Here is a 54,648-nt window from a genome sequence, read left to right on the forward strand (position 1 = left end):
AAAATAGGTTTTGATTGTAGTGGTATAAAATAATGAGTCGATTCAATCCATTTTGATTATATTGTAATAAATATAAAATAAATTGATAAAACAAAACATTGTTAACTGAATGAATCTATTAACCCATGAACTCATAGTGGGTTGAATCATGTTACAATATTTTTGACTCATCAAAAATTAACCAGATTGAACTGATTATTTCTTAACTTAAATTGTGGTAAACCAATTTATGTGAGTCGGGTTAGCTCACTTTGACACACATAATTGTAAAATAATAAATAATAACAAAATAGAGGATAATATATTGAGATATCAAAGTTGATTAATATACATTTTGACTAAAAGTATTGTAATTATATTATGTTAAATATATATGTTTAGACAAATTTACGGATAAATATATCGCGAGAAGTGAAATAAGAAAAAAAAAATATAAATGGAGTTTTTTTCTTGTCTTATTACTTGTTTCTCCAATTTCACTAGTTCATCAAGTTTTTTTTTTTTTTGTGTGAAACATTTAGCTAAACTTAAAATTAACTTGTGTACAAACTAAAATTAAATATTCAAAGAAATTATATGAAGTTTTTGTTTAGAAAATAACTTATGCATAAACTAGTTTTTATCCGAAGAACGATTTTTTTAGCTTTTATATTAATAAATATTTATGATGAGGTTATTTTGCGGAGGTTGTAAAAAGTTCCACAGATTAACATGATTTAAGATGGTCTTGAAGATTGTTAAAACTAATAATAATAGTGGGGGGTTTTACTATTTTTTGAAGAGGTTTAAAACCTCTACAAAGTGTAATACATTTTTAACTTTCTTTTTTCCTTTCCTCTCACTTTTTTTTTGAGTTGTTACCTCTTGTTAGTTTTCTAAACCCTCATATTCGTTCTTCGTTCCTTTGTGTTGCTTCTCGAATTGTCAGGTTTTTTTTTTTTCTTGAACTCTTCTCTATCTTCTCGTGTTTCTTCTATGGCTCTCTCTCACAATTTGTTTTTTCTTCGTTTTGTGACTAGTTCAAACAACCACCGGTGTGGCTCGCTAGCGATCGGAGAAGACCAAGTAAGTACTTCCCATTTTTATCTAGGTTTTTGAATGGATTGGGAATGCCCATGAGTTTTCGATTCAACGCTTTCGTTTTAAATTTTCTAGGTTTCTAGTGATTCTATCATAAATAGTTATAAACAAACAAATAATATGACCTGTTATTTACAAAATAGAATTTACATTAGATCATTGATAAAAAAAACCCATAAATTGTGGAAAAATAAAAAACACAACATATCTTGCTTTCATCATTTTGAATTTCAATGTTTCAATCTTAATATGAAGAAGATTAACAAATTTGACTCTAGAAGTGATAAAAACATATTAGTAGGATATTTTGAAACATGCAAGATCTGGAGAGCTTACAACTTAGGACAAAGACATTCAATCATTAGAAACATTTAAAAGTACAATGTCTTTCAATTACAAGTCTTAGAAAAATGTTTGACAAAAGTTGCACCCTAAACAAAAATTTATTAAAATGGAAGAATTCCTCAATAGATCAAGAAGTAGCGTCTTTGCATAAAAATGAAGGTCAAACATGCTAAAAATTGCTATACTTTATCAAAAAGTGTCTTAGTTAACACACTATTTTCTATTATTCTAAATGGTTAGAATTTTTAATACACAATATATAAAAGAAAGTCTTTTGAAGATCAAAGTAGAAGAATTACTTAAGTTTAAGTATGCCTCTGATGAAAAATTATAGGAAACAAATAACCTAACATGACATAGAAGGTCATACTTGAAAAATATTTTTGAGCATGACATAAATTTTTTTCTTTATTCTGAATGGGAAAGCTTCCTAAAGGAATCTTCTAAAGATCAAATAGAAGTGAACATAGTGAAAAGAAAAACTTTGATATATTTGTTGATATACCTTGTGTGTGTAGTAGTTTCAATAAAAAACATCCAACTTGATTCTTATTCTTTACTTTGCAAAGTTAGCTAGTTTTAAGCTATATTTTTACATTGTGAGTTGAATGTAATCAAACTTTATTGTTTACTAAAGGTTAGTAACACTCTAATATTAAATACTTGAAAAAAACTTATTGTACTAATAATTAATTGTAATTAATTTTTTAAGTAGTTAAATTCTTTAAATTTGAAACAAAATTGGACATATCTCCTATTGAGTGAATTAATGTAAATAAGTTATTCCTTATTCACATTTTAACTGTCGCAATTTTTTAAAACCTCTGATACAAATATTTTGTAACGTGTGTTCATTTAAAAAAAAAAAATCAAAGATTTGCACTTAGTTTACATTTCTACACTCTTCAACTCTCCCTTTTGTGATATTTACATTTTAAACAATCCCATTATTTAATTTGTTTTAGTGACAATCAACGCCATCTACATATTTTAGCCATGAAATTTCACAACAAAAAGTATTTTCAATAGTTAACCTTTTACCTAATGGAGAAATATTATATGCTCTCGTGAGTTTTTTGGTTAAATGAGGTCACCAATAAATAACTTATTTTCAACCAAGCGATAACTTTTCCACCTTTTGACAGTGAATTGGCCTCTTTGCTCAAATTCTAGTTTTTATGGGGTGCCACAATTTAACGTGTGATATGTCTCCCTAAAAACCAAGAATTATGGGAAGAACAAATTTAGATGTAATATCACAAATAATGTGCTAAAGAAATATCACTTTCGCTTTAGTAATTGTAGTAATAAAAGATTTTATTATCATTAAAATAAAATTCTAATTTTAATTAAACAATAACATCTATAATATTGTGCATAAGTTATTTTTAAAAAATAAATTTACTTAGAGAAATTTGTCCAATTTAGAATAAGATTGAAAAATTAGAGAATGTTTAAATTATGAAATCAAATAGTCTGATATATAGCAAGTAGAATATCCAAATACGATGCTATAAACCTTTCCATAGTTTCAGATTACAAAACACGGCGAGTGATTTAGCGTTTCACCAACCTAAAAAGATAAGGTTCAACATTTTCTTAGAATGTAGTACACATGCATCATTTCTTCAGATTATTGCAAGAAATTAGGGAAAAATCATAATCAAGTGAGAATCGAATGGCGTTTTCTTTTTTCTTCCTTTTAATAACGATTATTATTACTATTAATTATTAATTATAACTCAAACCAGTGGAAGATACAGCGAACATGTACACACAGTTTTTAAAATTAAAAAGGAATGTGTCACGGAATATTCCGCTCCCCAAATCACAAATTTTATTTATTTATTTTTTGGAACTGCTAATTACGAAACGCTTTTGTAAAATTTTAAACGTTAAATTATTCCTTTAATTTAATTTATTATATTTTAATCTCCTTTAATCTTTATAAAATTAGATGATAAAGATTAAAAAAAATGTTATGTATAGATTTAAAATATTTAATTTGATAAGAAATAAAAGTGAATAGTTTCTAATTATAAAGAATAAAGAAAACATAAAATGCAGTGAATAGTGTTTTGTTTGCCCGTAAAAAATGAAGTATAAAGTAGGAAGTCAATTAAATATCCTCTTCACTTTCGACCAGTTCCCAATCCCACCTCACCAATTTTCTCACTCGAGAATTTTCCCGGAAAATTTCACCCTCTTCCATTCCCACCCAAACAAAAACAAATCAATTCTTTCTGATTCTTGAACAATCCAAAAGAGAGAAATTAAAAATCATGGCTTCTTTGAGATCTTCTTCTTCATTCTGGTGCTACCGATGCAACCGCGTCGTTAGGGTTTCCCTCGCTGCAGAAGCGCAGCGAGATCCTACCATTCTCTGCCCCGATTGTCACTCCGGTTTTCTCGAAGAGCTCCACACGCCTCCCCACTCGCGTCGATCCACGCGCGCCGGGTCGCCCTTCAATCCCGTGATCGTGTTGCGCGGGGGAAACGGAAACGAAAACGCAAGCGCCAACGAAAACGAAAACGATGTCGCCTCGGGGAACTTCGAGCTCTACTACAACGACGGCGTTTCGGGTCCGGGCCCCAGCGGCCTGCGCCCGCTGCCCGCGGGCGTGACCGACTTTCTCATGGGCTCCTCGGGCTTCGATCACTTGCTGGATCAGCTGGACGGCACCGCGGTGCGCCTCGACCGGGCAGCGTCGAAGGCGGCGATCGAGTCGATGCCGGTGGTGAAGATCCTGGCGAGTCACGCGCACGCGGAGTCCCACTGCGCGGTGTGCATGGAAAATTTTCAAGTGGATTGCGATGCACGTGAGATGCCGTGCGGGCACGTGTATCACTCGGAGTGCATCGTGCCGTGGCTGTCTGTGCGGAACTCGTGCCCCGTGTGCCGCCGCGTGGTTCCTTCAGATGAAGTTGATGATAACAATACGATGGGGTTAACCATATGGAGACTCCCTGGGGGAGGATTCGCTGTGGGCAGGCTCATCGGTGGTAGAGAACTGCCCCTGGTGTACACGGAGATGGACGGCGCGTTTAACGCCTCTAACGGCGTTCCCAGGAGAGTCTCCTGGGATTCTTCTATCGGTAGGTCTAGAGAGAGTAGGGGCTTTGCTTCTGCTTTTCGGAATCTTGTTTCCTATTTCGGAAGAGTTAGGAGTTCCTTTTCTCGTGGAACGAGAAACTCGCGTCTCAATGGAAGATCACGCTCTGCCACAACCATTTTTTCTAGGTTCAGGAGTCGATCAAGATTTTAAAAGAGTACGATTTCGACCACAGTGTCAAGATTTTTTCAGTCATCGTGACACAATCCCTATTCGCCAGATATATTTTCAATTTCCTAAAATGAAACTGAAACCATGACAACAATGGGGTTTCGGTTTTCCTAATGTTTTTTTAGTTTGTTCAAGTATTCGTTGAATTTAGGGGAATTTTAATTGTTTGTAATGTTTCTAGTCTGTTTATTGATTTTGATACTGTAAATAACTAAAACTGATAAATGGTTTATGCAATTGCTGAAGGGTGGTTTTGAATTAGCTCAAAGTTACGGATAAAGATCGGATTGTCTAAATTTTAGATATTTATTTTAAATTTGATTTATGGGGTTGAATATGATTTTTCTGATCTTCATTTAACTGTTACAATTAGTTCACTGTATGAATGTGTTGAACTCACGACTCTGGGGGAATTGAGTTCAGGGCTTTGCTGTTTGTTTGTGGTTGTGATGAGGTGTAGTTAGGAAGAAAGAAAGGAAGTTTAGATGTCTTGTTGGGGGTGGAAACATGAGGGAGAAGAGGATCTTGTGTAACTGTTGTTGTAGCTCTTTGTCTTTTGGTTTTGAATAATTTCGTTGGTTTTGTAGTTAAGTCATCAATGCTTGAGTTATGGTGTTTTATTTATTTTTTTGAAATGTGGTTCTGTTGGGTTATGGGAAATTATGACTTCTATTGTTGATGTAACATGCTCTGTTTCTTTGTCTACCGCTTCTTTGGTTTCTTAGGCTCGTGTTAGGTGGTGCTTAATATTTGTAGGTCTACTTTAGTGGTGTTGTCGCTTTCAAACTTCATTTTCCATGTGATTGGTTTGGGTAGATAAACGTTTCACACCATATTGATAAATGATACCAAATAGCAGTAAAAGGATGTGCTAAGGAACATAGATCACCACTTGAAGTACGTACTCCACCTCCTTTCGTGTTGTCTGATACTAATTTAGAAGGATTAGGACACTTCTGAATAAATTGTCCATCTGGTTACTGTTCACCAATGCCTTTAATGGTCAAATCTGCATTTAAGGGGCCGTGTTGCATTCTCTGGTTTAGGTTGCTTGTTTTCTTACTTGATCGCTTTCATTTGCAAGTTTTATCTTGAATAATTTCCAAGTATACTTTTCATAGGTATTTTTCTCTTGTAGCCTGTCCCTGTCGATAATTTGAAGGTGTTGTGATATGTCCCTTTACTTTATTAGAAGATCGAAGGTATTTTAAGATACTAACAAAAAAATAATGTGGAATTCTCCTGTGTGATATCTGAAACTTACCTTAAACCTTGATGACCCTTTTCTGTGCTTTTCTATTTGCCTTTTATTTTTCGTTACTAAATGCCAACACGCTCTATTGGTATCTTACGTGATGCACGGAGAAGTTTCATTATGCCTGTGGCTTTCTGTTGTTAATTTATAGTTTCTTTTCAACTTTAAAGCATATGGCTGCAGAAGTTGAGTTTACGCGTGATTAGAAGAAAACATTTTGTTTTTCTGACTATAACATGCAATCCTATTTTTGTTAAAATGATTGGAATCGGTATATTCACTCTACTGATTGATGTCAAGTGAAATTTGGGGCATTATTGCTTGATTCTAGGTTATGGCTTGTGGATTATATATTTTGTTTGCCAGCATGCTTCTATTGTATCTCATCTGATGTGGTGCATGAGGAAGTTTCATTTTGCCTGTGGCTTTCTGTTACGAGGAAGTTCTTTCAACTTTAAGTATACGATTGCCCCAATTTTCTTTAGTTTATGCATGATCCAAGGAAAACTTGTGGCTTGTTTATGACTATAATTCAATTTGTTTTTGTTAAAATGACTGGAATTTGTTGATTCAATTTGCTTGATGACATGTGAAAATTTGGGGGTTGTATTTCTGATTTACATCTTTGCTGCGGCTACTTTGTCAATCATTAATGCTATGAATGATTGATGTCGCCATTTGGAGAAACTCATTTTCTCCTCTTTTACATTCTCCAAGGATATTAAGTTAGTCACATGTGGTTGACTGTGCTTTAAATTTCGCAGAAAATGTTTTGATGAGTCAATCAAGTTCTATAATACCAATATAGGTTGCTTGGTTCATTGAACATGGTTAGGAAGATTTTACAGTGAACATCAATATCTTTGGAAAAAAAAAGGTTGACCTATGCTTTGTAGGCCTTTATGTGTTTATTCGGGTTGAATGATCTGTCCTATCTTTCAATAATCGGGCATTTTGACAACCATAAACTTGTGAGAAAATGTTGGTTGTCATTGGTGCTTCTGTGTGCGATGGTACAACTTGGGAGATAGAAGCTACCCTTGTTGTCTAGATTATCTTTGTTTTTCATTGAAAACTTGTGTTTGTTGCTAGGTGCTTTTGATTGGCTATTTCTAATGTTAGCATCATCTGGTATCTGTGATTCAAAATGTTTTTATGCAGTTGATCATGTAGTATTTGGAGTTCGTTGTGGTGTTATTGGAGGTGGCTATGAGATATTGTTGTCAGGCAAGTTCTAGGTCCCTGCTGGTTGAATCTAATTGTTGTCTTTGCTTTGTTGTTGCATGTGATTTTATTATGCATTGTTTCATCGCCTTTAAAAAGTTCTCTTTGTGTTTTACTAAGAATCATAAATGTGAGAAGTGAATATAATTGAATAATATTTCCTTTTGATATATGTTGACTTAAGATTAATTAATGAAAGGTATTTACTATCTATTGGTTTTTTTCTATTTAACTGATTACGGGTTAAATTGTTTTTATATTATTAGATTTAGTTCCAAATGTTTAAATTGTACTTACGATCTAATATTTTTATAATGGATAATTAGAAAGATCTTTTTACAGATGAAATTATTGTTATTATTCTCTCTTTTTTCTTTTTGTGACACGTGTGTTTTTTATATTGTTTTTTATTTATTTGTTACACTTTACTGTAGTTTTTTGTTCAAATCAATTTTTTATTTGTAATAGTATCGATGTTTATCCATTCTTCTCAATATTTTCAACATTTATTTCAGTATTCGACGAGACTCACAATCTAAAGATACGATTGAAAGATAGAAAGAATGATTGGATGATGATATTTTGATTTATATTTTTTATTTATTTTTAACCTATCATATTATATTATTAAAGAAGTCAAAATAAATAATTGAAAGATAATTATTAAAAAAGTCAAAATAAATAATTAAAAGATAATTAAAGTGATAAAAAAATGAATTAAAATATTATTATTCAGGAGTTAATAATTGTATTTTTATCACCAGACTGTGCATATATTTCAATATTGAGAAAGGTTCATATCAATTTTTTCAGTGTGGTTCAATAACTTCTCTTGAAATGGTTTTTAATTGAATAATTTCAAATCAGTAGAAATTTGATTCAATCCATTTTGACGAAATTTTAAGAAAATAAAAGTACAAAAATGGAAAAGCTAATAAAAAAAATATTGTATGGATTAAAACATTCTGATCTCAAATTTGAAATTTCGATTAAAAATCATTTAAAGTAAGGATTTTTATTTTTCAATATTTAATTAAACAAAAATAAACTACGGACATTGAAAATAGAAATTTACCTTACATTCAAATCCAAACAATTAATTGAAAAGATGGTTAACACATCTTTTCATATATAATCTCAATACAAGTTATTTAAATCTTAATAAGCATTGTAAGCAACGTAATCCACACAAATACAACTACAAATATAAATATTTATATTCATTTTGAATTTATAAAAATATATATAGTTAATAAATTAAAATTAAATGGACTAAAAAATGAAAAGAAAAATATTCTTATAACATGGGCGAAAATATGTTTGTTTGAACGAAATATGCTTTGTTTGAGTGAGAATTGAGTTGTCGTGTTACTTTTTTTTAATGAAAAATCCATTTCTCGATAAAAAATAACACAAAAAGTAAAATTATTTTTAGCTCTATTTTTGTTTGAGCTAAATCTTTCACTTAAAAAGTAAGACGAAGAGTAAGACATGAATTTATGTTCAATTTTCATTTTAGTAGAAATCATCCACTTGAACACGAAAGTATTAGATAAATCAATTTCAACAACAAAATCAAACCAAATTAAAAAACATTTCAAAATAATTCAAAACAATCAATTTAAATCACAGATATTGACAAACCTCAACTTAAACATTAAAAAAAAAAATTAAACCACATACAACTAATTGAATTTAATCCAAATCGATCTATTTTTAAAATTTATTAAAAATGAAATATTCTTAATTAACACCACTAAGACGATCGAATCATATGAAAAATAAGAAAAAAGAAAGAATCTAAAAAATAATGTGAGAGGTTTAAATACTCTTGCAGAGAGCAGAATCTATGGATACATTTAAAACTCACTTTTATTTTTAATTAATGGGCCAAACTTTAATGAGCAAGGATCCATCGTCAGCTCCTTGTTTTTCAGGACTCTTCCAGCTATCCATTTACTGTTGTCTCCTTTTTTCAAAACAGTTCACCTTCTTTCTTCCCCTTCTAGAGTAGAACCTAAGCTAGGGAACTTGCAAGTTTTCCCATTGAGCTCACTGAACGTTCTTCCTCCGCGTAAGTAGAACTCAAAATCCATCTCTTTCCATTCTTTTCTATGTTCTGAAGGGTTGGATTTCACGTAAATCTATGTTGTGGTCATAGTTTTGTGTCCCTGTACTTCTATTTTCAGCTCCTTAAGCTGTTCCAAGTCTTGGTGTTCCTTTCACTTAGGATTTCTCTCTCGTAGTAGCTTTTGCCAAGGTAAGAGAAGTTAGAACTCAAAAACTTTTACAGTGGTGTCTTTCGAGTTTTTGCCTGAGTTTGGGTGTTGAGATATACTAAACTGATGATTGTATGGAATGAAGTTGATTGTCTGTTTTTGCACTAGTTTTTTTTGGCTTTGCATGTGTGAGCGCTAGGGATGGCAACGGGGGCCATGGACGAGTTTCGTTATTCCATACCCATGTAAAAACAAATCATCCCCATCCCCATATCCAAATTTAACGGTTATCAAACTTTTGTCCCACCCTCATCTACATCGGGTAACGTGTATAATTTCACACCCATACCTGTACCCGTTTTCTTACTTCAATATTAATTTTAATTAATTTTTATAAAATAATAAAAATTTACGATAAAAAAACATAATATTATCAAATATTCAATATTAGGAAGATAGTTGTTTCTTCAATATCAAATATTTTGAAATAAGTTATAATTGTTTACATTTTATAATAAAATACCAAATAAAATTTCATGAGAACAAAATTATTTATTAAATTAGCAAACATAATGAAACTTAGTTGATAAAATTTAAAAATATTTTTTAAAAAATATAAAAGAAAAAAATATTCAAATTAAAATATATTTTAAATGTTTGTTTACTTCAATATTTTAAATTCTAATAAATATCTTTTTTATACACTAATAAAAGTTATAATACATCACTTGATCAAAATAATGCAATGAACAAATAATAAACATAATAATAAAATTTTGACATAGATCTTGTATCTTTTGAACTCCAATATATGTTGGATGGTGATAAAAAAAATTCATGACAATTATATTAAATTTTTATGTTGTAGTAAATCAAATTTATTTATACAATTATAGTAAAAAAATTACAGTATAATTGATAATGAGTTAGAAAATAAAAAATAATTAGATAAAACATATCGAAATAGTATTCTACAAGATGAAAATAAACAATAAATAAAAATATTAAAAAATTAACAAATGTGTGTCTTAAAAACAATTTGAGAGACTATTGAAAAAAATCACACATAGAAAAAAATGTATAATTAATGGTATGATAAGATAAAAAATACCTTAGAGATCTAAGAAAACTTTTCAAATATCAATATATAAAAATTCAATGGTTGAGAAATAATGAACATTCTTTTAGCGAAATAAAAGAGTTCTACAAATGAATAATAATAAGTAATTTTTTTTTTACATTACCTAGTAAATGAAATGTATATTCTATTAAACACTTAAATTGAGAGTATTAAATATTCTCATGTGAAAGAAAAATATACAATAAATAAAAATAATAAAAAATAATAGAAATATTCAAATGTGAGACATAAATTTTTTTAATTAACATACATCATTTTAATATAATTACATAAAGGTTATGATAAGATGAAAAATATATTGGAGATGCAAATAAGTTTCATGACAAACCAAATAATTACAAAAAATAAAAAGTAGAATATTATATATATATATATATATATATATATATATATATATATATATATATATATATATATATAAGGTTACTTAATTAATTGCGAATATTTTAATAATTTAAACGGGGAAGAAGATATGACGGGGATTTCCCATACCTAGTCAATGCAGGATTCTCCATCAAAACAGGGATGAGTTCGGGCAATACCTACAAGGTGAGTTTATTTGTCATCTCTAGTGAGTGTAGGTGGGCAACAACAGAGCATTGTTGGAGCAGACGCCCTCACCCCCACCAACTTTTTTAATTTTTTTTAACCTTTTTATTTTTTAAAAAAATTATATATGTTTAAAATTTGTTAAACTATTTATGTTTTTAATTTTTTTTAAATTATAAGTATATTTTTAAATTAGATAATACTATATTGAAAAGTTAATGAAAGTAAAATTAGATATTTTTATTTCTTTTATAGGGTATAATATTTAATGTTAATAAATAATCAAATATAAAATCAAATATAATAAAGAAAAAAATATTAAGATAATTTTTATTTTTTATTTCCGTTGTCTTTTTAATTTTTCACATGTATTTTATCTCTCACTCTTACTTGATTTCTTTTTGTTACGTTACCACAAAAGAAAAAAGTAATTTTCTCCTATCTCACTTGGTAGTGAATTGATTATCATAATTTTTGTTAGTAATTATGTCTCTCAATTATTGATTATATTATGATAAATTACTTTTTAATGTTAAACTTCTTTTTTAAATAGGTATATTGATGGAAAATAAAAGAATAAATTCATTTTTTAGAATTGATAAAAGATGAGTGAATATCAAAACATGACAACATGGTTGCTTATCGCATAACAATGAAATGAAATGTGACTTTTGAATCGATATGTGCACATTAAGAAAATGGGAAATGAATATTTTGCAAATAATATGATTATTTATATTGAAAAAAAATAGCTGAAAATTTAGTTATGATTGAATTATTTGATAAGTTCAAGAATATGAAAAAACGATGGACAACCTGTTAGATAGTGTAGTTTGTTTTATAGTTATAGCTATACTATAGTATTATTCATTTTCATTGAATAAGTGAAAATAATATTAAATATATAAATTTTAAGTATATTATTTTAGCTCCCCTAGAAAGTTTGGTGAAGATTCGTCACTACAAGTGAGAATATGTTGTTCTCACCTAAGCGAGTGGTTTTTCGCCCGAACGAGAAGCTCTCGCCTAAGTGAAAAGCTCTCACCTAGGTGAAAAGTTCTCGTCTAAGTGAGAAGCTCTCGCCTAAGCGAGAATAGCAGAAACCTGTCCCTACTTTTTGTTTCGAGTTGTCACCTGAGCGAGGGCCTTAAAAAAAGCCCAGACTCAAATGCCTACTATTGGGAAAAGTTTCCCAAATTCTGGACCACATGCACGCCACTCCACCTAACTCAACGTTCTTCTTCTTTCTCCCTTCTCTACTTCTTTTATGCTCCACCACCATCAAGCTAATGACTTGGCTTCTCTTCGTCTCCCTTTGATAGCCACGTTCCTCTGTTGTTCACTCACTCACTAAATTCTTTTCTATTTGCAGGACACGCACTAGCTTTCATACAAACTAGAATAATGAAGGAAGAAAGAAAACAAGGGAAAGATGTGAACTTGTAGAGAGAAGGTAATCTTTTTTCTTATTATTGAATATGCGTGTGTGTATCTAAAAAAATATACATGAAACTGAAGCAAGTATTTATATACTATTAGCTTGCTCTGTTTCTAACAGAAACAAAGCCTGAAACTAATTTTTGGTTACAACTGTCAACAGGCCTTTTGCCTAAGCGAGAGTAATCCCGCCTAAGCGAAATGAATTAGTTTAAGCGAGGACTCGTGGATGATTCTAGTGCTCACTGTTTGCAATCTCGCCCAGACAAAGGTTTTTAGCTTGAGCGAGAGACTTTTGTCACTTGTGCGAGAACTCTTTAGCTTGAGCGAGATTAATAGCATAATTGTTTTAACTACTTGATTGCTTCCATGATTGAGTGATTTACCCTTAATAGCACCAAGAATGATACCATGTATGTTTTATGTGATGCAATGAGACTGAAAATTGATGTGCTTGGTATGGAAGGATAATGATGTGTGAGATTATGTATATGGTATGAACTTGAAGTAATTCCTGGGGAGACCTTATGGTGGTATTTTGTAGTGTATGTAATTAGATAAGAATTCAAGCAAGGTTGCATCCTGACACTCTAAAGAATCAGTTAGTCTCACATATAGTAGGCTGATTCAAGTGGTGAGAGGAGCAGTAAGTTCTAGTCTTTGGCACGATAATGGCTCTAGATGATCATGGACTATCTTGTGTGTGGTAGGATGAAACCCATTGGAAATGACTTTGTAGAGCAATAGAAGCCACCACAAGTGCAAGCAATCAGTGAATCCGATCTCTTTACATGCTTTGTATGCTCACTGAAATGTCTGTTTAAAAATATGTTCATAAATTGCTTGCTTATTTATATGTGAAAATTTATTTTCTCTAGCTTACCCTGTCTCTCTATGTATGTTCTTTGTTTTGTTTTTCTTCTTGTGATGATCATCAATTTTTGGTGTGAGCAGATGTGGAGATTCTTGGTGATCACCATGATGGCGGAGATGCTGCAGTTTACTTAGGCATGTGAATCTTGATCTAAGTCAAGCTCCGTTTTAAGAATTGTTTTACTTGAATTCACTGCTTTGTGACCAATCTTTTGCTAAACTGTTACTCTTTTAAGATAGTATGACTGTGACATTATTTTGTGCTCACTATCTTTCTAACTTGGTATATTTGGTATATTTTGGATGAATGTAAAAGGTTAATTCTCATATATTTCATGTTTTGTTATTCTATATTATTATAATCATGCGACATTATATTTATTAGAATTATTCTATTAAAATGAGATGTGATAATATATATATATATATATATATATATTAACTATATAATTATTTTAATACTAAAAATTTAAAATACAAATTATTATAATTAAAGTAATGTTTTAAATAAAAATAATACTTTTAAATGCATAATTTAATTAATTAATATATATTATCTATTATGAGTAAAATAAATATATATATATATATATATATATATATATTACTTTTACCTTTTCCATTCAATAATGTACTTTTTAATAATATTTTTTTTCTATATATTAATTTCGATACAAGCAAAGTTGAATCATTCTAAACATTTTTTTAATATATCATAAGAAAAAAAATGATTTTTGTATTTTTATAATTAATAATCACAATATATTCAAATTAATGAATACTTTTTTGTTGAGACTAATCATATTTAGAAAAATTAGTTTTTAAAGTATTAAAAGATACAGTTAAGTATAATTTTAAGCAAAATCAAAATTTATCAATATTTTAAATTTTAAAAATAAGTAGATATATTTTTTTAATTAAAATGTGTTTTACACGTCAAACCTTATGTTTAATTCTCATAACCTTATGTTTAAGATCTTTGCTTTGTCCATCCTTTTGTGTTTCTTTTCTTTATCACTTTTTTCCTATGATTATGAGAGAATATCTAACCGGCTCTGCCAGATTTATATTCTCATAACCTTATGTTTAAGATCTTTGCTTTGTCCATCCTTTTGTGTTTCTTTTCTTTATCACTTTTTTCCTGGTATCAGAGCGATAAATCCTTGGATACCTCTTGAATATTTATGTGATTGAAGTGGCTTGTATTCGCTAGGATACCTTTTGTAGATCGGGCAGGTTATGGTCAGAAGAGCCAACAGAGCCATAAGTCCCATTTGATCTGCCTCTGAGGGTTGAGGAATACTTTGCATATTGCGACACTCTTTACATATATATTTTCTTGTTTATTTGCTTGTAAAAAAAAAAAGAGTTTTTGAGCCTTATGATTATTTATATTCTTTTATAAGTATTACTCTACAGTGTATTCCGTAGATTCTTGCCTTTTATCTCCTACTACTGCTTTTCCGCTTTGCCTACTTTCTATTGTTTTCCTGCCACTACACTGCCTTATTGTTTATCTGTTTAAAATTTTCTTTAATGGATAACATACAACCATTCTTAGGCACTGACTACAAATCAGCCCTAACTGCGGTTGAAAAAATCACAAACTCTCCTCCTGTAGGTTATAAAAAACCTACTTCAGAAGTAGACCCTGTACACACAGTTATTATAGGACAAAATAATACTATAATAGCTCTTCTAGAAGAAGTTTCTAGAAAATTGAATCATCTAATTGATTCTACTAAAGGGACGAACTTGTCCAAAGACATAGACGGCCTTATAAAGCAAGTATCTAAACTATCTTTAGGAACATACACTAATACAAAAACAACTTCTAAAAATTCACAGAAATTTATCAAAGTCACAACTAAAAAAGATTCAAAAGCTGCAAGTACCAACGCAGCACCTCCCACAAACAATGATGATAGTTTATAATGATGACACAACCCAATACGTCTACACAAACACAAACTGATAATATTAATATGAATAGTACAACAGAACTTAGTAGCACACAAAGGTTCCCCGGAACCCCCAGAAGATTAAGAGAACATCAGACTAGAAGTCAAAATCTAATACAACATCTAGGAATCTTAAATAGATTCTTAAATAGACAAAGAACTACTAACATTAGAAGGTTAGAAGATTTAGTAGATATACAACAAAATACAGATATAGGATCTAACTCAAGGATAGATTCTCTAAATCCTAGACAATTATACAACATAGGGTGGCTAAGTTCTGAACGAACAAGCCTTTATCGATACAGAAGAATAGGAGATTTTCATCTCCCTGACAACACCTATGAGATAATCCCTCTAATATCTCCACAAACAGGAAGACAATTACAAAATCAACAAGGAAGATATGTTCATATGGGGTTAATTACCATTGGAGTCAGATCCTTAGAAAGACATATGATTGGAGCTAGAGCTTTGATAGTTCTACACGATTCAAGATTTCAGAATAATGATTCACAAAGTGTAATAGGGATTTTAGAAGTAGATCTAAATCAACCCTTTTCCCTTATTTATCTTGCTCCAAATTTCACATTAACTTTACAAGATTTTATAAATCATATAAACCTAGAAGTACAAACGATAGGTTTTGGACCCAATTGGATGGGTGAAAATCTACATTTAGACATAACCTTCATAGGAAGAATAAGTAACCATATTTCTTCTATGTATAGAATAAACACTAGACCATTAGAAGAAGCCATTAGCTCTTATGGTACACAATTCTTACCAGCTCAAGCCTTCACAAGAAGAAATGAAGGACATTTATGGCAAACACATTTACCCAGAGAAGAAAATAACCCAATTACAGCCTCTTCATCTGCCATTTTACATAACAGGTCTAGAGGACTTAGTCTAAGTTTTGTAGATTACACAAATATACCACGACTTGACTTAGAACAAGATAGGTTAGCTGAAAATAGGCATAGCACTTCAGGCATTCCTGATAACGAACACATTTCCATGATGAATATCATACAATACGAAGAAGATGAAAATGATGAAATGACTGATGAAGAATGGAATCATCATCAAGCAATTATAGCCATGTATAGACAAGGATCTTTAGATCTCTCTACAAACACAAATATTGAAGATATTTATGATGAAACAGACAATATCATAAATATCTTCCTTGATAGCCTGTACTTAGACAAAGAAGACAACTCTTCAGTAATATCAGAACCTTTATCTACAATAGGTTTCGTCAATACAAGTGTAGGATCAGTAAACCCCAACAGTTATCAGTTAGAACATGTTGGTACACAAAGCTATTCTACTGGATTCATACCCAGAGAATCCCCAACAAATGTTACTTTTACAGATAATCAATATACAACACAGGGAAAGAGGCTCCCAATAGAACCAAATTTCCCATTGCCAAATCTTTTATTAAACATAGGAGGAATTGACCCTCAATTATTACCAACATACATTGAACAATGGACTGCTACTGTAATCCGTGATTATGGTATCCATTACGAAAAAGAAGTTCAGTCCTCACAAGACATGATTGCCAAAGGAGAAACCTACTTAGGCGATATAGCCAGAGCATGTTGGGAATCTTTTAAAAAAAATTACCCAACAGAATTAAATACATTAGTGATCGAACCAGGTCCTAATATTTACAATTTTTGCTCTTTAATACAAAGACTACTCACTTCCCAATCTGCAAATGATGGGAATACACTCAGACAACAAATCTATTTAGGACACCTAGAAAGGTTGTCTATAACATATTTTGGTAAAATTAAAGAATTTTTACAAGATTATCTCATGTATGCCTCCATAGCTGGATGTTTTCATGATACAAGTGTTGGAGAAAAAATGTTCCTCAAACTTCCAGGAAAATTAGGACAAAAAATTAGAGAATCCTGGAAAAATGACGAGGTAACTCCAATGTTAAATAACCTCTCAATAAGAATACAACATATTATGAAAGTGATGGAAGACACTTGCACACATATTGCAATACAGAAACAACTAAAAAATTCCGATTCTGGAATTTGTAAACAAATATACACTCCACAACAATACAATCATAACAAATCTAACAAAAAATATATGCCCAGAAGAAGACCCAAATATAGCCAATCTTATAGCAATAGGTCTCAATCTTCTATACAAAAACCTACAAATTCTAGAAAAACATATACTATAAGATCCTCAAATTCTAGGAAACCTACTCTAAACCCTGACAGACACGTCAGAAAATTTAGAGAAAATAAAAATTACAAACAAACACTAAAATGTTATGCTTGTAGCCAAACTGGACATTTCTCAAGAGACTGTCCAAACATAGCAAATCTTTATATAAAAGAAGCTGAGCTCATCAAATCTTGTCATATGAATCTTCTTCCAATTGACGAAGATGTATCTACTGATTCTGAAATATTATCAGTAGTTAGTATAACAGAATACAATGATGAAATTAATCTAGACAAACAACCCAAAAATTATGACTTAATAAATGATTTTACAAATAATGAATTTATCCAAATTTACCCCAAAGAATATGATTTCGAATTAAATGACAAGTATAATGAACTGGGCGAAATATTAGATGATTCTGGATATTATTTAATGAATATAACTGAAACAAATATTTGTCCTCATACATTACAATACTTCTCAGGACCAACATCTATTCCCTGCCAGTATTGTGATAGATATTTTCATAAATCTCAAAGGGCTCATTGTCCTTTATGCTACAAAAATTTTTGTATAAAATGTATTACAACACATCTAAAAATACAAAAAATACCAATTTTTTTAGAACAAAAAGAAAACATAAAAGATAAAAACATAATTGATACTAGGACTTCAATTTTAGAAACCAGAATAAATACCCTTGAAGAAAAAATTCTTCGTCTAGAACAAATAGTCCAAGATTCTGGAACAAGCACCATTTCAAAAAACATACAAAATAACATGATGGGAACCACAGAATGTATCCCATTAGTTTGCAATGAAAAACAACTAATATCTGTTAAAGTATTAGTAAAATTAAATTTTCCAAAACAAAACAAAAACCCTGCTAAGGAAGAAATCATACAAACCCTCTTAGACACAGGATGTTCTGAGACAGTCGTCTACAAAACAAAAGTACCTTCATATATGATTACTAAAAGTAAACATATACAAAAAACAAGAACTATGTCTGGAATAGTAATGATAAACGACGAAGAAATAAACAATATTTCTCTTCAATTTAGTACAAATTGTGACCTATTTGGCCAAAAAATACATCTTAAAACCATGCGTGTAGAAAATTTAGTCCCTTCAAAACAAAGCATGATTATTGGTTTAGATTTTATTTTAGGCCATAATAGAACTATCACTATAAACAAGGATTATGTCATTATCAGTGATAAAACACAAATGTCACCCATAATTAGTGGAGACAGCTATACAAAACCATCCTCTAATGAATGTTCATGTACAAACACTAAATCCTCAGAAAAATGTGATTGTATGAAAGAAGATCTAGAATCCATAGATTATTGTTCAGATGACACTATGGACTCTTTTTCATCCATAAAAATATCTAAAACAATCACTTTTGATAATATCCAACAGATTCTGGATAGGTTAAATAAAACTAGCATAATAGGAGAAGATCCCACCAAATTTTGGGATCGTGATCCTGTTACTTGTAAACTAAACATAATCAACCCTGATTTAATTATAAAAACTAAAGATATACAGTTCAATAATTGGGAACAGGAAGAATGTCGAATGCATATTGACCACCTTCTGAAACTAAAAGTAATAGCTCCAAGCGAAAGTCCTCACAGGAGTCTTGCTTTCATAGTAAATAAATCTTCTGAACAAAAAAGAGGTAAATCTAGAATGGTTTACAATTATAAACGTTTAAACGATAATACAGTTGAAGATGGATATACAATTCCATCCAAAGAAATTCTTATAAATCGTATTCAAAATGCAAAATGGTTTTCAAAATTTGATCTCAAAAGTGGATTCCATCAAGTAAAAGTGGAACCAGAATCTATAAAATGGACAGCCTTCTCTTGTTCTGAAGGATTATACGAATGGCATGTGATGCCTTTTGGTCTTAAAAATGCTCCTGCAATTTTTCAAAGAAAAATGGATAACATTTTCAATGACTTAAAAACTTTTACATGTGTCTATATAGACGATATACTAGTTTTTTCCAAAACAAAAGAAGATCATTATCTCCACCTGAAACAAGTATTATACAAACTTGAAAAATATGGTTTAATTATATCAAAAGGAAAAATGGAAATTTGTAAAAATTTCATAGAATTCCTTGGAACAGAAATAGGTAATGGAACCATAAAACTCCAACCTCACATTTCTAAGAAAATTCAAGACTTTCCTGATAAAATGGAAGACATAAAAACTCTAAGATCTTTTTTAGGACTTTTAAATTATGCCAGGAGTTTTATCCCAGATTTGGGAAAATACACTGTCCCTTTATACAATAAAACTTCTCTAAAAGGAGAAAGAAAGTTTAATTCTGAAGATATAAAATTGGTTCAAAACATAAATCAAAAGGTAAATAAATTACCTACCCTACAATTACCATTAGATTCAGATTATTTAGTACTTGAATGCGATGGATGTGAATCAGGATGGGGAGCTATCCTAAAAAGGAAGAAAAATAAATATCTGTCAAAAGATAATGAACAAATATGCAGATATGCTTCTGGAAAATATACTGTGAAACCACAAGTTTATCAGACCAGCACTGATTATGAGGTCAATGCAATTATACACGCCTTAGAAGCATTTAAATTATTTTTGATAAATAAACCAGAAATAACCATTAGAACTGATTGTGAAGCAATCGTTTCCTATGGAAAAAACCAAATAAATAATGACAAAAAACCTCATAGACGATGGTTACTTTTTAGAGATTACATAAATTCTGGAAAAATAATAAATTTTGAACATATCAAAGGATCTGATAATATGTTTGCTGATATCCTTTCCAGGTACATCATACAAAAGTGAGACTATACAATCATAATATATGAATATCTTGCGTTTTCAAATTCAAGATCCTGAAATCCCTCCTGGATTTCGGGCCAGAATACCAATACAACCACTAGGGATTGGTCCCGTTTGTAGCCCTAATCCTGTCATCAGAATAGCTAAACAAATAAAAAGGTTTAAAAGAAGGATATTTTACCTAAGGTTACGAAAAACAGAAATATGCCAACAAAATCCCTTCCAATATTATTCTACACTTATCTCCTACAAAGCCAACATCAGGGTTTTGGAGTATCAGCTACAAATGCTCAGACATTTTATTGCTTAACATATTTGCTTCTATATTGCAGGTACAAATATTCCAAAATGGAATTTATACAAAGCACAAAGAAAGGATTTTTAGGTTCTAAACCAGTCAAGTCCCCCTTTGTGGTGGAACAATACACAAAGTATAGCAAACAAGAATTGCCAATACTCACAAATACCTACCATTTTCCTGGTAGAGATAACACAAATGTCAAATTAAATGTTTTAATTGACAATATATGGAATATTCCAAAATACACAGTTCAAAATGAACACCAAGTCACTAAGGTGAAACAAAGCATCATTAGTGCACTTTACAATTTATGCAATGCAGATAACAAAGGAGTTCTGTTAACTTCACCAGCCTCTCCCTCTGGGAAAGGATTTACACATTATGCCCTAATTACAGGGCCAAACAAAGGAGTTTATACTTCCTTCAAAGACCTCTCTGAGGCAAAACAAGACCAATTCTGGTCTACTTACAAAGGCTTTAATTCTTTAGAAGAAGCCCAAATGGCTTTAAAGCTGGAAACTATAGATGAAGAAAAAATAAAAACTGGGTTAACATTCGAACCAAGAACCCAAACACATACGTATGCTGCCTCTTGTAGCTTCTCACCACAAATAAACCCAAACATTTTCCTTGCAAAATTTGAAGTCATACAAGAATTCTTGTTTGAAGTTCATTCAGAAACACAAAATTACAATGGGTTATTTGTAAAACCTCAGACTTATTTCGACACAAAAACACCCTGCCAAGAGTCTTCAGACTATTGCAAAACAGTTACAACAAAATGTACATGCCAAATAAAATTCATTTTTAGAAAGGCTCAAATTGATTTAAAAACCTTCAAAAATCAATTATATAGAGACATAGTCATATGTCCATCACTATTATTAGAAGCAGGATGCCTCCAAACGCTTCTAATCCCACCAACTGAAAAATTCAACTCCCTAACCCAGGAAATAAACTCAATAGTAAATGAAATACAGGTAGAATATATGACCAATATCTGCCTACAAATCACTTCCTCTCCAAAAAGCGCCTCTACTCCTGATAGCGTGGCAACACATGTCATAAAACTATTCACAGAGTCAAATCCAGAGGCCCATGTCAGATTAGAACACGGCTCCTTGAAAGGGTTGTCACTCAATAAAGAAAAGCTATACCAGTACCAACTCTGGAAAGCTTATGTTGAAGGATCAAATTGGAATTTCTCTAGAAAGGATAATACAGAATATATCCTTTTAAAAGAAACCACAAACACCAAAATATATTGGAAGAAGTTTATGGGAAACAAATTTCATCCTTTCCCTATAGAAGCCAGCCCCATACTGGTTAAAAGATTCGAAAAAGAAAGAATATACAGAGAAATCTATGAAGAGACAGGAAGCCATGGACAAGGATGGACAAAGCAAAGATCTTAAACATAAGGTTATGAGAATTAAACATAAGGTTATGAGAATATAAATCTGGCAGAGCCGGTTAGATATTCTCTCATGATCTTACATCTAAGCAACCAGGAAAGATGGAATGCATAAAATGTTTTCAAGCCTTTAAATGATTATCGCATCTTTTAGTAAATATTACTCAAGGCATCCGTAGATGCCTAGAAAGAAACTACTCCATAAAAACTTACTTCAATTCCAGAGGGGGGGGGGGAGAGATCTGAAATTCCTCGTTTATTTATGTTTGCAAGTATACAGGAGAGGAAAGTTGAGAAGAGACAAGCGGGATACAAGTAGAGAGAAGGCAGAGGTAGAGAGAAAAGAGTTATTAGAGAGAGAGGGGTTCAGAGTTCTTGTCCAGCATAAGGGTCTTAAAGACTCTTTTATAGAAAAACTCTGAAACTTGTAACTTGTTGAGCCGGTCTTCAAGTGACCCGTTACTTGTATTCTAAGTTGTATGGTGACGTGGTCTGTACTTGATTTGTGTGTTTTTACCCTTCAGTCTATTACTCAGTTATGAGTAAAATTACTGTGTCACAGGTAAAAATACTTTATTGTCCTCTTTTGGAGACTACCGTAGAAATCAAGTCTTCGGGGTCTTCCTCAAGTATCTGATCTGAGTCTTCGTTGTCAGAAGGGAAGGAAGATCCAGGAGTTCTTTGTCCATGGCTTCCTGTCTCTTCATAGATTTCTCTGTATATTCTTTCTTTTTCGAATCTTTTAATCAGTATGGGGCTGGCTTCTATAGGGAAAGGATGAAATTTGTTTCAACTAGAAACTACAGACAGAAATATTTGTGTAATTTGATTAGTTTTAAAAAGTATTACACAAAAATATGTGATACTTAGAATAAGATGCATCACTCTTATCCTCTTCATTTTCATGTGGTTAACGTCTTTCTCTCACTAAAGACAGTTTTTTACACCCTCTCCTATCCACAACGTGAGTTATCGGAACTTCTAAATTTTGAAAGCTTATAAATTTGCATCACTTACTTATTAATTAAATACGGATTTTTTCCTTTTCCTTGAATTTTATTAAATAATCACCTAAACTAGATATCAAAAATTAAATATGTTTCAGTATAGTTTGATTTTTAATTTATTATAAAAATTAAGCCAGATTTATATTGATTTTTGTAGTTTTACTATCACAAAGTTATTAAATATCATTAACAAAACAAAGTTATGAATCCCTCCTCAAAATTATGACTAAACAGTTTAAGATAAAAAAAAAATGAATTTTTTTTAATATGTTTGTATATTTATAATTCCTTTCCACTTTCCTTTATATTTATAAATAAATTACAGAATTTTAAAATTAAAAATGATTATATGAATATGTTATGATACTAATCCTAGTTTTAAGAGGGTCCCATGTCTTATCCACGTTGGTAGGAAATCTGAAATTCTGACGTGTCCTTATCCAAACATTTTCCATAAAACCACAATACACAGTCCTTTCTCCGATCTTCTTTCTGCCACCGACCGACATGGCTTCCATCACTCCACTTAACACCATGCTTCCAAACGTTGCTCCCAAACTCCCCGCATGTGTCGCTGTTTCCAACACTAGGGTTTCGTTTGCGGCCGCACCTGTGTTACCGTGCACCTCGATTCAGAGGAACAAGAGTAGATCTTCCAGGGTTGTTGTTTCGGCTGTTGGCGACGTTTCTGCTGATAGCACCGTTTACCTCGTTGCTGGTGCCGTTGCAGTGGCACTCGTTGGAACCGCATTCCCCATCTTCTTCTCTCGCAAAGACACGTAAATCTTTTTTTTTTTTTTTTAATTATCAGTACAATTTTTTAAATATTTTACCATTTTTTCTGCTGGTGTAAATGGATTATTTTCATTATAAGCATGCTTGTTAATTGTTTACACATGAATTGATCTTTATAATTCTTATTTTAAAAATTCAAACAATAATTTATGATAGGAAATGTTAGTTTAAGAGATATATCAACGATGAACTGTGATAGAACAATTGTATAAATCTGTTTTACATTTATTTATGTTATGTTTATGTCATGTCAATTAATGTATGTTCATGTTAATAAATAGAATCATACGGTAAAACAGTCTTTATTATAGTGGTGGTGTTTTTCTTAGACTGTTTTACAATAGTATTATTTTGTCATGAATGGAAATAAGCAGAAGGTGGGTGAGAGAATAAAAATAATAAATTCACAGTTAGAAAATTCAGAGAACCTTCTTTTCGTGGATTATTTTTCTTATGATTTTCTTCGAGATTAGGCAGAGTTTGGGCAGAGTATTGGGATAATAATTCTTTTTCACACTAACAGAGACATCTTTTAAGGTGTTCTACGGCAATGATTCTCCTTCCCTCACCAGATATATAATTGATCCTAAGAACTCTAGCATTGTAAACATCATTATGTGCCTTAATAGAAAAGGATTCTAGGATAAATCATAAACTCGTGTTTAACATATGTCGTGAGAAGTGGACTTTAATCTAATTTAATTCTCTAAAATTAGTTTGTAAGGAAAAGTTTGAATTTATATTGTAATTAATCTCACAGCAAGGATTTTTAATACATTTATCATGTTCAGACATATATATTTCGAGCCTGAAATTATATATCTGTAATAGTTTGACAGTGAGTGAACAATAAACCTAACAGAAAAACTTTAGTAACATTAGTTTGATAGTGAACGAAACAATAGTTGTAACAAATTTTGCTAGAAGAGATTCTAAAATATTTTTAATATTATATTAAAAAGTGAATTTAAATCTAATTCTATTATACAAAATTAACTTTATATTTGTATAATATTTACATAATGTAGCTCTATTTATTGTTTACATGGGATCTCCAATATTAAGAATCCTTATCATGCAACTATTTTGAGTTGCGTAATTTTCTTAGAAATTTGATGGAATTTTATCGGTAACGATATATGAATATGCATTTGGCAGATGTCCTGAATGTGATGGAGCAGGGTTTGTTCGAAAGGCTGACGTGAGATTGAGAGCAAATGCAGCACGAAAGGATCAAACTCAAATCGTTTGTGCTCGTTGCAATGGATTGGGCAAACTTAATCAAATTGACAAATAGACATAACAAAATCATTTCTTTTCCTCTTAATATGTAACTATTTAAGCATAATTATCCCCTCCTTCATCATTTTTCTTCTTCTGAGATGAACAACTTTATAGTATGTCATGATAGGAGAGAAAATCACAAATTTACTTGTTTGCATTTATCATTTGTTTTGTTCTCTCCCATTTCATGATACCCCAATGTTCCTAATGTTTTCATCAAGTGTATATGTTATATGTAATTGAAACATATTTGCCAATACGGATGTTCAATAATATATGATATGTTGGTGTTCATCCTTCAAAATATTATTCATCACTGAATCTTATTAAAGGGGAAAAATTAATAGAAGCCTATAGGACTTATATTTGGATGAATTTTAATGAGTGATTATAATTTATTTGTATAGAAAATTGTCTATGATATATATATTTTTTCTTGTTTGATAATAGTAATGAAAATCAAATGATAATACTGATATAGTATTTTCTCTACAAAGGAAAAAATAAATTATACACACGGAAAATTATGATTTAAAGTTGGCATATTATCGTTTAGCATTTTTTTATCATAAATAATTGTTTTAATTATAAAAAGCAATCATTAAAAATAATTTAATTATCTTTTAATTATCAAAAATAATTTTAAACAATAATTTTTCTCCCCTTCACTTCCCTATAAAAATACGTGTCTCTATTTTTATGATCACCTTGATTACCTTATTGGCATCTTTAAAAGGATAAAAAATTAGTGATAATTTTTTGAGAAGTATTTTTCTTACAAATGATAGATGCTTGCTTTTCTATCATGAAAATCTCTTTTGAATTATTTTTCATAACATAATTTCAATATTTTTGTTTTCTTGGATTTACATAATGGGATGCTTAAATAAATAAATTAATGTTTATTATCAAGATAATAAAATTTGAAATTATGACTATGATCACAAATGACTCACCAAATAATAGAGATAATAGATTTTATTTTCTAAAAAATAAAACAAAATTAATCACTTTGTGAGTATTCATCAAATTTAAGTTCATTTAATATAAATTATTCAAATTAAAATAAAAGTACTTTTCATTAGCTATATTTTCTTCATGAAACACATCAATAACAACATCTCCTCTTTTGTAGGTAGTATGACAAGAACATTACCTTCTTCAATAGTGTTCATGATCTCTATTTGAATTCAGAGTATCATTTAAATTTATATTTTAGTTGTCTTTCCCTTCACATCTTTCATAAACCATTCAACAGTGGATGAAATATCATCAAGTTTAGACTTCTCAAATGATTTTCTTTTATCTTCTTTCTCCTTAGTCAATTTTGAATTAAGCTTGACATAAACAATACCATTCATAATTCATTGTTTCAAACGATTCCTTCTCTTATGTGGACCTATAACAAATACAAGTAAAAATATAATTACTAATTTACTATATTTTAATTGTAATTTCACAAAATTGAAGTTCTTACCATTTCATATGCATTATAGTTTCACATTCAAAATAATTACATATCAAACTAAGTACATAATGATGAACCTTTGAAGCTTTTGATGTTGATCTCTATATGACTCCTACTGGACTTACGAAGTCTTTTTCTCAAATGCCTTAAATAACTTTTTTTAGTTCTTTTGAAAGCTTTTAGTAGTAAATCAATTAAATGTTGCTATGCAAGGTCAACCACTATCTTTTGTATACACTACAATATAGGTCAATTTTAACTCTTATATCAACTTTAAAATTAGGAAAAGTATCACTACAACAAAAAGTATTTTAGACAACACCACAAAAACTATGTCCTAAACCGGAAAAATCATGGGCTAAAGTTTAGACAACAGTTTCTTAGGCGTAATCTAGGTGACCGTTGTTGTAGGTATTAGGCCACGGTTTTTAGTGCGACAATATTGTTAAAAATGTGGCTTAATATTCTTACAATAGACAACATTTTTCATATTAAGGTTAGACCACACCCTTATAAATATTGTCTTTGAGTTTAAGCCACATTTATTAAAATGTGTTTTTATAGAAAAGTTCAATATGAAAAAAGTGTACATCTTCAAATCACAATATTACACAATTAGACATCACAATATATCAACACTTCAAACAATATTCGTACGCAAAATATTCATAATTACTAATTTGTCATTCATACATATATTTCAATGTTAGAATGCAAACTATTAAAATAACTATCTTGAAGTCATTACTAAGGATGAACCTTTCAAAGTTAAAGCTAGAAAGCTAAAATATAATATGTCTGATGTTTCTTTGCTACATAACAAAGATCATTATTCTATAAGATTGTTTTCATAATCTTTATAGCCTTCATTGTCTTCTAGCTACAAACAACACCAAAATATATTATCACATTTTTCCAACATATTATACATTATAACAAGTTAATTAAGTCAAATTTAACATGTAAATGTGCACTGAATCACATGTTTTCAATCATGTCAAAGTTCCAACAAATGCATGTTCATGAGTGAAGTAGAGACCTAAAATGTAACATTATACTCATCATGATTCTTCTCTTACATAATGTATCCTAGATGTTAAATAACAAACATGATTTGAGAGTTTATAGTATAGTATTATTCTAATGTAACACCTATAATAAGCACAAAATACCAATATTTTGGTTGCTAAGAGTCTAAAGCATCAATAAGTAGTTATTGCAACATCCTAACCATATCCCACTTAGTATTAAACTTTTGGGTATTTTACATTGATATTAATGATGGAAGTACAATTAAGAACTTTCTTTACTTATGGATCATAGGTTGATGCAAATGAATATGGCCCTGTTGCACTACTTTCTTTGCCTAAAACGCGTGCCATCATATTATTTAAGTCTTGTTCATCTAAATCTAGATTTTGTTGCCTTACCACAAAATTTACAATTGCTCGTAGATCTTGTATTTCCTTTGCCATACCACTTATTTAATTTGCATGTTCTTTCCTGATGGCAACAATTTCTTCATTTTTCCTAAATTGTGATGGTGTCATAGTCTTTTCGTAACAACGTACCCTCCCAGGCTTTTCTTTTCCAAACAGTGATTTAAATGTTTGTTCTACATAATCACTTGAGTTTTGAATGGAACCTTGAAGCTTAATCTAATAAAAAAAAAGGTAATGAATAAAGGAGATTTATTTATATTGAGAAAAAAGAATCTATACAATGAATTGTAAACATACAATAGCATTATGTGTTTCTTCATCCAATTCTTTTCCTTTTCGGCCTTCTCGACGTTGACGAGTTGTAATAAACATTTTAGCTTGAGTAACTTTTTCTCCTACCTCTTTCTTGGTACACTACAATAAGAAAAAAAAGTCAATTAGCATATTTTTGCATTAGATATGAAACATACGATGACATAAGTAGAAATATATTACCAATTCAGCATGAATTTTAGCAAAACTAGTTAGTCCCATGCGATGGATGTACTTTTGCTTAGCTCTATTTGCAACATTTCGTTCGCTAATGCTCTATATTAGGATAAGAGAAAAATAACAATCAAGGTAGATTGTAACACGTAACTTTAACGTAATAAGACATCAAATAAACTTACCTGGATAGTACTAGTATTCCAATATTTGAGCAATTGCTTGAAATGAGCTTCAGAAAGGAATAAAGGACGATGTTTTAGCCGATCCTTCAATGTGGAGTACTTTGAAAATTGTTTTTTCTTGATAAAACTTTTGTAACGTCTCCATGCATCATTTATACGAGTAAATACAACTTTCTCTCCTTTATCACTAATATTGAACTTTTCCTACATAAAAAAAAACATTAAATGGATGAATTTTAAGAAATATTTATGTAGCCAAATCAATATAAGTTTAGTTTTCATACCAGAACATATGTCCATATATGAGCCTTATTATCTTTATCTTTGGGTAGAGCTTTGAAACTTGTGTAAATCAAGGGACAAAAGGTTGAATTCCTCCTATTGTGCCAAGGAAATAACTCACGCCAGTTACAATTTTGTCAGTCGGACCAATAGGTTCTCCATCCGCGTCCAATACAACTTTTGGACGGTCTTGCATTGATCTTCCGTGTATTGCTAAGCATTGAGTTGGTCCTCTTGTTCTTTTCTTCTTTGTCCCTATTTTGAAATTCAACTCACAAAATTAAATATTACATATGAAAAACAAATTGTCAAATGCTAATAATAAAATATTTACCTTCTTTTTCATTCAATTCAACATCTTTATCTTGGGATATATTTCCTTCTCCAACATATTCTTCAGCCTCCTCACTTCCATTTTCAATATTTTCTTCTTCATCATCAATGCTTCCATTTTCTTTAAGAAATTGATCAATTGACATTGACCCCAATTTTGTTTTTGTATCCTTAGGAGCAACACATTGTCTTGTCATTGATTCAACATCTTCAATCACTAGTCCTTCCTTAGATTTTGAGTTATCATCTACCATCATTCCTTTCATAAACAATCTCCTTTTCTTAGAATTTTCCTCGTGTGACACTCCATTTTTTATTGGGTTGTTGATCAACACTTGAATTAATGCCTTGAGTGAATGCTCTTTCAATTTGTAGTAGCTTTTCCTTTGACTTATCAACTACATTTGCCGTCTTTTTCTTGAGTTTCCCATTCTCATTTCTTGAGCTAAGCCTCCTATCCAAATTTTCATGGTTATGCAACTTAAAAGTAGGCAAGTTTAGTTGTGTTTCAGTGGCAATTCTAGGTCTAATAGTTCCACATTGGTTGCTTGTCATCTTTCCATGTTTAATTTGCATTTTCCTTAGCAATTCTTTGCTTGATTTTACTTGAGGAAGTTCCATACTTGAAGCACTCATTTGAATGTTGCTGCCTTGAGGTTTCATCTACCCTTTTAGGAAGTTAAGAACAAAAACAAGTAAGGAAAAAAAATGCAATTAAGCATAACTAACAAGTAAAGAAATACATATAAGTGACCAGTGATGAAGATATGAAGAACAATAAATAGATAAGTGGTGAAGAGATGAAGAATAGATAGTGTTAAGTTTTGCATTCAAGCTTATTCTAGAGTTGTAGATTTTGTGTGTCCTTGAAATGTCACATAAATGAACCTAAATGTGGCTTGGAAGAAATATGAGTCTATTAAAGTTGTACACAAAATATGAGTCTTAGAGATCTTCAACTACGATCTGTAGCTTCTTCAATTGCTTCATTGACTTCAAGAATCTGTAGTAAAATTAGCAATACAATTTGGAAGCCAAATTTTCATTCCGAGCTTAAATTTGATAGATTGTGTTAGTGTAATAAGAAATTAATTTATCACCGTTATCACTGTTATATATTCCTCTTTAAAGTTGACCTGCAACATAAAACAAATCAATTTAAGATCCAATACACTTCTTCTTTAACTTGCAATGCATTATGCTTCAACAAAACTATGAAGTTGGGTTCTTGGATACATATTTATGTTGAATTAGCAGAACAAATTCGCTAATTGTATTCTTCTAAAATTTTTCATAATTTTGATATAGACCTGCCAAAACTATAACATTGCAAATAAAAACACCTAGTGTTATATAACTAGCACATCCAAGTCGAATAGAAAACATTAAGTTTGAAAAAAAAATCCGCAATATGAGAAGGAGTAAAATAGAAACAAAGTGCCATAAGGTATATAAACGTACCAGAAGGAGCTGTTATGGTACTTTTCATTCTTTGGTATCTTCATTCTTACGATCTTTAGTCCTGTTGAATCTATAAAAAAACTCCAAAAATTGATAAGGACTTGAATCTCTCCTTTTGAACTTTTGCTATAGTAGCTCAATTGATAGTTAAAGAACTTTTGCTAAGGAAATTCTAAAAGTTATTCACCACATTTCATGATAGCAACAACAATTTGTACAACCAAACATATAACAAAATTTTAAATAGAGACAAACAACAAAAAGGCAAGAGGCCCAATACACCCGTTCATTATATGAGGAAATGTTTAAAAGGTTATCTTACAATTGCTTGAAAAATAGAGAGACTTATTCATGCTTGGCTGTATCAAACTAAAGCAAAAAAACACAAACAACAACAATTCTGCATCTTGTTACGTAAAAAGATCCAAACTACAAAAACTCATTCTATCAACACTAGCCATCCTCCTCTTAGTCCATATAGTCAAACATAGTCTCATCAAAATCAAGATCATCAGAATAATCTTTCCCCAAATCTTTAGAAGGTTTCTTAGCTACTGTTACAGGCATGTCTTCCACTAAAAGTCTCTCATTTGTGTCTGTCATATTAAAAGTGAGGCTAGAAAAGTTAAGAAATTGAGATTTCCACTGAAAGAAGGTTGAAGAAAGTAGCCAAAAGTTTTGTAAAATGAATTGGCAATGAGATTTGCAGAAAAATAATGAAAAATGAGACTCCATTTCAAAGTCCAACATCAACATGAGCATGTCTTGCATAGAGGTTGTAAGGAAGAGGAGGAGTGGATGGAGTACTATGTGAGCAAAATTCATGGCCAACAACAATAACAAGGTTTCAGATGAAGACATGGCCACAAGCCTGAGTAGCACAAAAGGAATCCCTTATAGATCCCCACTATGTTAGCTACATTAATGAATGAATGAATGAACAAGCACCCTAGCAATAACATATCCATGCTAACAAACCTAATGCTGAAACGTTCACGGTTCACTCTTATGAGCATATTTTGCCGCACTTTTTTCTCTCATTTTTAGCATCTCAATCTCATCACTAACTGTGTCATAGTTTTGTTTAAGATTTTTTCTTTGTTAGCCAAAAGATAAGGCAGAGAGGTAGATGCAAAACACTTTATACCATTTCAAACATGCACGGGGCTCAAAGAACAAAAAAAAAACCCTCAATTATAGTCACAAGCAAAATTAATTAAACCAAATTCAAAGAAATTAACAAAATCAGGGACTAAACACTAAATTGCATAGGTAAGAGAAAAACCTTGATTGTACCAATCAACTGTGAAGAGACTACAAGCATTGGGGATGTAGAAGAGATAAGCCCTAGAATGTGAGATGTCAAAATTACAAAAGGGAAGAACGATGAGCGCTAGAGACAATGAAGAACGACAAGTAATAAACGAAAATGAAGAACAGAGAAATAATGGCTCAACTACTAGAGAAACGAAAATCGCAACAGTGAATGGGAGAGGAAGCTGTGACGCAGTTGGACTCGAGAGGAAGTCGCGATAGTTGAACTGGAGAGGAAGTTGCACAACGTAGTTGGACTGGCAACAATCAACGAGGGAGATGCAGTGGTGTGCAACCGTGAACGAGAGAGACAATAACGTGCAACAGTAAACGTGCAACAATAAACGTGCAACATTGAAGAATGGGGAGACATTTTTCAATCTAACACAAGGGAAAAAGAAGAAAAACTCCTAAAGTGGATTTCAGTTTCTTTCGAACCACATTTTTTTAGCCTCCGTGTTTTAAATACAACGTTCAAATAAATGTGGGTCTTGATTTACTTTATATCACATTTATAAAATTGTTGTATTTAATATATTTAAGCGACATTTATAGACCTGTAGTATATTTTAGTGTGATCTAAAGTGCAAAATGAAGTAGTGTATTTAATTTAAAAATTACAGTAGTTTATTCACCTCCAACTTAGGCTGGGTCCAAGGACAGTGACGCACAAGTGGTACCTAGATTAGAACAATCAAAACAGGTCATCCAACCCGATTCACCATTGGTTGACCATTAATTGAATCAATCCAACTCGACTCACTTATTAGCGAGTTAAAAAAAATCGAATTAGACCCGACCCACCACAGGTTGGTAGGTTAAACAGGTTGACGCACTGACTTAATTAAAAAAAATACAATTTTTTTCTTCGGTCATAAAAGACTAAATTATAATTCTGATTAAAATCTAAACAAATTTTAATACAATCTAAAATGATGTTTAACTTCAAATACAAACCAAAATCACAAAAATACAAATTACTATAATAATAAATTACAAACTATCCAACCCGACCGAAATGTAGGGGTGTCAAAGTGCGCAAACTCAGTTCACACAGGTTGGCTACCACGGGTTGAGTTAAAAATGGGTCAGCTCAACCCAGTTCACTTTTTGGTGAGCCAGAAATTTTGCAACCCAGCCCAACCCACCACAGGTTGGTGGTTAGTAGGTTGGCTAACTTACGAAAATTTATTTTTTTGTAATTATTTTATATATTTATTGCATTACAATGAAAATGAATTAACTCAATTTATTTTTTATAATAGTGGAATCAAAGTTTTCAGCTAATTCTTGAAATATTACTATAGAGATAGTGGTTAAATATTAAAGTATCAACATATATAACTTGGCAAACAAATAAATTAAACATTCAAACTATTCAAATATTATTGAACAACATTCTAGTAAAAGTATAAAATTGTGAACCTATATAATTAGAAGTAGTAAATAATTATAATAAATAAAAATTAAAAATATAAAAAAAACAATTATAGTGTTGTTGTTGGTGGGTTAAGGGTAATGGGTAGTAGTTCCCTCATACTCTACCTGCTAGATAAATATTTGCCCCGTATCCATCCCTATATTAGTGCATGTATTCGCTATCTGGGTATTTGCACGTTTTTTTAATATCCAGATATCCACAAGTACCCGTGAGTATTTACATAAAAATACTTAAAATATTTAACAACATGTTTTAACTATAAATTAAAATAAAATACAATATATAACATTCATAAATTTTAAACAAAGTCCAGATAACCCATTTAAATAGTGTTAAATGTCAGTTTACAAATAAATGGATATTTTCTAAAACCAATTAACAAAAAATGACCCATTCAAAATCAATGGGTTAATATTTTAATAATTTTTTTAAATTTTTTTAATTTAAATTAGAGTATAGCGGGTATTTATCCATAGGTACAGATACTATGATATTCGTATTCGTCTTGTTAACATGTGGATATAAAAAATACTGGTACACATTACCTGCGGGTATCCATTTACAATATCTATTTCTTACCCGTTGCGAGTTTTACCTACGGATACTCGCAGGTACAAATTATTTTTTACATCCCTAGTTACGGGTCAACCAACCTTCAACGTGGCTCGAACTCGTTTAACCTGTAGATTAAGTGAGCCGTATTCAGTTCAAGCCAGTTTTGAAAAAAATGAAATTTTCTCAACCCAACTCGATTCGAACCCATGGTGAGCTGAATTGGTTCACGGGTTAGGACCCATTTTTACATCTTTACCCACATGCAAAATCCAACATAATAAAAAAAAAACTTGTGTGACTCTTTATTTGTGGGTTGGCTCACCAACCCGACTCACTACAGGTTTAACCTCAGTGAGATGGGTTGTTGATGGGTCAAGTAAAAAATTAACCTGTACTGAAATTAGTAAAAAAATTTCAACACAACCCGGTCCGAACCTATGGTGAATCAGGTTGGTCCACAAGTTCTAACCGATTTTGACATCTCTAACCAAGATAAATCGGATTAGGTTTAACTGTTAAGTTGGGCTCGTGTTGGCCAAAGACATTAGGCTATGACCATATCAAATTAAGTTAGGTCAAGTCGAGTCTAGTCAGACCAAAGTTAAATTGGATCGACACAAATCCAGCTTCCAAACTACAAGGATGAAAATATAAATTTAAGAATATGAAAATTTTTGAATTCTTATTTTTCTAGTTGGATTTTTTTTTTTTTAATTTTAAGTAATCTAACAACTCTAATCAAATTCTAAAATTTCATTTTTTGTCAAATTTTCTTATGCAAACAATATATTTTATCATCATTTCAAATTCTAAAAAAAAAAAAACAATTACTCTCTTTGCTTTATCAAACACAATATCGTGAAAATAATGAAAGCAAGACAAGGACATAACCTATTCATTGAGACCTAATCAATCCAAACAATTCTTTCAATATTGAAACGAAGTTAAACAGTATCCATTAGTTAGATCAAACTTAAAGTCCGATACCTCTGGAAACAACTTAAAAGCTATCAATGATGATGGTTTCGTACTCATTATAAAAAGCTTTGAAAAACATTTCAAACATAATAATTCAAGCCTTCTAATGTTTTGTCCATTTACAAAACATGGGATATGAATAACAAAATTATTGTAGTATTATACAATAACATTATTCTAACTAAAACAAAATTTATAGCCATTTATATAGAAAGATAGTGCATATATAATAAAATCATTACATTTATTAAAATGTTATGTCATAATAATTTGACATAATAAAATAACATACCAATAAAAGAATACCTACAATATTATTTATTAATAATTTCGTTTAATTATTAAAAAAATGAAGATATCTTAACTCAACAAAGATATTTCATTATGTATGGAACTCATGCCATTTATGAACTTAATAGCACATAATGGTAATTAGAGACAAAATTGAATGAAATATTATTGAGTATTCAATGAATTTCTTTTTTTTTCAATTGAGTCTGGTTAACTTTTTTTATTAATTGGATGATGTGATTATTAAGAGGCTAAGGTGTTTATTATCTTGTCAAAATTTATAATTTTATAATTTTAGTTCAAAATCATATAATTATAAAATTATGATTTTATTATTTGAATTAAAATTGAAAATACATCATAATTTTATTTCATAAAATCATAATAATTTTATTGAAAATACATCATAATTTTATTTCATAAAATCATAATAATTTTATTTTTGATAAATCCTTATAAACTTCTACATTGAAAAAGACCGTTTATTTGATTGCTTATCGAAAACAATGTTTTAGAAGTTGCTTTTACATTTTCTTAAATGCTGAAAATTGAATTCTAACAAGGTAAATGCTGATAAGTGATAATAAATACTTGCAACTTTAGTTTTTAAATAATATTTTCAAAAAACAATGATTTTTAAAATATACATTTAGGTTAGTATCTAATTTAGTAGTTTTAAGAAATTCGTGGTAGGATAGAAACATAAAATTAAAATTTTTAGTTAAATCAAAAGTTTTAATGCAAAACAATATAATGTAATTAATAAATTTTTCAATAAAATTAATACATTACTTTTTATATCTATAAAATTTATACAAACTTTCTCAAATAATATTTTTATTTAACCAAATGGATTTTTAGTTGCATTTTAAAGAGAAAAAAAATCTTACATCGAACCCTTGGACAATTATAATTTTATTATTTTCATTCAAAATTGTATAATTATAAAATTCTGATTTTATTTTTTGAATAAAAATTGAAAATATATTGTAAAATCTCATTTAATAGTGAAAATACTAAATAAAGAAGTCCATAATTAATAACATAAGATAGATAAATCCACAAAGTGATATAATATATTTATACAGTCATTTAAAAGGGATTTAACAATACAAACATAAGAAGGAACTTAACGATACACTTAACATGTTATATTATAAACCAAACTTTTCTAGACTCAATATTATCCGGATAAGTGCACTTGAGTTATACTTGTGAAGCCAAGAACTTTTGGTGATACAAGTTATGCCAGCGCTCAATTTTATTCTCTTGTAAAATTTAGCGCTCAACTCCCTATATAATTAAATCATTTTCAGACTTATAGTGGTCTCCAACGCTCAACGCCACCAAGCCAACTCTCAGCGCCAATCAGCTCGTAAAAGCTGGCGCTCAACGGTGCCATTATGTGGTTCATCATTGTATCAAATATCAGCAAATGCAATTTGAGGTTTTTGGACAATCTAGACTTGTTTCATAGCTCAAATTGATATTCTCCCGTTATGTATTTATTTAAAAAAGAAATTGAATCATAGGAGTTGATATCAATTTGAACAATGAATCAAATCCTGCATTTCCCCCATTGCCACCAAATCAATCAATGACATATAACAAGAATTACAGTTTCAATTAAACAAAATCAACCAACCAAAATCATACCAATTCAAACTTCATCAATTCAAGAAAATGCACAAATCAGAAACACTCAATTAAGCACAAATTTAAAGCTAGCTTCCCTTACCTGATGAAATTGCTACTGACTTTAAAAACGTCAAAACATCTCTTAAGCCACATGGTACTCTATCCACACATATAAATACCTGATGAAATGTTTAAAAGTAATGAAACTCATGTATGAAATTTCTGTTTGCGCTTAAGTATTTTATTATTAAAATAATTTAGTTCCATTATTTTTAACACAATATTAATTATAAAATACCATTTTCTAGGTTGGTACATATATCAAAATTTTTTATTTCAAAAAATCCTAATTTTAAAATTGAATTTATGAATTATGAATTTATGAATTATGAATTATGAATTATGAATTATGAATTGTGAATTATGAATTGTGAATTATGAATTATGAATTATGAATTATGAATTATAGAACTATTCAATTATTGTTCTATTGAATTATTGAATTATTGAATGATGAATGATGAATTATGAATGATGAATTATGAATGATGAATTATGAATTTCTAAAATAATAAAATAATAAAATTACATGTGGTGACAAAGTGACATGACAAGATAATAATACGTTAGAGACTTAAGAGACACCCACTTAATAGAAAAAGTTAGTAGAGACAAATCCGTTAAAAAAATTAAATTTATTGAGTACTCGATCACAAAAATTGACCAAGAACACAATTGAAATTTTTCAAATTTTGTCAGGGACTTAAAACATAATTAAACCATAAAATAATTACTATATTATATTTCAAAAAAAATAAGGAGAAATATTCTCTCAAAATATTTTCATATACGTTGTTGTTTTTATTACAATAGGATAAGTTCGTCACTACAAGCTTAGGGAGAGATTACACAATTGTGATTTGAACCCCACACATGAAGATAAACCCTTCTTTATTATAACTGAAAAGTTTTTTTTAAGTTTTTTAAGGAAAAATTCATTATGTAAAAGTTATATAAATATTTTTTTGAGCTCAAATTCACATAAAAAAAAAATTGGTACCAATTTTAATTCAAAATCTTAGAGTTTGAGTTTTTTTTCTAATACTCAATTTTTGTATTTTTATTTGATGTAGAATTTAGATTTAGACTTGAATTTCGAATATATATATATATATATATATATATATATATATATATATAAAATGAATTTGACAACCTTTATAAATTCAACATCACATATTGATAAAATACAATATTGTAAGATAATAAAAATAAGGAAAAATATTTTCTCAACAAAGATATTTTCATATATAATGAAATCATAATTTTAATAAATTTAATAACTGAGAAAACGAGATCAAATATTAAAGGATATACAAATAACAGATTAATTACAATATTATATGGTAATAAGAATAAGGAAATATCTCCTTCCAACAATCATATTTTCATATATAGTGAAATTCAGGTCAATTATTAAAATTGAAAGATCTGATATTGACAAAAATATTTTCATTTATTATGAAAACTTTTATGAAGTAATATCATGTAACTTAAGAATTAATGCTTATGACGTACGAATAGTAAAATAATTATAATACTGTAGCTAATAATTATAGAAAGAAGAATAAGTCTTAACAATAATAAAATTCATTAAAACTTTCTTCAGAAGAAAAGAATCATTGTTTTAAAGTTATTTTCTCCTAGTTCATTGATAAATCCAAATTCTTTTAGTTTTATTTTTTATCATTCTCTTCTCAATTGAATTTTTATCTCCACAAAAATCTTTAAAAGAAAAAAAGGTTAAATTTTGATCCTTAACCGTCCCTTGTGTGATTTTCTATTCTTAACAAGTCTCTTTGAGAGTTGATGAAACAAAAGAGATCATAAAAATTGGAAGCAAATAATTATCACAAGCTATCACCTCCGTGTAACTAAAACTGTCACGCTAACATAGTTCAAAGCAACCTCAACATTTGTGTTGATCTCCTTCCATTTCAATTCTGAGAAAATTATAATCATAAAGTTTTGTCTGTTTTCTCTCTTATTCATTTTGATACACCTTACAGGAAAATAATAGGTTGTGGTATAACATGCAAAGAGGTAAGGTGAAGCTAGATGAAGATCTACGTCCTGATCGTGAGGATGATTTCCAAACAGACGATGAAGAAAATCAGGCACAAAGGGTGTTTGAACATTTGGATGATGATACTGATTCAGATAATTCACCCCCTTCACCAAGTTTATCCAACGATGTTTCCATGATCTCTTGGCCTCAAAGCTATAGGTACTCCTTCATTGATTGTTAATTATATGTGTTTTTTTTATTACTATTATTGAGTGATGAAGAATCCTTGCATCACTTTGTTATACATTCAATGTCAGAAACAAATTCTTATTACCCCCATTAACAAGTGTTGGTCTTAGATTTTCGTCTTGCATGTGTGAGTTATATAATGATGTGATCACAAACCTTGGAGAATTTACGACCAATTTGAATCTGAATATGTACTTTCACGCATGTTCTACAGAGAAATCAATTGTTTCCCATAGACATGAACATAGAACAACATAGAACAACAGTAACATAAGGGAAATTTAAAAGGTTACAATTAAGGGAATATTAATGAAAAACATCATTGTCTATATAAACATTACTAAATTCCTTTGTTGATTATGAGCAGACAATCTATGGACATGTTAACTAGTGCAACACCTCCTGGACTTAATTTGTTAAAGAGAATTGGTTCAGTAGGGAGAAGTAATTCTCCCATTACATCATTCAAGAGATCTCAAGAACAACAAGACGATTCTACCTTATCTCTACCCCTTGTTTCTGAGCCATGTGGATTCAAACAAGAGAGTCGTCTTGTATCAGTACCTCGTCTGCAACCACTTAGCAGTGCAAAATTTTCTATGGACGAATTGCCACCGCCACAGGAACAATGTTCATATGCAAAATCAGTAATTAATGGTGAATATCATCTTCATTCCACAATTCTAATATAATCACTTTTGTCAAATGAAAACAAACGACTTTACGGTCTTTACATACAAAATTATTTAGCTATTTAAAAGCTCTATTCACTTTTATGCACAATTATCCTCACTGTGTTGACTTACAGAATCTTTGTTTCTTTTTTTACGAAGGAACCAATATACTATGTGGAATAGGACTTCTTACCACTCCATATGCAATTAAAGAAGGAGGGTTTCTGAGCCTTGCAATACTTTTAATGTTTGCTATCATGTGTTGTTATACTGGGATGCTATTAATAAAATGTTTAGAAAGCAATGATGGACTCAAAACCTACCCAGATATTGGCCAAGCTGCTTTTGGAATTGTTGGTCGTTTGGGGATTGCAGTGAGTATAATAGGGATTGCATGCAAGCATCAAATAGTAACTTTTAACAGGCTCCTCTAAAGTGGGAAATCTTCAAGTAAACAATTAGTCACTGATGAGAAAAGAGATTATTGATAACGCAACACACTTATGATCTGCCAAACATTTCCACTACTAATAGAGTTTAGGTTCTTTGTTGGGTTTTTCGGTGTTGTCCTATGTTGTATCTTTAAAATGTACTTATGATGGTATTTTAAAATTCTTTTTAATATATTTTAAAACATCAAAATCAAAATCTATGAATATATTTTGAAAGCATAACAGAAAAAAAATCTACATAAACCAGCAGAAAATCTAAATTTGCACACTATTGATCGTTGATTTTCTCATCAGTGATCAATTACTTACTTTACTTACTCACTAAAACGAGTTTCTTACTTTAGTGAAGCCAAACAACCTTCACTAGGTGCATATACAACATTATTCTGTGAACATAGAAAGGAAAACTGACATATTTTACTTTGGTAAAATGCAGATCTTTCTATACGTGGAACTTTTTGTAAGGGGAAGAGTTTGATATGAATTTGCAATTGCTTTTAAACACATTCTCTATGCTTTATTTATATTCTCATACATGCTTACATGTGAATAGCTCTTATGTGTAGGCTTCTTGTGTTGAGTATATAATACTAGTGAGTGATAACCTCTCATCACTATATCCTAACACCCAGATGAGATTTGGTGGGATTGATTTGAATTCTGAAGAAATTTTTGCCATTACAGCAGCAGTTATTGTTCTACCAACAGTTTGGTTGCGAAATCTAAGCTTACTTTCTTATATTTCAGGTATATTTGACCACATAGTGTTACATTTTAGAAATCTGTCTTTGAAATTTACTTGCTAACAGAAGTTGCCTCTGTGCTCAGTTGGAGGAATATTTGCAACAGTACTTGTTGCACTTTGCTTGTTTTGGGTTGGGACAATGGAGCAAGTTGTTGGATATAAGCCAGGAAAAAAAGTTTTAGACTTTGCAAACTTACCTGTCTCAGTTGGTCTCTATAGTTTTTGCTTTGCTGGCCATGCAGTTTTTCCTAACATCTACTCTTCTATGAAGGAACCATCCAAATTCCCATCAGTGTTATTTGTCTGGTAAGTATGAAATCTTTAGTATGATGTAGTGATACTCAATTCACTTCAAAAAGACTGAAATATTACTTAAAATTTATCCATGCACAAGTTAAAAGTAAATGAATGAAAGACAGAAAACTTTTGTTGATTAACTTTATAAGTTAATTTTAGTTTATAAAAGGGTTATTTAAACTTGTTTTTTCAAGAAATGTTTATGGAAAAGTTGTTGGAAACATACCTATTGATTAACTTCCATTCTGCAGCTTTGTGTTTTGCACTTTCATGTACGTGAGTGTGGGAATAATGGGCTATTTAACTTTTGGTGACTTAGTTTCATCTCAGTTTACCTTAAACATGCCGAAAGAATTATATGCATCTGAGATTGCAACTTGGACAACGGTAAGAGAAGAACCTATTCTCCTTTTTCTCTGTTATTTTACAAATTTGTATATAATATAGCAGATGTTAGTGTAAGCTAGATAACAACAAAAGCCAATGTAACAGTAACAAATATATCAGAAAAGAAGACCAGCACAAAAAATTATGGCTGTAAGGGAAAATTTATTTCAATTCAGCAATGATTGTCAGCCATTACAGAAACTCAGAGAATAAGGAAAAGGTGAATCAAGAGAAAGGGATGATCTCAACAATTTTCCTCTCTCTCTCCTCTAACGGTTTTTCCTTTTAACACACTGCTGCTAGGTCACGTAATCCTTCATCCATACGCTCTCTTTCCTGGATCGTGTAATTTTGTTGTTACCCTTGCCTCCTCTGCTCTCATCCACGTGTCCCAACTTCATTGGTTTGATTTTAATGGTCTCCAGCTCATTTTCCTGTTGCACTTTCATTACATTACTCCCTCCATCAAAATCAACCTTGTCCCCAAGGTTGAAATGAGGATAGGCCCTCACAATTACTACATTATCTTCCCACGTTGCTTCTTGTGGAGATCCATTTTCCCACTGAATTAGGGATTGTTTAACTTGTTGATCACCCCTAATAATTGTTCTTGCATTCAAAGCAGCCACTGGTTGAATAAGAGGAGGAATCTCACTATCACAGATTGGTAAGGGCACATATGGTTGATCATGGTTGCCTCGACATAGCTTCAGTTGCGAAATATGAAAAACGGGATGAATTTTTGCTGATGGGGGTAATTGAAGCTTGTAAGCCACCTTGCCAATTCTACCTATCACAGCAAACAGACCAAAGTATCGAAGCCCCAATTTTTGATTTTTGCGCAAAACTAATGAATGTTGTCGGTATGGTTGAAGTTTCACCAAGACTAAGTCACCCACTTCTAATTCCACATCCATGCGTTTCTTATCTGAGTACTTCTTTTGGATTTGTTGAGCTCTCTGCAAGTTTAACTTGCTTCTGCAGTATGGCATCCCGGGAAATTAATTGTTCTTGTACTGAGAGGGGATCATTATCTTGTGGGACATATTTGAGTATTTTCGGTGGTTCTCTCCCATACACAACTCGAAACGGTGTCATACCCGTGCTTGTGTGGTATGCTGTATTGTACCAATATTCTGCCCATGCTAGCATCTTAGACCATTCCCTTGGTGCATCAAAAGTGAAGCAACGTAAATACAGTTCTAGGCATTTATTAAGAATCTCAGATTGGCCATCTGATTGTGGATGATAGGCTGATGACATCTTGAGTGTGGTACCACTGAATTGCCAAAGAAACTTCCAAAATTGACTAGTGAAAACCTTGTCTCTATCCGATACTATGGATTTGGGTAATCCATGTAATTTTACTACGTTTTTGAAGAAGATTTCAGCCACCGATTTGCTCGTGAAGTCCTGTTTCAATGGCATAAAGTGAGCTGCCTTAGATAATCTATCCACCACTACATATATCACTGTGAAACCATAGGATACTGGAAGGCCTGTTACGAAATCCATTGCTAACTCCTCCCAGATCTGATCTGGAATTGGCAAGGGTTGCAGCAAGCCTGCTGGCAGTGTAGTGGCCATCTTTGCTTGTTGACAAATTAAGCATTGTTGCACAAACAGTTTAATGTCATGGTGCATCCCTTTCCAATAGAATTGTGCAGCAATCCTAGCCAAAGTTCTCGAGAATCCCGCATGTCCGCCTATGACTGAACTATGAAATTCAGCCAATATTGTCTGGATAATCTCATGGCCTGTTGGAACTACTATTCGACGTTTCCATAATAACAACCCTTGGTGCACCGAATAATGACTGTCATAGCTGGAGTTGTTAACCCCGACTTTCATCAGGGTCTAAATTTCGCTATCAGTATCTTGGGCTTGCTTTAATAGGGTCACTAATGTAGGCATTGCTTGAGACCAAGCTACATAAAAGGACCTGGAAAGTGCATCTGCGGGTATATTATCCTTCCCTGGCTTGTATTCTATTGTAAACTCATAGCCAAGCAATTTATGAAGCCATTTTTGCTGCTCTGGAGTTTGTAAACTCTGTTCCATTAAAGTTCTCAAGCTTTTCTGGTCAGTTTTAACCACAAATTTGTGACCAAGAAGATAATGTCTGAATTTGGCCACTGCTTCCGTTAGAGCATATAATTCCCGCACATAAGCTGATTGTTTCTGCATTGATGATGACATTTTTTTGGAAAAGTATGCCACTGGATGCTTGTTTTGAGTCAAGACAGCCCCAATACCCATTCCAGAAGCATCAGTTTCTAATTGGAAGGGTAGTGAAAAATCTGGTAAAGCCAAAACAGGACCTTGTGTTAAGGCTGTCTTCAGAGCATTAAAAGCTTTCTCCGCTGTTTCTGACCACTGGAAGTTGTCCTTTTTCAATAGTTCTGTGAGTGGGCTAGCTAAGGTTGCATAATTCTTGATAAATTGTCGATAATAGCCTGTTAATCCTAGAAAGCCTCTTAGTTGTTTCAGACTTTTAGGTAAGGGCCAAGACCACACAACTTGAATCTTGCCTTCTTCCATAGCAATTCCTGCTGCTGAAACTGTGTGGCCCAAATATTCCACCTGCTGTTTGGCAAACATACATTTAGAGAGTATGGCAAATAGCTTGTGTTCCTGCAACAGTCGTAGTACGTGTTCCAAATGTGTTAAATGTGTGCACCATGTGGGACTATAGACCAATATGTCATCGAAAAAAACCAAAACATACTTTCGCAACAAGTTCTGAAAGATGTTATTCATGAGACATTGAAACGTTGCTGGTGCATTTGTTAGCCCAAATGGCATCACTCTCCATTCATAGAAGCCTTGATGTGTTCTAAAGGCCGTCTTATACCTATCCTCCTCTTGCACCAGAATTTGATGATAGCCAGCTCTTAAATCCAGTTTAGAGAAGAATTGTGCCCTATGTAGTTCATCAATCAACTCATCCACTGTTGGGATTGGAAAACTGTCTTTAACCGTAATCGCATTCAAAGCTCTGTAATCGGTACAAAACCTCCATGTACCATCTTTCTTTTTCACTAATATAATTGGGGACGAAAAGGGACTGTTGCTTGGCACAATGATTCCTGTTTGTAACATCTCATGTACCATAGTCTGAATTTGCTGTTTTTGGCTAAATGGGTAATGATATGGCCTGACCTTAACAGGATTCGACCCCTGTAACAGCGGAATGGCATGCGTATGAGATCGTGGTGGAGGAAGACCTTTAGGCTCGTCAAAGATCTCTCTATATGTATGCAGCAATAGAGCTATCTCTGGTTCTGTATTAATTGGAAGGTCTAGAAACTTATCTTCTGCAGTGCTTTGGGTTTGAAATTGGAGACAATACATTTCCGCAATGGCCTTTGTATGAAACATTCTTCTCAAGTGGTTAAACTGAGCCTGAGCTGGTAGCTTTGTTTGTTCTCCCCTCAATGTTACAAATTTATCATTTAGCATGAATTTCAATGATAAATTACTATAGTCCGAAATGTGAGCGCCTAGTGTGGCTAACCATGAAGCTCCCAAAACCAAATCTGCACCTGATATGGGAAGTAAATATGCTGGCAGCTGAATTCTGTGATTTTGAATGTCAACATCCAATCGTTTGATGAGTCCCTCTACCATCAAGGCACTTCCATTACCAACCATAACATTAAAGTTGTCAATTGGTTCAACTGGTAGCTTGAGACAGGCAGCAATTCTTGGCTGTAAAAAGTTATATGAACTTCCACTATCCAACAAAATCTGAACTGGTAATCCATTAATAACACCCGTAAATCTCATAGTCGCAACTCCATCAGAGCCTTTAAGGGCATTAAAAGACAAATGCGGTTCAGACTGAGGTAGAGGTTCTGGATTGTCCTCCCTAGCGTTGTTAGCATTAGGTAGATCAACTGATGCAGCTTCCTCTTCGCCATGCAACCAGAGATACTGCTTGTTTGGACAATGATGAGACAGTGAATATTTTTCATCGCACGTAAAACATAGTCCCTTTTCTCTTCTCAATTGAACCTCTGCCGGAGATAATCTTTTGACCATAGCCTTGTTTGTTTGCGGATGTGGGTTGGGTTTGTTTAACAAGGGTGGTAATGATGTAGTCTTAAGTGATTGGGACAGGGTAGCTGTTGACTGATTCTGCATATAACCCTTAGACCCATGAAATTTCTGTTTGGCAGCATACTTCTCTTCAAATAATTTGGCCAATGACATGCATCGCATCAATGTTTTGGGATCTTGGACCAATACATCTCTGCGGATGTCCTGACGTAACCCTTCCACAAAACAGTCCAACAGCGCCTCTGTTGTTACCCCTTGAACGCGATTGGCTAGGGCCGTGAACTTAACGTAATATTCATGCACTGATCCCTCCTGTGTAAGTTTGAATAAATCTGAACGAGGACATTCGTAGGGTGAAGGACCGAACTCCACTTCCAATGCTCTTGTGAACGCTACCCAAGTCGGAAACGCATGATTTTTAGCTTGCATCTGAAACCAAGGTACCACTGCTTTTTCCAAATGCACAGAGACAATGAGTAAACGTTGATCATCAGGGGTTTTATAGTAATCAAAAAATTGCTCAGCCTTAAAAATCCATTGCAACACTTCGGAACCATCAAACTTATGGAAATCGAGTTTGACGTTGCGAACTTGGAATGACGGAGAAGATGAAGATAAGCGAGAACCTGTATCCAAGGCCTGAATTGATTTTAAGATAGAATCCATAGAAATTTCCAGCGTTTCAAAACGAGTAGAGTCATCTCGCTGTCGCTCACTAAGAGCTGCAATCAAGGCCTTCAAATCCTTATCAGTAGCAGCTACCGTGTTGGTCAAGTGCTTAACGTCCACCATCGACTCCTTCATACGAGCCAACTCCCCTTTATTTCCTTCAATCTCGTGTTCTCCGCCATGAACGAGAATGAAAGCACCAATGTAAGCTAGATAACAACAAAAGCCAATGTAACAGTAACAAATATATCAGAAAAGAAGACCAGCACAAAAAATTATGGCTGTAAGGGAAAATTTATTTCAATTCAGCAATGATTGTCAGCCATTACAGAAAGTCAGAGAATAAGGAAAAGGTGAATCAAGAGAAAGGGATGATCTCAACAATTTTCCTCTCTCTCTCCTCTAACGGTTTTTCCTTTTAACACACTGCTGCTAGGTCACGTAATCCTTCATCCATACGCTCTCTTTCCTGGATCGTGTAATTTTGTTGTTACCCTTGCCTCCTCTGCTCTCATCCACGTGTCCCAACTTCATTAGTTTGATTTTAATGGTCTCCAGCTCATTTTCCTGTTGCACTTTCATTACAGTTAGAAACTTATGTATTTTTTTATGCCCTTTTGTTTATGATTTCTTAAATGATATATTTAATGAATTTATGTATTTTATAGGTTGTGACTCCATTGGCAAAATATGCCTTAACGTTATTGCCTATTGCATTGAGCATAGAGGAACTAGCCACCTCTCCTAGACTAAGATGCCATGCTATATCTGTTCTTGTCAGAACAATTTTAGTGATTTTAAGCTTACTTGTGGCTCTATATATTCCATATTTTGGTAAGTATTCACACATTTACCATTATTATTATTATTATTACTATTGTGTGAATATTTTTTGTCTTGTTTGAAAAGTTTTTTTTCTTCTACAAATACGTGTAGAGAAAGAAAATGGTTCTAAAAATGAAAATTTTCTAGTAATTGTTAAATTAGTTTATTTAGAATTTTTATTTCATTTTTTTTCTTCTCCTATGTGATGGGAAAATAATTTCCATTATCATGGTATTTTCTTTATGTTGTATTTTTTTTTCTTTTTATGCCTTCTGAAGGGACACTTTCATATTTTTTTTCTTAAAAGTATATTGTGGGTGTAAGAAAAGGGAAAGATGTATGTAAAGGTGAAACATTTTATTGTCAACTTTGATGGGTGTCTAAATCATATGCACAATTCTATATATACTCCACTTGATGCTCCTTTAAACCGATTATTTGTCGAAAATAGTTCAAGTGTGAGTTAAAAGTTTCATATTGGATAGAATAGATAAAATTATAAACACTATATAAGAATAAAGGCCTATAACACCATTGTCTTAAGGTTTTGGATTAAAAGTAGTGTCAATTGCCTTATATATGTCTAAGACCAATGTCATATATATAGAACTACAATCTTTCTATAACTACAACCCCATATGAAAATATATATAAATTCATCAGTGGTATCAAAGCCGATGGTTCGGAGTGATTGACCGCATAACTATAACAAAAAAATTCGGGTCACCGAAGTGATTAACTGCATAACTATAACAAAAAAGGAGTCACCTTACACTTGAGAAGAAAAATACCATATGAAAAAGGCCTATAACACTATTGTTTTAAGATTTTGGGGTAAAAATGATGTCAAATGTCTTATATGTATAAGACCAGTGTCATATATATAGAACCAGAATCTCTCAATGATTACAATCCCCATATGAATATATATATATATATATATATATATATATAAATTCATCATTATTAAAAGTAATAAAGCTTAGACACATTTTCAAATATTTATTTCAACATTTAGGATTGTTAAAGTGAAAAGATTATTTAATGTATACAAGGATTTCATAGTATAAAATCCACATTTAACTTGACAAAAGCATAATTTAGTTATATCTCAATATTCTTGAGAACAAGGATAATCAAACAAAGAGCATCATACACTTTTGTTGTTTGACTATCTCTTTAAAATTTATTGCAGGTTCTTTGATGGCACTAATTGGTTCTTTCTTGTCAATACTAGTTGTAAGTTCTCTAGCTTCCTATTCACTCTTTTAATTAGTGCAATTTACTTAATCTTATTAAATATTTAGAACATTGTGATGTTTCGGGGCAGGCACTTATTTATCCATGTGCATGTTTCCTCAAGTTACATAGAGGGAGATTATCAAATGCAGAGGTACAAAATCATAACTTTATTCAAATTATATTATTCTTTTAATATTATGACATGAAACTAATATAATTGCATGTCGCTTTTTTTATTTTTTTAATTTCAGATAACAATTTGTGGTATTATAATTGTGGTGGGGCTGATATCAGCTTGTATGGGAACATTGTCTGCTGTTTCAAGAATAACTGGCGAAGGGGACTGAATAAGTAGTATTGGTTCCCTATTTATAATTTCTATTGTCAATTTTTGGTACAAATTAAGACTTTTTCATACATGTATTAGTCCTAATGCTTAGTTGTGAGTTTGTGTTTCATAGTTTAAACGAATTACATTTTCGTACGATTCGTGTTTTCAGTTCTTTAGTTTGAGTTTGTACAAACATTTGCTTGTAATATTTGTATGTTTTGTACTCTTCTCAATGAAAATGAATACACATATCTTAAGGTTTCGAACCACTAACACATATGTCCAGTAAAATGGTTAAGGATTATTTTAGTTCTTATAAATATGACAATCTTTGTTCTTTATTTCTTAAAAGAAAAGTATTCATAAAATTGACATACGCGTAGTGATATTTTCACAAATGGAGGACAAAAAGAAAATTTATAGTTTAAATACCTTTTTTCCCATTTTTTTGTTCAATTTTGTTATTTTAGTCTTGATATTGTTTTTTTCTTCAAATTGGTCTCAATTTTTATCAATTTTGTTCAATTTGGTCATTTTTTGCTAACACTGTTTAAATAATTAGCAGTAATGAACAGTGACGGTCACATGTCACTTTGTGATATTTTGATTTTTTGATTTTTTTTAATTTTTAATTTATTTTAAAAAAATGTTCACGTGTCAATCTAGTAGTGTGTCATGTGTCGTAATCAATGTTTTATATTCAATTTGATCCCTATATTCGTTATTTTTGTCCAATTTCTCCCAATTTTGTCTAAAATTGAGTAATTTTGTCCCTTCTCGAAATTGATACCAAATTTAGTTTTTATATACAACTTATAATGATATTTTTATTAAAATTCAGACTTTATTAAATATTTTTGGTTGAAGGTTACTATTATTTTAAAATTAGAACGAAAATCTTAAGGATGACAACTAACACCATATATCTAAAATTTTAAAATTAGTCTTCGTCTATGATGTCCCGATACTTCAATTTGGGTCACGTATCCGTGTTCGACACGTATTCGTGTCCGATACTTTAAATCAATACTTATCAATGAAGTATCTAATTTATAAAGTCACAGTACACTACAAGGAACTCTTTGAATAATAATCAATTCCAGTGACAAAACAAATAATTAGTCACTATATAGTGATCAATTTATGTGCCAATTAAAAATTAAAAATTATTGGCAACTACAATAATTCCAAAAAATTATAATTGGTCTATCTCTAAATTGATAATTAAAATATATTTTATTATGAATTAGTTTCTAAATTTGTTAGTAACATTAACTACCAAGATTTTGACCACCAAAACAATTGGTTTCTAAATTGGTCACTAGCGTTAGCTTCCAAGGTTTTGGCTACCAAAATAATTGGTCTCTAATTACAAAATTGGTCTCTAACATATTTTTTGTAACTAAAATTTATCATTATTTAATAATTTTCATGTAGTCGTACTTTTATGATGACAATAATTTATATTTTTTATGTTGACAACTTTAGTACATATAGTTTTAATTTGAATTTACACAATAACAATCATTATTTATTAGGTTTTAAAGAATTATTGTACAATTTTTAATATTCATATATCACGTATCAATCACGTACCGTATCCTATTATTTTTAAAATAAATGTATCGGTGTATCAGATACATGTTGTATCCGATACACGTATCGTATTCGTGCATCGTAGATCTTCATCTTTATAATTTTGGTTCTAATTTTAAACTAATTGTAATCATAAATCAAAATATTTAATAAAAATGTGAAGTTTATTAAAAACATCATTATAACATTTATATAAAAAAAATAAAGTTTGGTCTCAATTTAAAGATGGACAAAATTGTTCCATTTTAAAAAATTTTGAACTAAATTGAACAAAAATAACAAATATAGAGACCAAATTGAATATAAATCATTGACGCTGATTCGTGACATAGCATTGGATTGATACATGGACATTTTCTAAAAAATTCAAAATAAATTCAAAAATTCAAAAAAAGTCAAAAATTTTAAAAAAAAATTAAAAATTTAAAAAAAACACAAAATGACACATGACAGTCATTGTTCATTACCGTTAATTATTTAAATAGTGTTAGAAAACAAAATTGAACAAAATTGACAAAAATTGAGATCTATTTGAACAAAAAAAATCAATATTAGGGCTAAAATGGCAAAACTGAACAAAAATTGGGACCAAAAATATTTTTTAACCAAAATTTATTTTTGGATAACAAAGCCTGTACTCAAATTTTGTAAGTATAACATCTTCTACAAATATAATAGGTATGACCATAATAGAAAGCTTGTAAATTATTTGAAATTTATAGTCGATATATATATATATATATATATATATATATATATATATATATATATATATATATATATATATATATATATATATATATATATATATATATATATATATATATATATTACAAGAAAGAAATATATTTTGATGTTATTTTGATTTCATGGAGGACTAAGCTTCCTGAGTTGGTTCTATTGTAATTTTATTAGTGATTCTTAGGTTAAAATGAAATAATATTTTGTTCTTTTTATTATTGTTGAAATTTTAATTTATCTACATCTTTTGTTTCTTAATCAGATAAAAAACTAATGATTTTAAATCTATATTGATATTGATCATATTAGTTTAAGGGTTTTTAAATTTAATTGTGACTTTGTTTTTATTTTATTTAGAAACTTTCATATCATTAAATGAGTTTTTATCCATAATTGAGACTTTAATTTGGTTAAAAGTATTTACTCTAACTAAAATTAGTCAATACTTTACTTTGATTAATTAAGCTTTTTATTTGGTGAGGAGACAAAAGAATAGACATGATTAGAAATAGTAAAATTTGATTGAGACTATACTTTGGTTGAATTTACTGTGGATGGATAGTCTAAAAGTTTTCACTTTTAATTGAGACGGTACTTTGGTTAAAAGTGAGAATGCCAACAAATTAATTGAGACTTTACGTTAATTAATTTGCAAATCTACAACAATAATTTATTGAGTAATAATCTTTAGATAATTGATGATGAATCTGTTTGAAAAAAATAGTGAAATCAATTTATTTTCTTTAAAATTGTTTTTATATCTTTTTATCTTTATATTCTATTACTTTTATTATTGACTAACCCTTTTTGTATAGTTTTCATAAGAACTAATTTGTCAAGAATCAATTTCGTGTTCATTGGTAGATGATTTAGGGTTAACTTTACCCTTTCTATTTTGTTAACTACTATATTAGCAGTATTGAAGTTGGTACAAATAAGTAGTACTAATTTGATTGTTTCACACAGTGTTATTAAAAAAAACAAAATTAAAAAAATTAAATATAAAACAATTAGTGTGGGCCTAACTTACCATTAACCCACTATAAAATATTATTTAAAATTTTAAAATAAAAGAAAAGAAAAGCACGGATTAAAAAACAAAAGTCCACCACGTGTCGTGTCATTGAGTGTCCTACATAATAAGTTGTCCAATGGTATTAAATTTCCAAAATTCCATTATTAAGCCAGGTGTCGCAGTCTAAGAAGTGAATCAAACTTCTTTGTTGTTAATGATGGTATAGTGTGGGTTGGGTCGATGCTAGCTATTAAATATTTTTTGATTAAAGAAAAGCTAAAACTTGTAGTGTAGTGAACACAAAGTGTTATTTTATTCAAGAAAAGCTGAACTTGTACTTTCTCTTTCTAAAAATGAAAGTTGTTGGAAATGGGATGAGGAACACGGTCTTGAATTTAAAAAATTCTATCATTCACGATGTTTTTTTTTTATTTTCTTAGTATTTTTCACCAATTTGTCTATACTTTATAAATTTATTTGAGATACTCATACCACTTATAAAATTCTGAAAATATTTATGCTATTTTTTGTATTATATATTAATTTTTCATGTTTTTAGAGGACGTAAATTTTGAGTTAAAATATGTAAAAGAAAAAACACAAATTTACGTTTGTTGTCTCTACAACATACGTAAATTTGTTGTCTCTATTACATATATTATATATGCACTAAATGTAAACTTATGTCTTCCGCAATTATGTATTAGTGCAATTACATATGTCATGTAACTACGTAAAAGCCTAGAATAACAAACTTAAAAAAAAAAAGTTTGTATTAGTGAACAAAAAGATAATCAATCCCATCTCCAAAAGAAAATGTTTAAATCCAAAATTTTCATAAAATAATACAAAAATCCCTGACAAACAAATAAAGGAATCGATGGACATAAAAAAACAAGTAATTATCACACTTATATATACTTTTACCTATCTATTAATGCTCCCTATATTTTTTTTATCTCAATTTGATTCTTGTTTTGAAAAATTTGATGCAATTAAGTCCTTTCCGTTAGTGGTATAGTAATAGCGTTAAATGGAGTGCCATGTGTCAGTTCCTGAATTTATTTATTTATTTATTTATTTTAAAAAAAAATAAAAAATTTGCCACGTGTATTGTCATGCCACGTGGTAGTGACAGCGTGATATGCTAGTGACAATGTCACGTGTCAGTATTATGTCAGGTGTCATTTCTTAATTCTCAATTTGGTCTCTTTGGTCTCTGTATTTTAATTTTTGTCTCAATTTAGTCCTAATTTTTTTAAAAATTGTGCAATTTTGTCTCTCTCCAAATTGAAACAAAAATTATTTTTTATATAAATGTTATACAAATATTTTTATTAAATTTGATATTTTTATTCAAATTGATATTTTTATTATATATTTTTAACATAACTAAGTTTATTTAAATTTGTGTTTCACATTCAACTTTACTTAAAATTGTTTTCAAATTTTAAATTTATTTGGTTTTTATTGTTACATGAACTAGTTAAAATTATTTTTATAATTGTTATTTTTACACCAACTCAAATATTTGTATAGAAATTATTGAACTTTACACATTTTAAAAATATACAATTATTTGAAATATAAATTCAAGTAAAAACAATATTAAAGTATGATGTAATAAAATATCAATATAATTTATGAATTTTTTTTCTATTAACATTATTTTTTATTAAAAACTTTAAAACAATTTTAAATAAAGTTCAATGTAAAATATAAATTTAAATAAACTTAATTTTGTTAAAAATATTTACTTGAAATATTAATTTTGATAGAAATATTTGTGTACATTTATATAGAAATTAAATTTGATTTCAATTTGGAGAGGGACAAAATTGCTCTATTTTTACAAAAATTGGGACTAAATTGAGACAAAAATTAAAATAAAGGGACCAAATTGAGAATGTGAAAATGACACCTGGCATACAAATGACACCTGGCATTGTCACTGCCACATCAATCTGTCACTGCCACGTAGCACGACAACAACTTGACATGTGACAATAACTTTAAATGTCAAATATACATAGTTAATATTAATCACTTCAAACTCTCTTCTTCTTTTTTTCTATAGTCAATGATATATTTTGTACTTGAGTTATATATGTTTTTAGTTCCTTAACTTTTAGTGAAAATTGAAATTAGTTTTTTTTTTCAAAACTTTGGTCAAATTTAGTTCCTCAACTTTAGAAATGCG

General features: G+C 30.6%; 3 protein-coding genes across 3 annotated transcripts; all 3 read left to right on the forward strand.

The window, feature by feature from the left end:
• The first annotated feature begins 3,564 nt into the window (after positions 1-3,564).
• On the forward strand, positions 3,565-5,005 carry LOC114183248 (E3 ubiquitin-protein ligase RDUF1-like). The gene has a single exon (XM_028070187.1). The coding sequence runs from the start codon at positions 3,708-3,710 to the stop codon at positions 4,689-4,691; it is 984 nt and encodes a 327-aa protein (XP_027925988.1). The 5' UTR covers positions 3,565-3,707; the 3' UTR covers positions 4,692-5,005.
• An 18,610-nt stretch (positions 5,006-23,615) lies between these two features.
• Positions 23,616-25,515, forward strand: LOC114184055. Its single transcript, XM_028071292.1, has 2 exons — positions 23,616-23,921; positions 25,096-25,515. Exons 1-2 carry the CDS (start codon positions 23,650-23,652, stop codon positions 25,232-25,234), a joined length of 411 nt encoding a protein of 136 aa, XP_027927093.1. The 5' UTR covers positions 23,616-23,649; the 3' UTR covers positions 25,235-25,515.
• A 13,673-nt stretch (positions 25,516-39,188) lies between these two features.
• LOC114184365 (amino acid transporter AVT1D-like) lies at positions 39,189-42,180 on the forward strand. The gene is made up of 7 exons (XM_028071678.1): positions 39,189-39,382; positions 39,780-40,069; positions 40,384-40,460; positions 41,105-41,245; positions 41,348-41,589; positions 41,832-41,967; positions 42,157-42,180. Exons 1-7 carry the CDS (start codon positions 39,189-39,191, stop codon positions 42,178-42,180), a joined length of 1,104 nt encoding a protein of 367 aa, XP_027927479.1.
• The last annotated feature ends 12,468 nt before the right edge of the window (positions 42,181-54,648 follow it).

This window comes from Vigna unguiculata, chromosome 5 (assembly GCF_004118075.2).
Source record: "Vigna unguiculata cultivar IT97K-499-35 chromosome 5, ASM411807v1, whole genome shotgun sequence".
NCBI lineage: Eukaryota > Viridiplantae > Streptophyta > Magnoliopsida > Fabales > Fabaceae > Vigna > Vigna unguiculata.

What these genes read in the sequence shown, in the direction of transcription:
- LOC114183248 (XM_028070187.1), top strand. Translation starts at nt 3,708, where the DNA reads ATGGCTTCTTTGAGATCTTCTTCTTCATTCTGGTGCTACCGATGCAAC.
- LOC114184055 (XM_028071292.1), top strand. Translation starts at nt 23,650, where the DNA reads ATGGCTTCCATCACTCCACTTAACACCATGCTTCCAAACGTTGCTCCC. An exon ending in TTCTTCTCTCGCAAAGACAC is followed by an intron (nt 23,922 to 25,095) that starts GTAAATCTTTTT and finishes TGCATTTGGCAG; the next exon opens with ATGTCCTGAATGTGATGGAG.
- LOC114184365 (XM_028071678.1), top strand. Translation starts at nt 39,189, where the DNA reads ATGCAAAGAGGTAAGGTGAAGCTAGATGAAGATCTACGTCCTGATCGT. An exon ending in TTGGTCGTTTGGGGATTGCA is followed by an intron (nt 40,461 to 41,104) that starts GTGAGTATAATA and finishes TCTTATGTGTAG; the next exon opens with GCTTCTTGTGTTGAGTATAT. An exon ending in CCATCAGTGTTATTTGTCTG is followed by an intron (nt 41,590 to 41,831) that starts GTAAGTATGAAA and finishes TCCATTCTGCAG; the next exon opens with CTTTGTGTTTTGCACTTTCA.